Source organism: Prosopis cineraria, unplaced genomic scaffold (genome assembly GCF_029017545.1).
Source record: "Prosopis cineraria cultivar Desert tree isolate PC_DT_omini unplaced genomic scaffold, ASM2901754v1 PC10, whole genome shotgun sequence".
Taxonomy (NCBI): Eukaryota; Viridiplantae; Streptophyta; class Magnoliopsida; order Fabales; family Fabaceae; genus Prosopis; species Prosopis cineraria.
The window spans coordinates 1,287,630-1,354,388 of record NW_026555341.1 but is presented as its reverse complement, the minus strand read 5'-3'; the positions used below and the strand labels follow the sequence as shown (position 1 = coordinate 1,354,388).

Here is a 66,759-nt window from a genome sequence, read left to right as displayed (position 1 = left end):
TCCAAATACAACACTCGCTCTTCCATGCGCCATGTTTTTCCTCAAAATTTGCTCACTTGTGGTTGGTTGGTTGGTTCTTTCTAGGCCGGAACCCCAATGAAGTGCGTCCAGGCAGCCTTGAAGACCAGTTTCAGCAAAGACATGGCCCTCAAACTTAACCCCCTATCTTCTGTAGACGACTTCTCCGCCTTCAGTGTCCAGAATGCCGTCCCTTCCGACGACTTCTCCGTCGACGAACTCCTCGATTTTTCCCACCTGGACGACCCTTCCGAGGATGACCAACACCCTAAGGCTGACTCTGCTTCTGTTTCCCCTCCACCAGCGGACCAAAGTCATGAAATTTCTCACTCTGCCTTCGTCAAAGACGATGTTAACTCCTTGCCGTCCAGCGAACTCAGCGTTCCGGTACTCTCCCTTCGTCGCTTCTTCCCCTAAACTCGTTTTCGCTGTCCCTTGTTATGATAATTGACGAAAGTTGGGATTTTTGCAGGCCGATGATTTGGAAAACTTGGAGTGGTTGTCTCATTTTGTCGAAGATTCCTTCTCGGTATATTCCACCGCGTATCCCGCCGGAACTCTAATGGGAAGACCCAAGAGCCTTGCCGAACAAAGGCCCAAACCGGACGGCCATCTTTCGGCTCACCCTTGTTTTACAACTCCGGTCCCGGGCAGGGCCAGAAGCAAGAGAACGAGAGTCGGAGTTCGGGTCTTGCCTTTCAGGTGTCCATCCTTGACCGAATCATCCTCGACCTCCACCTCGTCTTCCTCCTCCTCGTCCCCCACGAGTCCATGGGTCATCTACCCCAACGCAGCGCCCGAGCAAGCCTGCTCCGAGGGCAGGCCCCTGGCAAAAAGACCCAAGAAAAAGCCGGCGCCAGAGGTCGGTGGGGGGACCGACGGAGCAGCGCAGACGCCGCGCCGGTGCACCCATTGCGGGGTCCACAAGACACCGCAGTGGCGAGCCGGGCCGCACGGAGCGAAGACGCTGTGCAACGCGTGCGGGGTCCGATACAAGTCGGGGCGGCTGCTACCGGAATACAGGCCGGCGTGCAGCCCGACGTTCTCGAGCGAACTGCACTCGAACCACCACCGTAAAGTGCTGGAGATGCGGCGGAAGAAGGAGGGAGCGGGCGGAGGCGAGTCCGATTCGGGTGGGGGCCCGAGCCCGGCAGTGCCGAGTTTTTGATAAATATTTGAATGGATAGAACTTTAATCCAATTTTAATTTAATGTTAGAAATAGAGGAGGACATCCCATAGAAAAGAGTGGCAGGAGTAGGTAAAAAATGATGGGGAATTGGTGTAAATGTTTTCCCCTCCGGGTGGCGTCAGGCAATTAGGCAGTTGTAACTTGTAACAGATTAGGCAGGCTGGAGGATCCGATGTCTTTTAATAAAACCAAACAAGTTTTAAATTTTAAAATTGGAAAAGGGAACGAGAAGTAGGGAAACGTTGAAAAGCGGGGGAAGTGATGGATGTGGTGCGTTTGTTGTGTCTGGTCCCCCCCCCCCCTTCCTTCTCTCTCTTTCTCTGTGATTGTCGTGTGATGCTGGCAAACGCACGCAAATACTTCCTGTAGTTGTACGTTTCAGTTGGAAGCGACCTTTGCTCAAGGAAATCGCACGCCACGCTCTCCACGGCGTAGGAATCTTTGGGTCGTCCGAGGGAATAGAGTCCCACGTCTTTATTGTTTCTCCTCACGTGCTCCTCTTGAATTTAATGGTGTAGTGGAAATAGACAGTAGTGTTCATCTTGCCAGATCACAGTGGCTCTGATTATTAATTAAGAATAAGGAAGGGAAGATTTCGAATTCTGTGATATCCGGCTGAATTAGGAACCAGTTTCCTTGTTGGGTAGCCAATCTGACATAAAGTTCACCTCGCTTATAAACATTGCATTCCAGATCATGATCATAATGATGATTATAGTTCATTTTACGCAGAAATCTAAATCGTATCTACTTTTAATTATGAAACTATACACATCACATTACATCATGTACGAAGTTCAAAATCTTATCATCCCAGCCTTTCGCTCTCTTCTTTAACCTTCCCTTTTCGTTTCGGTTATGATAAATCGACTCGACTTTCATGTAAATTTTTTAGCATGTGATGCCAACAAAAGCTAAAAAAACGAATCAAATATCATGCATGCTGTTGCCACTATCTAGCTTCTATTAAAATATGTAAATAAATATTAAGTAGTTTTAAAAATTGCTCTGGGCCAAATACGATATGTGCAAGAGTACCCGAAATGATGAGTCACACGACTTTAAACTTGCGTGTGACTTGGCTCCTGAAGGATTTGAATGAGAAGATTAAAGTGAAATCTAAGGAACACTATAGATGGATGCCGATTCTCTGGATACTTTTACGGATATGGTGCGCCCACTTCATTCCTATGTTCAGATTTCATCATCATGTTGGACCTGCCAGTGAGCCAACGTTTCCCTATGTTTAGGCCCCAAACCAAAGCAGCGGGAGATGCTTTGGAAGGACTATTTCATTATTTCAGATACCCGATTTGTGCTGAGCTAAAAAACATGGCAGGCTCGGCCCAAAAAGGAATGCAGAAACATTGAATTCAAACCCAAATTAGGACTGAAAAACAAATCCACGAACCCAGATACCCAATAGGTCTCATATGTTTTTTAGTAAAAGAGACAGAATATGTTCTTATTCCTTTGTCATGTACCGCGAGGTGATTATACATTTTGAATGGAGTAAATTGAATACTTTGAAGGCGGATATCATAGAAAATTAACGAGTAACACCTTGATCATACATTAGAATTTTATAATTTGTTTTAGAGACCTAGATAGTCCCGGTTCATATAAGCATGATGCTCAACAGTCTTATGTCCTAATTCAGGAGCATGTAGTTTTATTAGGATCACCCATGTTCATATGCGATCGAGAAAGCCAAGGGGAAAAATTCGAAAGACTGCTCCACTCACGTCAGTTTCCTCCCACGTTATAAAAATGATTTGCCGTGGAGGATTGGGAATTAATCTTGTTAATTATCTATAAATACATGCACGGGTTGAAATTAGCGAGAGAGACGATTTTGAAGACGATGCATGATAAAGACTGGCTGAAAGAAAGAGAGAGACAATGGCCATTGAAGGTTGGAAGGATCACTGTGTTTGAATATTTCAAGATAATTCGGCAAGAGGTGGCTGATTTCCTCTTGTAGGGGAGTGGACAGGGACGATAGTCTCGACTCTCGAGTACCGTACATACATGTCGCAACTAGTTCATGATCAGTCGCAGTGGGAGTTGTTGAGACCTACCAAACCGAACCGTGCACAACATATTCCGCTAGCTACAAACGCGTACAAGCTTTTAGGCAAATATCAAGCATGTGCATCTCAAAAAGTGCTCCAACCAACCTCCGAATCACAAGGCTGCTCTCCTGTTCTCGTTTTCGTCTCCCATTCGCTTCCATTAGGCTTTTACTCTGACTCTTGCTCCACTTGCTCCTATACATGTTCAACGACAAATTAAAATGACGATCTTCGTAGCGTTTCTTTCTGACACCTGTATGTTGTTTTTTAGTCTTGCTGGGAATCGAGTATATGCATCCATTCAATCAAATGATTCGTTTTAAACTTTTACTCTATATACTATACGGAGACCAGAATATTTTTTGAAACTGGAAATGTGCATTAGCTCGTGCAAATCAACGTCTTCATCATTGACAAGCGCCGAGGAAAATCCCATTAAGTCCACCTTTGAAAAATGAAGAAAAAAAGGTCCTCACGTTCACATTAATTACGATGACAGTTCATATAAGTAAAAATCCGTGTATCCGATTAATATTGCTTTCCTTATCAGTCTATTCACAGACTGTTCCCAAATATATTATCTCTGATTATGATTGAAGGACGGTGAGGTAAGGTTGAGCAATGCGTGAAGTAAGCCCAGTAGTTCGCTCACTGAGGAAATCAACTCCCACAATAATTTCGATTACTAAAATTTCACATGTAAACGTATCCGGGGAGTTTTAAACTGAACCCTTTTTGGGTTTAACTTACTTGTGATATGGTTAACTATTAGGAAAATATCGAAATCATTTTCCTCGATTATATATCTGATCAATCGAGATATTTCTGTGTGATCGACAATATTATATGTTAGGATCAATTTGATTAAGTCATGATTCTTGCAAATGGGTTACTGAACAAAATATAAAAATACTAAGGAAGGACTAACCAAGGTTTTGGAAGCCAATGAGAGAGTTCATTATTTCTGGGGATTTTGGTGATATATACACGCAATCGCTAACTTGCTGCATCTGATATTGCCAGCATTCTTGAAGGGTAGGCATTCATTTGTCGTTTTGATAGATCTATGTGACTATTTTTTTTTAAAATATAATTTTAAATCAATACACTTTATTCAAATTTTATTATAAATTTTTATATATTTTTTTAAATATTTTAATTTTTTATATTTTTAGTTTTTGAAATCTTAAATCCTAATGAAGGGACTTAGAACATAATATATATATATATGTATGTATGTATGTATGTATGTATGTATGTATGTATGTATGTATGTATGTATGTATGTATGTATATAAATTTAGAATACTAAAAAGAATGTAAAAATTTATAAAGAAACTTAAACAAAGTGCATGAATTTATAGTTATATTTTTTTTTTAATCTTTTCCACTAGTGTTGGACATTTCTAAGCTCTTTTATTTCATTTTTTGGCAGAAATCGTGTGCTTTGATGATCAATCTCAAATTCTTATTGTAGACTTTTTAAACTAAATCTTGTGAGAATTTTTTTTTAATCAATTGCCAATTCCACCATATCTTTTTAAAAAAAAAAATTACAGGATTTCACACCCATTCAAAATATGATCTCGACTAGCTATAAAATAATATTAATTATTCAAAATAATTAATTCTAAATATCTTAAATATGAATTTTAAATTTTAAATTTATTATAGAATTTATCTATGAATAAGTAACTACTTAATTTGTGCACGTGTAATAAATGAATAAAGAGTTACATAAAGATGATTATACATCTTAATTCAAAATCTATTAACTCAAGTTTATAATAAGTTTTTTTCTCTATTATATATTATTGACCAAATTTAATTTTATGAGACTTCTAAAATCAACAAAAATTTACTGGCATTTGAACATCTAAAAAGTGAAATAAAGTGTCTATTCGTCTAAACTTATCAACAATGGCTGAATGGCAAATGAGCAGAGCAAATGTGGAGATTTTAATTTCCTGCACCGTTGGTGGAGGAATGACCGAAACATCAATCACGTAAAAACAGCGCCAAGGAGTTCGTTAAATCCCATCAGGAATAGCGAACGAGAAGCAAGGTTTTGTTATTATTAATTAAGTAAAAAAATTAATCATTTAATCTTCATAATTTCAACTCAATTATAATTTAATTTTTAAATTTTAACTCACTGTAACTTAATCTTTAAAATTTTAATTAAATTATAATTTATTCTGTAAATTCTGACTCGGTACAATTCAGTTTTTATAATTTTAACCATGCAAGATATTAGTCCTTCTATTTTAAAACATAAAATTAAAAAGATTAGTTTTTTATAATTTTTATCAAATTAAAACTTTTAGTAATTTAAAATTGATCCCTAAATGTCAACATAATTTTAATTTTTAAAATTTTATTTTGAAAAAATTGGTGAACAGGACCTTACTGAAAGGGAAATTGGTCTCAAAGGCTAAATACAATTCAAAGACTAAGGCTAATATTTTATTCATTAAACAATATGAACAAATGATCGAAATACCCCTGTATTTAAATCAATGAAATTTAAAAAAAAAAAATAAAAGCTGCTTGTTCAATACATGTACTACAAACAAAAAGCTTTGCACCCAAGCTATAAGGTCTTGCACACCAAGCTACCTTCAGCCAAAAGCCTTGCATTCCCTAATCGGGGTGTAAAGCTTCTAGCTTAAGATGCATGTATTGAACATGTAGCCTTTATTTTTTTTTAATTCCGTTGGTTTAAATAAAGGAGTATTTCAATTATTTATTCATATTATTCAATGAATAAAATATTAGCCTTTATTCTTGAATTGCATTTGGTTTTTGGGACAATTTTCCTTTCAATAAGATCCTTTCCACCATTTTTTTTTATTTTTAAGATATAAGAATTAATATTTTAAAAAGTTAAAATTATAGAGATTGAATTGCAGCGATTCAAAATTCAAAAATTAAATTACAACTAAATTAAAATTATAAAAATTAAATTAAAAGTTATAATTGAAGGATTAAGTTACCATTGAGTGAAAATTATATAAATTAAATAATTAATTTTTTTATTAAGAAAGGATAAAAGGACAAGTCAACAACTATGCGGGCGAAAGATCACCTGCAAACTGTGCTGCAACTTCCAACTGTAAATATATGTTCCACAGTCACAGATTTGGCACGTTGCCCAAGGAAACAAGTGGATTTCGTGTCTCTTAGTTAAATTAAATACCATATATCATTGCGTGTTCTGTGTGCATATGTGGACTCTCTCTCAATTAAAAATGTGAAGTTGAGGGAATTAGCATGCAATGGACGAAGCTGCAGAACGATTATACGTACGCGTCAGCGCTTATGATCCTTTCCACACAACAACACAAGAATATATATTTTATAATATCATGCAAACATTTGATTCATTAGATTACCACTGAGGGTGTTGGGGACCAACTCAAAGCTTATTTGTGAGCTCACCGAACACGACAACGACATGTCCATCCGTCTTCTTTCCGCCATCTAAGCTATAGTTACTCGTTAGGCATGCCTTTTTGGCCAAAAATTAGTTTTTTTGACTTCAAATACATAATAATACATAAAATAGGCCTCCTCTTCCCTCTCGACCGAACCGACAATTATTGTTAATTGAAAACCTGATCGATCTCATCAGATATTGATGCGTTATAAATTAGTAGTTAAGTATATATATATTTTGAGTCACAGGCTAGCTGGCATAAGCAACGATCAACTTGTCAAAGCGGAGATGAATGCATTCGATAGATGATAGATAGATGGGTTTCGTGTGAGAGCCCACAGAGACGGGAAGAAAACAAAGGGTGCGTATATTTCAAATAGTTCTAAGAATATATAGCCTTACAAGAAACTGACTTTTAAACCGATTTCTTTAATTAAGTTAAAAAAGGGATTAGGATGGAGGCTGCGGATAAAGAAGAGGTCGTTGTCTCTCACCAAACCATATATACCTGAGATTGGCATAGACACATTCAACTTGACGAAACTCGTACACGAAGTGGTGGGCTCCCCTTCCTAGCATATATCTTCATATATATGTAAATCCATTGCAGACTAGCCGACCACCTTTTGAACAATGGTTTGATCGATCATTTCATGTCATGCCTTTTTTGCTTCATTTATCATAATAATCGACGTACATATGTATTATGTTACAATGCTGAAAGCATCACAGGATACGATGTCATATGACCTGTAGAGCCCGTATAGTTGATACTAAGATGATGTAGAAATCCTGAATGGTGAGTGAGTAGGGAGAATTACGACCCATTTGATCCCTTAATGTGCGCAACGAGTTAAACGAATGAGATATTTTGAGAGTACGCAGAAAAAACCTGAGTTATTGTTTGCTGTATAGTTTTTTATAATGTTTGATGTACCCCAATTGCCAGTAACCTCCTCAAACATAATTTAATAAACATATTAATAAATTTAATAATTAATAATTTAATCTCTCATAATCTTTAACTTAGTTAGCATTATGAATATGGGAAGAACTAGCTGACTAATAAAATAAAGTGTTGCAGGGTGGCTCGAACATGATTGACTGTAATAAAAAAAAAAAACACATCAGTGAACAAAAAAGGAGAAGAAGGTGTTCCTAGGTGGGTCTCTATTCAATTAACGTGTTGCTTCGTCCATCTCCAAATCTATACCAAAACAAAAAACTGATTTTCTCAATTGCAAGGAAAATTTAGCTTCGTTGGTTAAATGCTTTAAATGTGCCGTAATTTGTATTTTCGTCCGGAAGATGCCCCTACTAAAGTCATTAAGTGAAGTTTACACCTTATTTGATTCATAATTGTTCCAATAATTTCATATATATTTTGGGACAAAATAAGAGTCCAACAATATTCTCTTATGAACAATGGGGATGGAGGGAGTAAATTGGATTGATTTAGTTATATATCATTCAGTATAGTCAGAAGATGATGGAAATACAAATCCACACATTATAAAAGCATTCCAACATATATAAGGTGTTAGATCTGTATATCTCAATTTATATAAATAAGTAAAGTAATGTATGTATATCTAAAGAATCCATGAATGCTTGAAAAAGCTCAATTACCTCGAGTGTAAGTAAGTACACAACTCACAGGTCCTTAGAGCCTTCAGAGAGTTCAGAGATAATAGAGTAAAAAAAAGAAGTTATGTATATGCAGTTATCAACCGATCCACATATATAGATCAGATATGTAACCGCCTTATTAAATAATTAGATAATTATATTATCTATTATCTCTGACTCAGTCAGTTAAGAGATAAGAAATAACTGACGGCTACTGGATTGTGGGTTGGGCCTTTGCCCATTGGACTCACTTGTATAGTCCACTTATCACAGTCAAGATCATAAAGACCAAACTATTATACTTATTAATTAATTTTAATTCATAAATAATATTTCAACATAAGGTTGATAGAAAGCCGACAAAAAGGAATATTAATTAATATTGCAACAAGATGGTGGAACGTTTGTACAAATAATATGATAAAGCTTTGCTTGACAATGCTCATGGCTAGGTCAGTCACAGTGGAAGATATATATATATATATTTGCCACCACAATATACTATATATATATTCTCTGTCACTAAGAATAAGCAACTTGTCAACATAAAGAAATTAATGGTTGCCGCATCAACCCCAGATTAAATTTCATTCCTCCCTATACTTTTAATTTATTATTTCATGACAATCCTATTACCTTATTGGATTCGGATCTCGTGCAAACTAGTACTCTAGGCTAGTAGCCTCTTTCAGAATTCATAATTGTCTCTACTTCTTCCTCCCTCCTTATACATGAGAATGTTTTTAATTAAATTACGTAAATTAATAAAAGTTAGTTATTTAATTAAAAGCACAGCATTATTTTAACTTTATACTTAATTATTATAAATAAAAAATAATTTTTTTAAAGTAAATTAATAAGAGTGCTTATTTTTTTTTTTCAAATTAATAAAAATATAATTATCTATTCATTAAAAAATATGTTAATAATTAATCTTTTATATTTAAAAATAAAATATATAGAGATGGAGGGAGTATATAATAAATTAAATGCTCATCAGTTAATTAAAATCCTTGGCATCGCAGAGTAACAAAGTGCATGAAACCGTTACATTTGGAAACATGGGGCGGACTGACTAAGAAGTTGTCGGAGGGAAGTCAAAAGGGTCAAGGTTGAAGATGTTGGGTGTGAGAAACCAGATCCAACATTCTGTTACTCTTCCAGGGCTTTATGATTTTATTAAGTTGAGACGGATGACTCTAAACGCCCGTTACTAGAATTCAACGACGCTGATCACCTGCTGCTTTGTGAGGCAACGATCTTTATCTAAAAATTAAATGCCCGTCGTTGGTGGCAGTGACGGATAAAAGTGGGGGGACCAAAATTAGTTTTCTCTTTTTTTAAGTAAAAATAAAAAAAATTCATTCAAATTTTTTTGGCATGGGGTGCTTGCCCCCACCCTAGATCCGTTCCTGGTGGTGGAAATAATATTAATTCTCGCCAGAAATATCAATGTGTGTGTTCTTTTTACACCTTTGCTTTCACACGTTAATATTTCCATGGCTGGCTCTTGCGTAGGCGGCAAATTGCCCCTCCTATATTATCATTCCTCTCGTTCAGTATTTTAACTGACTTTTTCAGGAATGTTATGTTTAAAAATACAAGGCGTTTTGGGCTTTTTAAAAGTGAAATTAATAAGATTTTTTTAAAAAATTGTCCTTACTTGTAGAGTGTAATTGATTAAATTTTCTAATTGAAATACCTTATTAAATAAGAATAAGTATGAAAAAATGTGTAATTTTAGATGTTATATATCAACTAAATTATTGGAGGGTGTAAATTGATTAAAAGTATACAACAATAATAACAAGCTTTATTCCGTCAGGTGGAATTGACTATATAAATTGTATGATGTCATTGTATTATGTTATTTATCAAGTTTTTAAGAATGTTGTTAATTAAAAAATCTCAATCAATAACTTCTATAAGTATTTTTTTTAGCCTTCTTCTACCGCTCTTTAAGAAATTATCCATTCTATTGTTTTCATTAGTGCCTCCTGTGATTTTCACTGTACATGTCTAAACTATCTTAAGCAATTTTCTATCAATTTTTCCTCAATAGATGCTACTCCTATTTTTTCTTGTATATCCTCCTTTTGGATGTTATCTTTATTTGTTTGCCCATACATCTATGTCAACATTCTCGTTTTTGCTACTCCAACTTTATACCCCTGCTATTCCTTTAAAACTTAACATTTACTACTATATAATATAATTGATCTTATAGAAATTCAATAAAACTTTCTTTTAAGTTTATTAGGCATTTTTTGATCACAAATAACTCCTTTAATCTTTCTCCAATTAAACCACCTAGCTTGAATTTTATGTGCAACATCCCTATTAATTTTCCCATCATGTTGAATAATGGCTCTCAAATATCTAAACTTTTCTACTTAAGGTATAATTTTGATCTCTCAATTTCACTTTTAAATTACTACTTACTAATGATCTTATCAAAATTATAATGTAAATATTCCATTTTACTCTTATTCAGAGGAAAACCTATCAACTCCAATGTTCTTTTCCATAATTCAAGTTTGTAGTTTATTTCTTCTTTTGTCTCAACAATAATAACTATATCATCCATAAAAAGCATTCATTTAGGATTTTCCTCTTGAATACGCTCCGTCAAAATATCTAGGATCAAGTCAAATAAATAAGGACTCAAAATGATTCCTGATATAATTAAATCTTTATACAAAAGTCCTTTATTTCATTGCTAATTGTTCTTATGCTAATTGTTGTCCTCTCATACGTATATTGTACAGCTCTAATATAGGCAAACCGGACTTCTTTCTTTTCCAAGGCTTTTCAAAATATCTCTCTTGGTACATGATTGTAAGCTTTTTTCAAATCAATGAAAATCATGTACAGATCTTTACTTTTGCATTGATACTTTTTCATTAATTTTCTTAGTAGATAAAATGCTTTTGCAGTCACCCTACCTGGCATCAAGCTAAATTAATTCTTAAAAATACCAATCTACAATCTCAAAGTATGCATAATCACTCTTTCTCACAATTTCATTGTATGACTCATAAATTTAATCCTTTTGTAACTTGTAAAATTTTGAATATCCTGTTTATTTTTGTAAATAGGAACTAAGATACTTCTCGTTCATTCGTCAGGCATTTTTTTGGATCGTAAGATCTTATTAAATAACTTAGTTAGCCACTATATCCTCTGTTCACCTAAACATTTTCACACTTCAATAGGAATACAATTAGGCTCATTAGCTCTACCATTTACCACTTTCTTAACATCTTCCTTTACATCAATATTGTGTATCCTTTTATAAAATGATAAATTTTGTTCTCCTTTATGAGTTACTAAATCCTTTAAGTTATTATAAAAGTTTTTAAAAGTAGGTGTCTCATCTATCTTTGATATCATTATTGGTAACCAAAACTCTTCCTTCTTCATCCTCTATGCACCTTACATGTTCCAAATCTCTTGATTTTCCTTCCTTATCTTTAGCAATCTTATACATTTTTTGTTCTTTATCCTTTGTCCTAAGACGCTTGTAAAAGTCTTTAAATACTTTAGAATGAGCTTCATTCACAACTTTGTTAATTTCCTTCTTAGTAATACGATATCTCTTCTAATTTTCATCATTATTGCACAAATGGATGACTTTAAAATTCTCCTTCTTATGTTTGACTTTTCTTGGTACATTATCATTCCACCACCTAAACTCCTTATCTCTCGAACCAAAACCTTTGAACTTGACCAAAATTTCTTTAGCAACCTTTCTTACCTTCTTAGCTATATTCTCTCATAAGATGCTAGCACTTTCTTAGGACTTCTAAATTCCTTCAGCCAAAATCCTCTTGGATAATGAAGTTTGTCTTCAAATTCTAACCAAGGCTTTGAGCAAATGGAAAAAGAATTAGTTGAATTTTAGGATGAAAGTGAATGTATTAGATGTTTGGAACTTTCCATTAGAAGAATAAATAAGCCTCTAGGTGTCAAGAGAATAGAAAGAAAGAAGAAATGCTTGCCTTTCTACTCGTGTTTTTGAAAACTACTTTACTTTTTTTTTTTTCTAAAAACTTCATTCATACCTTCTTGAATTAAGCTTCTTTACTTTGGCATTAGCTTATAAACCTTTTTTTTAGGTTATCTAGACTTTTCTTCTCTGTAGCCTCTTATCTCAAGTTGTTATAAGTTAACAATGACATCTTTGCTCCAGGCTATATGATGAATAAAATTTGATATATGTATCAGTTCTCATATTTGTCATGGTATTTCTTGACATTTGAAACATTTTGTTGTTGGAATTGACATAGACTTTCAAAACTATAATGATGTGTCTAAGGTGCAATGAACATGTGAAAATTGCAAGGACATTTTTTTTTCACAATATCATAATTATGAGTTCAACTCTATTAAATGCTTGGTGAGCTATATAGATATGTTATAATGATTGCTTTTGTGAATTAATTAGAGTTTATCTAGTTTATTGAATTTCTTGAATCATAGGAATTTTATTTAGTCAATTGTAATTTTTGATAATAATAACATATTGGGTAAAAGGGCAAAAATACTCACAAAATAGTCAGCCACAGGCACCCAATATCCTAAAGTAATGAAAATGATAAAAATACCCATAACGTTACATGGATGGGTGTAAAAGTAACCAAACTATTAACTTTGACTTAACACCCTCAACTTTGACAGTTAAATGCTGACTGTGCATGTCACGTGTCAATCTTTAATAACGTGGACTAAAAAAGGGGCAAAAATACTAACAAAATTTTCAGTCAGGAGTAAAAATATTCATAACGTTATTAAAGTTAGTGCAAAAGTGATCAATACATTCAATTCCTTAAATGTTGACCGTTTAATTGACACCTAAATAGAAGTTGATTATTTTCTTGCCAATATAGATAAAAAATATTCCAAGATGAATTTTTATGGATATTGATCAATTATTGTATAAGTATCTATAATGTTACTTTAGTAGGTACAATAGTGACCAATCCATCAAAATCAATGCCATATGGTTTCTTTCCATCACCACGTATCTCGCCTCATTTTTCTTGTCTGCAAAACTTGAGATTTAATATAGTGAGATAGGTTGTTCAAAATCAAAGATTGAGACTGAGCACATCTAGCTTAAGAATATTGTCACAACCTTAAGCAATTACATTCACGATAAATTCAAAATTTTCAAATGATTTTCACCATTACTGCAAAGAAACAAGCATTTTAATTTGATATTCAGTCAAAATGATATTTTCTCACATGATATTCATACAATAATTGATTAACTTTTAGAGAATTTCATCTAGAACTTTTTTTATCTACATCAGTGAAAAAATAGTCAACTTCTGCTTAGATGTCAGCAAAACGGTCAACATTTAAAGATTGGATGGATTGGTCAATTTTTCACTAACTTTGATAATATTATGGGTATTTTTTTCCTTTTTTTAGTCCACGTCAGCAAAGACTGACACATGGCATGTACAATTAGCATTTAACGGTCAAAGTTAACGGTGTTAGGTTAAAGTTAATGGTCTAGTTATTTTTGCACCCATCCATATAATGTTATGGGTATTTTTACCTTTTTCATTACTTTAGGATATTAGGTGCCCATGGCTGACTATTTTATGAGTATTTTTGCCTCTTTACCTTAACATATTTAGCCTCATTGATTTATTTCAAATGGGGATATGTGCTCTTAAATATGCCAAAGTGAAGTCCTAGTATTACAATCTATGTAGCCTTAAAAATGCTTTTGCGTTTTATATTTTTTTATTTAAAGTTCCTTAAATTGTATGTGCAAGGCATAAGGTCCTTCCACTAGTTCCAACTAACAAATTTTATCTTGCTCACATAAACTTTTTTAGCCTCACTTGTTCAGAATAACGCGATAGTTCTAGCTCATTTAACATTACATCTAAGTGCCAATACAACAATTCTAACTCACTTGTCATTGCTCTCAAGCCATGCAGGACATTACTTACAAACAACAACTTAGCATTAGCACAAAACCGTCTATCATCCATATACATGTGAGATTCAATAAGATTTTATGTTTGATGTTGAGAGTCTAACACAATCTTCCTTCTTTACCTAGGTTAGGACTAGCTATAAATATAAGTAGAGTTAATTTGATTAAAAGTGTATTATATATAATTCTGAATGGAAGAAGCATCACTGTTCATAAAGCCAAGGGTTACGTACGTTTTGAAAATTATCCTTTGAATTTCGTATCGATGAAGTTTTTCTAAAATTGTATTTTTCAATAATAGATCAAAATCTTTTAAAATTCACTCTTTAAAATTTTCTGAGTTTGACAGCTTCTGGGAATTTTGATTCACATGTGGCAATATAAATATAGAGAAGTCGAAATGCATGGAAAACAGTCAAACATTTGGCGCCAAATATTATAATAATGAAACCACCTAAGCAAAGCACATGTTTTTATTTATGTGCTAAAATCACGAACATTCATTTAATTAGATGCTCTCAAATTCAGAAAATTTTAGAGTATGAACTTTAGAGAATTTTGATCCACGCTCAATAACAAGTTATTGATGAGCCTGGGTTCGAGATTGCTGTACAGTGCTCTATATCCACATGAATCGGGCAAAGGCTCCATCCTTTTTATTTGAATTTGGTGGACAATTATACTCAATAAACGTATCAATTATAACCACCAATTAGATTTCACCGATACTTAAAAATTATTAAGATATATTTTTTTAAAAAAAATAAAATAATCCACATGATCAAACCACTCATCACATATATTGTTTTTTTTTTTAAATTTGAGTTTTGATGCTTTCTAAATATTATATGCCAACATATCTTACAATTATTTGATTTACTCAAACAACATCTATCAGTGAGACACTCATTGAATGAGTAGATTTAAGTCACTTATTAATTTCAAATCTTAATGGTTTTTACCTTTAAGCACACTGAAAATTGAAAAAAATGTTGTCATTCTATAAGTTAATTAGATTTTAGACCGGTAATGCTTCTCTTATCTCAATAAAATTTATTTATATAGAAAAAATTGCCCATAAATCATTATATTAATCCTTTAAAAAAATTTTGCCAACAATTTATTTGTCCTTTAAAATTTCTAGTTCCTTTCATTTTATTAGCTCAAAAGATTTTCCATGAATTTGTTACTCTCAAATAAAAGTTAATTAATATGATGGATGATTAAATTTCTATCATAATCAATTAAGTAGCGAGTTAGGTAAAGCATTAATTAATTAATTAAATGACTCCATTTACTGTAATTATTCTATTTATTGTGCTGGACCCTCACATTTGCTGTAAAGTATTAATTAGATGACTCTGGGGTAGGTTTATGACAGAGCAAGATTAATTAATGGCTGCATTTGAATGCAACAGTTACGGAGTATTAATTTAATTTATTTTCATACGTTGATATCCGTCCGTGAATTTCTGTACACCTGTATATATATAAACATGCTGATTTAATGTCATCTTATCTTATATTTCGTTCAAAGAACCTTTTTTCAGGATTTAATAGAATTGCAGAGAAGTCTTTTCCAAGTATTCATTTACGTATATCGTTTATATATATGGCATAGATTTGACATACAAGTCCAGTTTCGAATTAATATGAAACAACATGTGCATATGCGTAGAGAAACTGTCGCTGCAGCAACCTTAACTAAACTTTTAAAACATCAATTCAATCTCTATTGATCTCAATTGAGCTAAATTGAAATTAAATTTTTGAAGGAGACAGCACAAATAACCTCAATCTTTTATATTAGTTATTTATTTTTCATACAACATTTGTCATTTTTTTTACACGAGTTATTTATACGTCTAATTTCACTTATTTATATTTATAATGGTATTATACTATTAATGAGAGTGACAAATTTTTTCTATATAAGTTGTTTATTTTTTACACATCAATTGTTTATTTTTTCTACACGAGTTGTTTATGTGTCTAACTTCACTTATTTATATTTATAATGGTGTTATACTATTAATAAGAGTTACAAATTTCTCCTATATTCTTTATTCATTTTTTATATATTAGTTGTTCATTTTTATTTAAGGGAATTGGGATTATTTGTGTTATTTATTTCAAAAATTTAATTTTAATTTAATTCAAGTGAGACCTACAAGGACTGAATTGATATTTCAAAATTTTAAGAGAGTTGACTGTTAATAAATTTAGTGAAGGGAATGCAATGAAATTTCCCGTGTTCTTAAGTAAACATATAAGTGGGTAAAAATTTTAATATACTTCTTTTTTAGTAATTAATAAAATCATCGCTTCTCTCTCTCTCTCTCTCTCTCTCTCTCTCTCTGTGTGAATAAGAAGGATTAAAACGATATTCTATCACATGAATACGCCTTTAGTCATTGGTATTGCCATAGAATTGGTCTTAATAATTTTTTAAAGAAAAAACATACATCATTTTAGTGTCAATTATTTCCTAATTTAGTCGTGATTGTAAATAAAAGTGAAAAATTTTGATTTTGGTTAAAGTTGGAAAAAATGTGGACGGCTGAGGAACGGTTAACATGAGAGCGATCCCTCGTAGAAATTGATCAACTTTATCCACAATTGGTTCTGGAAGCTAAGCCACCAGAAATTAATCAACTTCCTTTTGCTTTTTCATATTTCTGGTCACCACAATTGGTTCGCTCTTCCTAGTTCAATAGAATTAGTATCTCAATACATACACTCAAATAAAATAAGTTAACATGCATGTTTAAAGAATCCATTATTACTTGTGAGTTGTAACCCCTCGGTTAGCTTGAATGTAAATAGATTCGTCACCTACTAGGCCTTATAGTTTTGGAGGGTACAGAGATAATGGAAAGAATTAAAAAAGAAATTTGTGTTGGTTAATTGACTTATTGTATCCTATTGTGTTGTATTATTATTAAATTTAAAATTGAAAATAATGAAATCTTAAAATAGATGCAAAATCATATCAGTAACTATTTAATTGATTAATTATGTCTCTCTAAACTCTATCAATTAAGAAATAGGGAATAACTCATTGTTATAAGATTGTAAGTTAGATCTTTATTTGTTGGATTTGTTTATATGGTCCATCTATTACATAAGAGCATAAAGACCAAAATATTTGGGACTCATTTGTTAATTAATGTAAATTTATAAATATTAATAAATATTCTAACATAAAGAACTAAATGTAAATCATTCAAATCATTGAACTCATTAAACATTACATGACTTCCTAATTAGAAAACCGGCTGCACTCAAGTTGGTTTTCACTTTTCACTTATCGTCCGTCAAATCATTAATCAATTATCTGAAGCTCCGAATTTAACTCATCATCCGCCAACGAAGTGCTTAATATTTTTTATTATATAATTATTATTGTACACCGCTTCCCGCAAAAAGCGTTGTTAGGTTTTATGTTATAAATTAATACAATTTATTAAATTATTTGAAAATTGTGTAAATAACTAGATACAAAATTTATGTTGGGTTAACGTACAAATTAAACCTACCTTTGGAGTTTTTACACTCGCACAACTAATATCCTTAAGTTTTTTTTTTTATACAATTTTACCTCTAACGTTTTTCAATTTGATGCAATATCGCATCAACATTGAAGTTTGATCGTGTCGGCCATTAATCAATTGTATTTGACCGTTATGCATCCGGTTGGTAGCCTCGTGATAATTTTAAAAAATAAAAATAAAAAAAGCGGTCCACGTTATGTCATATTTTAAAAATTAAAAAAATCTTTCACCTTTTCTCCTGCTACAAATTGTGTAGTTCATGAATGCATTTGACATAGCTATGAACTTGCTGGATGACAACTTTTCATTCCTCTCATGAACAAAACAAATTGCAAGCCATTTGAGAAAAAGGTCTTATTTTTCCACATGAAAAAAACCGATCTAGAAACAAATCAATTACATTCCCAAAAAAAAAAAAACAAGATCGAAGTCTATTTGAGGTGAACAAAAAATATCAGGCATGTTAGAGACGCTGAGTTTCAATTGATAATCAAAGGATTCCAGGCTCCCTTACCATAGTTTACTTGAATGTAAAAAGATACAAGACTTGATAGAACAAGTGTTTGATTTTTACTAAAATGTGAAAAGATTACATACCTAAAACTAAAAACTAAAAGGGCTAACAAATGTAAAATTGTGAGTCTTTATTTGAGTATTGACTAGTTTCTTCTGTGTCTTCTTCTTCTATTTATAGTGTTAGAGTAGCGGTAGCCTCTTCCTTGAAACCTAACACGTTTTTGCTGAAGAATCAAGGGTCTCACAAAATTCATGGCATGGTCTTTATTCCATGCTCTCCATTTTGGTAACCAGCCCATTCCACTGAGATACTTGGGTGTGAGGTCCGTAGATTTCGGCATTACTTAGGATCATGTCATTTGTACCAACGATATAATATTTTCACCTAATAAAATTTTGACATGTTTACTTATTGTGACCTTTTATTAAGCCTTGAGGTTGGCCCTTTTCATTTATATTGGACCTGATACTTTAATTACTCAGCCCAACTAGCCCTGTGATCTATTTGAGTGACGTTTCAAATTTAGCCCAAACAAAGTCAAACTAGAAATGGGCATTAAACTTGTTCAATCCTTTTTCAAACAAAAATGGCCATCGAACTAGAAATGAGGAAAATTGAACCAAAAAACAAATCAATTACAATTTAATAAGCACAAAAATGAAGCTAGAAATACAAATCAAACTTAAAAATCAAAGCTGCAAGACTCATAAAGCGAGGAGCAAGAACTATGAAACAAGAAAGACAAATTTCAAATACCACAAATCAAGAAGGTTAAGCATTCAAATCAATCTTGATCAAGCACAAAATCAACTTAGATAAATTTCGAACCAAAAGGGAGAACCTTAAACGTAGATCAACGAATGCAAGGGACCGTAGAGGGAGAAGCGCAAGCTAGGTTTTGTTCTCACTATCAAATTAGGAGAAGACTTGGTGGGTGTGGCGGTCGTGATTCTACCATTCTCCTTTCCAGATGTTTCAAAAACCAAATTTAGGGTTTGTGAATCATGGTTGAGCATCATGAGTACAAGGATTTGAAGACTGAACCATCACTAGTAAAGACTTCTAAGAAGATTCATGACCACCATGTTGGAATATTTATTTATGAATTTACATTAATTAACAAGCTCAAACAGATTGGTTTTTATAATTTTGTGTAGACTATGATAGGTGGACCACACAAGTGATCCAATGGGTAAAGGCCCAGCTTACAACCTAATAGTTATCAATTATTCCCTATCTCTTAACTGATTAGGTCAAGAATAATGTAAGATAATTAATTAATTAATTTATTAAAAGCGATTACTAATCTAATCCATATAAGCCAATCAGTTGATAACCACAAACACACGATAGTTTTACTTTCTCCATTATCTTTGAATTCTCTGCAAACTACCACTAAAAAAAAGACTTTTAGTGGTGACAAAAAGTCACTGCCAAAAGTCTAAAAGCCACCCTTAAAAGTTTTTAGTGGTGACTTTTTACTGCTAAAAAGTCGTCACTATAAAAATCGTTGCTAATAATTTTTAGCGATAACAAATGTTTTTTTTCCACTAAAAAGACTTTTGTCGCCACCAAAAAGACCTTTAGTGGCGACATTAATTTTTTTAAGAAATAATAATCTATTTTATGTCATATCACTCTGCCATGTGTGCATCAAGTAACGCCACGTCACCTGTCATGTATGTGATAGATGATGCCACGTTACTTGCCATCTTGTGCCACATTATAAGCCACATGTTTGACAGATACTACCATATCACCTAGCCATCTCATGCCATGTCACATGTCATGTATGCACTTCCTCAAACCACCTCATGTGCCAACCTATCATCTCGTACTATGTCACTTGCCACGTGTATGCCTTCTCAAACCATCTCATGCGTCACATCACATTTGTTGCAAAATATGATAAAGTCAAGATTTGAACTCTTGACATCTCTCACCTCCAAGTCTTAAACTTTCCTTCTTTACTTGTTGAATTGAAATACATCTACAATTATTATATACAAAATTAAATATATATTATGTAACTACATATACATATATCAAATAATATATCATTAAAAAGATATACATATATTATATTTTATTTTCAATTATTAATATGACAAAATGATTTATATGAATATTTAAATTATAATTTCAATAAAATTCTATTTTTCATGAGTAAATATTATTTTTATTAGGAAAATGAACTTAAAATAAAAAATTTTTAAATATTAAATAATATTCTTATATACAATATAATCAATTTTTAAATTATATTTTTATTTTTAAAATGAAAATTATTAACTATATAATTTATTTATAAATATGTATTATATTATTTTATGTTAAATATCTTTTACTTTTTTCTTCTCCATATTTTTCTCAAAAATTGATAAACTAAATGATTAAATTTTTATATTCTCTCAAAATAACTAAATGTTTCCCCCTTTTTTATTAAAAATATATTTATCGATAATTTTTTAATATCTTAAAAAATTATTTTAATAACAAATTAATTTTAACCACATAAATTTTGATAATAGTCATTTTGAATAATTTTAAAAATGAATACTAATAACTTTTATAATATACGATAATTACAAAAATCTCATATGTGATCAATCTAGTTAACATCTAATTATCCTCAACCTCATAGCAAGGTGAATTTGAATAGTTATTCATATTATTCTCAGTAATAATTAGTTATAAAAATGTCATTAGTAACTTTTTTTTTTATAGCAATTGAAACCTAAATATACTAGGTGAAATTACATGGAATCCTTGTTCAAAAATTATTAGAGCTCAGTAGAAGAATTAGACACCATATGTATATCAAGCTTAGCATCAAGTGTGCAATATGCTAAATAGTCTATTATATTATTTGCATCTCATGATATTTGTACAACTTTAACATCCCAATGTCATTTATATATTTGATTGTAAGTAGTAATTTCTGTATAACTTAACCTAATTATAATTGAAAGTAATAATCCACCAAGATTTTAATTTATCATATTAAAATACTAGCTTAATAACATAATTCTTAAAAAATATGAGCTATATATGTCCAAAAAATAATTTTGAATAATATAAAATTAGAAATAATTTAATAATTAAACTTAGCACATCTTGACTATTTTTTTTGTTTCACTATCCTATATATAATTTATTTCTAATTATATACATAAAATAAAAATTTAACTTCATAAATATATTTTGAATAATTTTATTTAATTTCAAATTTTTAAAAAATTCATAAATTTTTTTAAAAATTTAAATTATAATTTTATAAATGTTGCTATCAAAGTGGATTATATAAATTATTTTTTATAAAAATACTTTTGGTGGAGACAAATGTTGCCTCCAAAAGTGGATTATATTAATTATTTTTAAATTTTAAATTATTTTTTATAAAAATACTTTTGTTGGTGATAAATGTTCGCAACCAAAAGTGAATTATATAAATTATTTTAAAAATTTAAATTATTTTTTATAAAAATATTTTGGCAAAAATAAACTTTTAGCGGTGACAAATCAAAATTGCTACCAAAAGTCTATTTTTGGCGGCGACATTTAATTGTGGCCATCAAAAATATAGTTTTGGTGGCGATTTTAATTTGTCGCCATCAAAAGTCATAATTTTTGTAGTGTACGATAGTTCAACGGATTGTACATCAGTTTATATTTGAAATAATTAAGGTCTCGTATTTAGTCATGAATTTTTCGAGTATGCACATCACTTTGCTATTATTAAGTTTATATGAATTGAGGTATTAAAGTAAATACACTATTCCTTGTCATCTTCGTCTGATTTAGATGACAAACAGGATACAAACCTACTCCTTCGACATAGGCAACAACTCCTCTTGGCTAGGAATCAAGCTTGGGCAATGAAGAAGAAGTGAAGCCGTGAGAGACAAGAGAAGAAGAATGAATTTGGGTTTTAGGGGATGGATTTTGCAAAAAGAAGAAAGGAGAAGTGTGGCTGCGTGGAAGGGGCGGCCATTGATGACGTGGCCATGAGGGAGAAGGTGAAGATATGATTTTTATTTTTTTTAACCGAGTAAATACAGTCATTCATTCCTGTAGTTTTGTCATATTTTACTTTTAATTTGATCATTGTGTATTCAGCTGGCAACCAGGTGGCTTAGGAAACTTAACGAAAAAAATAATATCGAAATAAAAAGGTCATCGCGATGAAACCTTAACATCAAGTGACATTGTACTAAATTAAAAAATATTGGAGAAATTGAGTCTAAAAAATCTAAAAGATGTTTTGTGTGAACTTTCAGAATAGATTTGTATCTTAACCTTTCAATATGTAATATGGTGAGCAATTTTCTTTATTTTTTAATAACTGCGCCCCACTCAATTATTGTTGTACGACCTAAAGAGAATTTTTTGGGTATTGGATGCTTTTCGCACATTAAAAAACGCAAAACACATTAATTACTTTGAATCATTTCAATTCTTCGAAGACAAGGACAGTTAAATAGAGATTTAAAAAAAAACATTTTTCATGACAAAAAAATACAAAAGTCAATGGACACAACAGAATAACAATCTCATGGGTTCAACTTAGTAAGTTGTAATAATGCATGAATAATCTTACAGCTTCTATAAGTTATATCTTAATATATCGATGGATTGACTGACATTGATGTTAAGGAAAAATATAAGTTATTATAGGCCAATTGTACCTTGTTACTCTATGCTTGAGATTAATGATGTTAATTGCAGGAACATGAAAATATACCAACCCTTAAAAATAATCAATACTCCCTCTGTTAAAAAATGTAAGTTATTTTTTAAGTAGTTGGATGTTAAAAAATGTAAGACATTTTTAATATTTTGAGGCATAATTATTACCTTTTTTTAAAAAAAGTGACCCATTGATATGACTTTATATTTATTGTATGGTATTTAATATGAATAAATATAAAAAAATAGGGTTAGTTAGAAAATAAATAATTACTTTATTAGGAGATGAGATTCAATTAAAAATATCTTATATTTTTAAACAAAAGAAATATTATTTTTTAACCGATGAAGCATCAATATTAATATACCAATATGAATGTCGGCTCGGGATTGTATGAGTATGTGTATACGTGTGTGTGATATTTCGTTTTTCTTATATAATTTATTACACAATAAGAAATGGTAAAAAATATGAAATATGAGTAAATAAATAAAATAGGATATATGTATATTCATGTTTTTGAGCCCGAAGCTTATATTTAGTTCAATTTATTTTTTCAGAACCCATACATGCATAAATCTAAATGACATAAAAGATATAATATATATATTACAATATACTCCATCCATTCTTAAATATAAGATAATATAACAACTTCACATCATTTGAGAAAGTTGATTATATATAATAATTATATCTGAAATTAAAAATTTAAACTATATTATTTCTGTAATTAATGAAACAAAATTGTTTAGTGAAAATAAACACATATATATAAATGCTTCTTAAAATCTATAATTTTGATTATAAAAAAATAAAAAAACATGCAGTAGTTATTTTATATTCTTCAGGAAAACAAATTTTTTAATATGATCTTGAGGAAAACAAATTTTTTGATCTTAGTGCAAGATAGCAAGACGACGAATGATATGAGAATGTGATATGATAAATGGAGAAGTATAATTTACTCATTAGTGTGCGATAAGATGAGTGACGTTAGAATGATGGCAAGGCACGCAACGGGTCTGGTGTTGGACGCCATATGTCGGCCATTCTTTGATTTGAAGGGTAAGATCTGATTGTCCAATGCCTGAAATTGTGTATAATCCTGATCCTCGATTAATAACTTTCTTGCAATAGGAAATTTTCACAAGATGTGATTTATAATATTTATTGATAATAATTTTATAGTCCAGCGACATGTAAGTTTTTTTATAAATAAAAAATTATAAATTTAATTTCACTTATAACTTGAAGTTGTGCCTACCCCTTTAATTAAAAAAATAATTATTGATTATTGATAATAATTAATTAGGGTATATCATGTATTACATAAACTTTTTAAATATATAATTTGAATCACTGGTTAAATATTATATTAGGATACATTTTATATATTCCTTTCATTCCTATTTATAAATTACTTACAATATGTTTTATTAAAATTAGTAAAATTTATTAATTTTGTTTAAAAATTTCATAATTTTTTATTAAATATATATAATTAAATAACATGTATTCTCTTGTTGATATGTAATGAAAGTAAAATAAAAATTTAATAGTAAGATTTAAAAATAGCATAACTTTTTTTCTTTTTATCTTACAGATAAAAGTCAGGTTTGATGGAATGCTCTGTTATATCTTATATTATTTTAAGGACTGTGCTTTTAAAAACAGAGGAGTGATGATCTGTGGTGTCGTAAGCATGAGATGAGACCCGCTGATTTCCATGATCAGGTGCCCGTCAATTCCTTCCGCTGATCTCTCGGTAATCGTCGCCCTCGTTTAGTTAATATATTTATCATTTTTATATATAATTAAAAACACGCCTTGGCGCCATTCGTGTTAAGATTGAACAAATATTAACTAACAAATAAAATAAAATAATCTCGTGACGTTGTCTTTAATTAAAGACAACGATGTAGCACACTGAATTACACCTCACTTTTTGGCTTTTATAATTAGCCTTCTTTTATCTCCGTGTAATTCCCAAAAAAACATGGCAAAGCGCATGATATGTCTCATGCATACATCCATATAAAAGAAAAATAAACCCGCATAGTAAAAAATCGTAAGATTTTATCTTTTCTGATATTGTAATTATAAAATTATAATATTCCATTATTAACCTATATTATTTAATAAATATTTAATTTTTATTTTTAAGAATATCAAATAGATATTTTATAATGTAAAACTAGTTTAATAGTTATTTTTTTCCAAAAGTAAAAATTTAAAATATTTAAATAAAAAGGTCAAATATATTTTAATTTTTTTCAATTTTAAAAATAAAATCGTATAATAAATCTCTTAATGTAAATTCATTTTAAGATATTGGTTTATGTGGATATTCTTATTAATTTAAAAATATTTTTAACTATTAAAGTACATACACTTTTATTTTTAAAAATATATTCTTATTAATAAGTAATAACAACATAAACTGTTATCTTAATTTCAAAAAATATTTTTAGTTTTAAAAATTGGATAGAATAATTTATATTTTATAAAGTAATAAAGAATATGGATTAGCCAATGGGAATTAGGTTGAGCAAAATAAGCTTAGTCCATCACAATGTGGCAAACCAAGATTAGCTTGAAAAAAATGTCTTTGGACATTGTCCAACTGTGCCTTAAATAGGAGGATATTTATAAGAAATAGAAAACAAGAATATGGATTAGCATCTTTTGACATCCACATGTACACACATTATATTTATATAGGTTTAAATGGCAATTGAGCCCTTGAATTATAGTTCCGAGAGCATATGAGACCATAAGTTCATTTTTTTAGTGTAATTTTTTCCTTAACTTTTGAAAATGATGTAGTGTCGGCCTTACCATTAACTAAAATTAACTTTTACTATTAGTTGCCAAAAAAAGTGACATCCAAAATTACAAAAGAAAGGACTTAAGAAAAATTTCTTGACCTTTTTAATATTTTGGGTTCTTTTGTAATTTTTTATCTCTTTCTATCACTTTCTGATTAACTAATTATCAAAATTAACTTTTTTGTTATTATTAAGGATAATACTGGATCATTTAAAAAAATTAAAGAAAAATGTTGTACTAAAAATGAGTTTAGGATCTCAAATACTCTTAAACTTATAGTGTTAGGACTAAATTCAATAGTAGTCTTGCATTAGTGATTGATGTGAGAAATTAATTAGAGTATTTTTAATTGCGAGACTTGTTTTGTATACAACTAGTTTTTGATTTTAACCTTAGTTTTTTATTTTAGTTTTTCATAGTTTATTTCCTATACTTTCTATTTTATTATTATCAATACCATGTTTGCTCTCACTATGCAAGTCTCCCATATTTCTCCACTTCTATTATTTTATTCCTTTAACTTGTAAGCACTTGCATTCATGAAAAATATGACCTCAAAAATTAGAAAGAAGATAAGATTTTTACTGTCGGCCTTAACTTAACTAAAGTTAACTTTTATTGTTAGTTGACAAAAAAAGTAATTTCAAAAATTACAAAAAAAATACATATGAAAAATTTCTTGACCTTTTTAATATTTTGAGTTCTTTCTATAATTTTTTATCTCTTTCTATCACTTTTTGATTAACTAATTATCAAAATTAACTTTTTGTTATTATTAAGGATAATATTGTATCATTTTAAAAAAATTGAAGGAAAATATTGTATCAAAAATGAGTTTAGGATCTCAAATACTCCTAAACTTATAGTGTAAGGGCTAAATTCAATAACAGTTTTGCATTAATGATTGACATGAGAAATTAATTTGAGTATTTTTAATTGCAAGACTTGTTCTGCACATGACTATTTTCTTATTTTAACCCTTTTTTTTATTTGAGTTTTCCATATTTTATTTCTCGTACTTTGTATTTTATTATTATCAATACCATGTCTGCTCTTACTATGCAAGTCTTCCATATTTCTCCACTTCTATTATTTCATTCCTTTAACTTGTAAGCACTTGCATTCATGAAAAATATGACCTTAAAAATTACAAAAAAAGAAGACTTTTACTGTCAGCCTTACCATTAACTAAAGTTAACTTTTTACTATTAGTTGACAAAAAAATAACCTCAAAAATTATAAAAAATGACTTAAGAAAAATTTCTTGACCTTTTTAATATTTTGGGTGCTTTTTGTAATTTTTTATCTTTTTCTATCACTTTATGATTAACTAATTGTTAAAATTAACTTTTTGTTATTGTTAAGGATAATGTTGCATCGTTCTAAAAAAAATGAAGGGAAATATTGTACAAAAATGAGTTTATGATCTCAAATATTTCTAAACTTATAGTGTAAGGGCTAAATTCAATAATAGTCCTGCATTAGTGATTGATGTGAGAAATTAATTAGAGTATTTTTAATTGCATGACATGTTCTATATACAACTAGTTTTTTATTTTAAACCTTAGTTTTTTTTATTTTAGTTTTCTATATTTTATTTCCTATACTTTCTATTTTATTATTATCAATACCATGTCTGCTCTCACTATGCAAATCTCCTATATTTCTCCACTTCTATTATTTTAGTCCTTTAACTTTTAAGCACTTGTATTCAAGAAAAATACGATAAAGGACCCTGAAAACTCACCATTTGATTTTAGAAGTTTGAAACACAATACCTTTTGAGGACACGCTCCTTTAGTATGCATGTACCAAAAAAATGGCCAAAATAATTTTAGCATGTCTGATGGGACCTATGCATGGGTACTAATGGCACTACCACGAGTCAGTTATTTTGAATATAAGGATGATTACTCTAAACTTGATGACTTAGAGGATTATACTAAGTACTAGACTCCCCATAACCCAGCAAATTTAAGAACCAGAATACTTAAAGATTGGCACTCCATTAGATTCATAGATTGGCATATCCTCAAAATTAGAGAATTGAGCTCTCCAAGAGCAAATGATCTAGGAACTAGAATACCCAAAGATCAGTACTCCATCAAAGTCATAGATTGGCATACACTAGGAATCAAAGTATTAAGCTCCCCAAGAACAAGTGATCTGGGAACTAGAATACTTAGAGATTCACTCATGGATCACCACTGATAGAGATCCAGTAACCTATGCTCTAGTAAAGTTATGGATTGATGCACCTATGGAATCAAAGTAGCGTAATTCCCAAAAGTGAGCAATTTAAGAACTAAAGTACCCATAGATCTACTCACAAATTGCCACTCACAAAAAGCTAGAGATCCACACTCTAGAAAAGACATGGATCCAACTAGAACAGAACCACATCCTTATGGGTTCAATATGGAATCCTACTAAATCTCATAATCTAGAATGTGATATTGCAGGCGCAATACACTAGTCAACTTCATTACGATCTAGGAACAAGTATGGTGAGCAGAGCTTTGAGGTGTAGGCTAACTTTCCAATCTTGTGTTCTGTAATATCCTAATTTTTAATTCCCTGATTTACTAATATTAATAAGGATAATTGAGTAAGTTGATGTAATGTATGGTCAGAAGAGAATAATAAGTGTTTTTAATTAAAATTTCAGGTATAATATAGGTCTAAAGTGAAATTAGGTCACTTGGGGACCAAAAAGTAGAGAAAAACAAGCTAAAAAGCTTCTATGCCACATGTCATGGCACGTGAGCATTGTGTTATGGTGTATAGGGCCATCCGGCGAGAGTTGTCTTCTTTGTACCACATGTTGTGGCGGGTGGGCACAGTCCAAATTCTGTAGTTATTAGTTGTGAAAATGAGACAGAAAAAGAGAGAAGAGAAAAGAGGGAATAGAGAGACGCACTAATCTCTGCTAGGGTTTACTTGTGAATGACATTGAAAGTATTTTAGAGGCTATAAACACCCAAGATAAGTACCACACTCATTAATCTTCCCATTTCTTCCACATTTATGAGTTTATTGTTAGGGTTTAATAGTAGAAGTAGATTTTTGATCCATATAGGTTATGGGCCTAAATTTATTAACTCAAATAAAGTCAATGGGAGTATATTAGAGTATCTAAACCTAGTATAATCAATTTTTGGTGCCTTGAATTGTTGAGCACCGTTAATATATGAAAATTTCATTTATTATGGGTGGTAAGAAGACTTTGATGCCATTAATGAGAATTTAATAGTTTATTAATATTAAAGGTAATTAATAAATCTAAGGGATAGGTTGAAATTCTTATGGAGTGAGTATTGGGCAATTTAAAAGTGAAGATTGAGGGTTTAATGTTTGAGTTGGTAATGTTGATGAAATTCAACTTAGTTGATTATAGTTTTTGCTCTTGATTACTTATTAGATTAGAAATTCATGCTTGAAAGCTAGTAGATTGAGGGGTAAACTTTTGACCTCTTAAAAGTTTGAGATAACCAGAAAACCCTACTTTGGGTAGTTATATGTTAATCGTAATGTGAATTGTGTGTTTATCATGAAAATTATGATTTGTAAAATTGGGTTACATGCATTGAATTTTGGTGTTCTTATAATTGTGTGATGTGTATTAAGCATGTGAAAGTAATTTCTAAATGAGTTTTAAAGTAGTAAATGTGGTGTTCGAAAACCATTTCCCTTTCCAATGTATTGTGAATGAGTAATTAATGATAAATATGTTAAAGAGGATGTGTTATAATGGAAAATGAGAATTTTTGCTGACTTGGATAGCGCACAATCATGAGCCCAATATGTTGATTGATTTTGAATAAATGAAAAATGTGGAAATGAGTGAGTATTGTTTATAGCATGATCAGTAGGTGAGATTTCAGCTATGGCTTAGGAGTAGAGAAAAATCTATATGGTATTTAAGCTGCCCTCCGGTACACGGGAGTATAGCCTTATTCCACAGTTTGTTGAGAGATTGTCCCATAGTTTGTCGAAAAACTAAAGCCTAGCTTTCTTTACCAATCCAATGAGGAGAATAGTTTAAGGTATGAGACACCCCAGACATTCAACAATGGAGAAAGCCATAGTTTGAAAGTGAGTTATGTGATCTTTGGCTGGGTCACACCTCACGATTGGTGAGCTTGGATAGTCTAGGCATATAGATAGAGCCCTGTTCAGTGTTATAGCCCACAGTTTTAGTCTGAGAAAATAAGGAAGGTATAAGGTTGGTTGATCATTGCCTAAATAAATATATGACATGTCACACGTGTTGAGTTATGGCAAGTCGTATGAATAAGGGGTCATGGTCATATATATGAGAATATGGTGACAATGTGCCTAGCATATGTGAGATAAAGAAGTTATTAAATGAGAAATGATGAGTTATGATGTGTGTAAATGTGTTTTATTTATTTGGTTTTATATGTATGTGCTCGGTTTATAATTGATATATAACTGCATAGAGTAGGTTTTATCTTGGTTATTGAGTGGCTAGACTCACCCTTTCATTTAACCCTTTTCAGGCTCTAACTCTGGTACAAAGAAGGAGAAGGCTCAAGAGGCTAGAAATTAGCACATTTCTATTGTATGCCTCTACCTTAGATTTATTTTGTGTAATAGTATATAAATGTCAATTCTAGGTTGCATGCCATCACACTTGCACTATTTTAGTTATTGCAAATGTTTAATTAGTATTTTGGGCCCTGAATATTTGTATATGTTGAGATTTATATGTTATAGGGTTAAAACATTAATGCAAGTGTAGGAATGAAGATTTGAACATGTTTTGATTGGTTTGGGCACAATGCAATGAAAATTTTGCCTCCCCTTTATTTTTGGTAAAAAGGGGTTAAGGAGTGAAATCATGTTATACTATTGTTTAAGTGAGTGTAACGTGTTGTACTGATAATCTTAGGTTTAATAGACATGGTTCAGGTGTTAGGAAAAGCTTTGGGCACTTGTTAAGGGTTTTGAACATTCTTTTTGTGTAAAAGTTGAGAAAAGTGATTAAAATATGTTTAAGTGTTCAACTTCCTGGTGTGACTTGTTTTAACTAAAACTCATGCCATTAGTTAGTTTATTTAAAAAAATTTCTATAAACACTTAGATCACATCATTCAGACATCAGACGGAGAATCGGGACATATCGAAAGTTTTCTAATTCTATTGTCAAATGACATAATAAATTATTGGTTTTTATGTGCAACATGTTGTGGCACATGGCACCTAAGCCGTGGCACAGAGAGCAACATGCCATAACGCAGAGTGCAGGAGCCGTGGTGCATTGTTCTGTTACACATTAAAAGAATTGTTTTCAATTATTTTTGATTTCTTTCACTTCGCTGAGGTACCCCATGCTTCTGATTGTAATATAAGAGATCTTGATTGCTTTAAACTCATTGTGATTATAAAAACTTATAATCCCTTAATTTTGAACTAAAACTTGATAATTACTCTTTGAGTTAATCCTTTAATTACCAAAAATTTTATTAGTTATTTATGTTTAGTGGAGTAAGATTTTAAATGTTCGAACCTTGAACAGATATTAAGAACTTTACAAAGCAACCTAGAGCATTAAGCAATGATCCAATATACTCTAATGTGATTCATCACAACTATAGATGAGCACTGTAAAAATTTTGAGCAAGTGATGAAATATAGAGCCTAGATCAATACCTAACTCTGTCATGAAAATTTCAAGGAAATATGCTTGCAATAAAATGAAAAGCTCAACAAAGAAAAATATTTCTTAGGTGTTACCGCGGATCCCTTAAGAGTTTGTTCAAAGATCTTAGGGGGGCTTCTCTTATAGCTCCGAGAATGAGCTTTACGAGAATGATGAGCTAAAGACTAACTCATGGCCTTTGGAACTAACTATAGATGAATAGCCTTGAGGCAACTCTCTGAGAGCACCAAATTATCTTGGGCTGATAAACTAGAGATGAACTCCACCCTTTTAGGATTAAATGAAAAGAAAGATCCACACCCAAAACCCTTCATTAAAAATGAGCCAATTCCTCGACCAGAGACACCACTTGAAATGTTGATTAAAAAGGGTTAGCTCCCTAGGTTCCACATCTCATACATTAGGAATGCATGGAAAATAAAATAAAAAAGTTTAAATATTTATACAAACTTAGCCTATAATAAACTCAGCCAAATTTATATGCACAGGAGGAATTGTTTGAGTTAAATTATGTTTTTTTAATTAAAGTATGAAATTAATTAAATGATATTTAATTAAAATATTGAATTAGCTAATAAAATTAAATTATGAACTAATTAGGGGAATTTAATGTATTTAAATTATTAATTAATAATTAAAATAATTAATTATTAATTACGATACTTATTAATTAATAATTAATGTAATAATTTTTTTTAAAAAAAACAAAGACATATGGTGACAGGTCTCATTAAACTTGTCACCATATGTCTCTAATTTCATTTTCATCTTTTTGAAAGTGACTTTTGACGATAGGTCTGAATTAAATTTGTTGCCATAAATAGGTTTTCTTTTAGCTAATAAAACCTTCATCTACTGTTCGTCAATTTCACAATTGCCTTTGTCTCTCACGCGTCGTTATGTAACTCTCCCACGACTCCTTCCCTTTGGTTTTTAGCTCCACAACTCCGACCATTTCCTTAGCTTTGCCCTACGGTTTTCTTAGTCCTTCCCTTAGCTCGTGCCACCCCCAGCTCTCTTAGCTCCGCCCTTTAGTTCTTGCAGCTCTACCCTTCAGCTCGTGTCGCCTCCAGTTGTCTTAGCTTCGCCCCTTAACTCGTGTTGCCTCCCAGCTTGCACACCTCCACCTCTTTGCCACCCCCAGCTTGCCTCCGTCCTTTCCCTCTAGCTCTTTGCTGCCCCTCACTATTACTTTTTTAATTTTTTCATATTTTTTCCAGCATTTTAAAAAAAATTTCCTATATTTTCCAGCCTTTCTTTTTTTTCCTTTTTAACTTTCCCCCCATCATTTTTCCAGCATTCTATTACATTTTTTCCAGCAATTTGTGTGTGCCATAATTATGTGTATCAAACTTGATGCTATGAATTTGAATAACGTGCAAACAAATGGCCAATGTACTTAACCATCAACAGCATAACTTAATCTGAACATCATTTGCATTAATCAAAAACCCACACTAGAATGAGTTTTAGGGGATCCACACTTCACATAACATGCAAAATCCTTGGAATTATAATTTTACACCAATCCTTTGTTTTTTATTTGTAATTATAATTTTGTTGAACTTAATTATAATTAAGTTGTCATGCATTGGATTTAATATATTAAAATTAATTATTATATTTTTTTTAATTGTTTGGTTGGTTATATTTGATAAATAGATAATATCATGTATATTGGATTTAATTTGCTGAAATTAGTAATTTATTAAAAACCAATAGCCTTAATTGGAAGGTTTAATAGTCGGAAAACGTTAATTTATAAGTCATTATGTTTTATTTAAATATAATATTTAAATAGGTAAATTTAAATATAGTATTTAAATTTACTTTTTTTTAACATTATATTTGTTTATTGATATGAAAAAATTAATTTATATATAATAATTATTTCTATTATATTTTATTTAAAAAATTATTTTTGATATTAAATTTAATATTAAATTAAAAAATATTTTATTATTATTATATTATATTATAATTTACATCTATATAATATATAATATTTTTAATTTTTAATTTTTAATTATCTTATTTTATTTTTATTTTTAAATAAGAATAATTAAGTATGCAATTAAAATTATTAATAATAATATACAAATAATTTAAATTATAAATTATTTTAAATTATAATTTTTAAATTATTTATTTATACCATAATAATAAATTATTAAATAAATTATATATAAATGTACATTATAAATAGTAAAATTAAATTAAAAATAATTTATGATGAAATTAGCAATAAAATTATGATAGAAAGCTTTATAATGGAATTTTCCATCGCAAATTCTGTCACTAAATCAAAATAAGATATTCTGACCATTAGCGATGGAATTTTTTATTGGTAAATTCCGTCATTAAATTATTTTTGATGAATTAGCAATGAAATAATGATAAATTTTAGCAACAGAACATTCTATCACTAAATTTCATCACTAAATTAACGATGAATTAGCAACAAAAATTTATTCCGTCACTAATCCACTATCTTTTGTAGTGGTATTCAAGTCAGTATTTCAAATTTTTTCCAATTAAAATAAATATTATGCTATTGGTTTTATGTATTGAATTAATTTTATTTTTTCAATAGTGTGCTTGACTATCAAAAAGTGTAGAGTGTGGTTATTATGTGATGCTTTTCATATATAAAATCATCATTAAGGCATGATTCGCTCATGTGATAAGGTAATAATATGTTTTTAATGCTTTATATTTTGAAGCTTGCCTTATACTTGAATTGTCATCCTTATAGATATTGTTATTAAATTTGTAGCATTTCACAAGTTCAGAGTCATATTCTAAGTGAGAGATGAGACATATATGCAACATTTGGTCTAGTTTCTTCCTATAATCAACAAGATTAGAGTAAATACTTCTATAAATATTTATGTTGGAAATGCATTTATTTAGTTAATATGTTTGTATTGAATATATTTGCATTGATCTTTGGAGTTGTTATTATGTTTTGATGCAAGTTTTGTAAGTAAAAATATATATAATTACAAGTGATTTTTTTTTTAAAAAAACAAAGCATTTATAACCATAGTTATTTGTTATAATTGTGAGCATAAATGGTTATGCCTATCATTTATGGTCACAAGTCTAGTTCAGACTTATGATCGTAAATGCTAGTTTTTAATATAGTTTTGTGAATTGTGATAAAACGTATCATTTACTATCACACTTGTTTTTACTACATATCATTTCTTGTCATAAAAAATGCTTTTAATTGTAACAAAAAATGGCTTTTGCACTGGTGCTAATAAAGAAATACTCTATAATCTAGAAAATTTAATTATTTTATGTATATATGATTACCATTTCTTTTACTTTCTAGACATATATATTTATATATATGTATATGTATATATGATTACCCTTTCTTCTGCTACTTTCTAGAAACACAAAATCGATCTAGCCAGAACTCTTTCTTTTATCTAGACTCATCCATCACTGTTTTCGTTCACATGCATCAGTTTTATCATGGAATTCATGCACGCGGGTGAATGTGTATATTAAAAATGGCTATTTATATAGTGTGTGTATATGCATAAACCTACTGTCCGATATTTTTTATAAGTCACTTTTAATTAATTTACCAAAATTAAGATGAGTTAAAATTGTTTTAAAAATAATCCACTTTTCAACTTTGCCCCTAAATTAAAAAAAAAAAGTGATTTGATATTTGAAAAGAGCTTTCTTCAAAATTAAAATATTGTATTTCTTTTGAAAAGTATTTTAGGAATTGTACATTTAAAGTTACGAAAAATAAGAGAAAATGACTTGCATAAAGGAAAAAAAAACTTTCTAAAGCATGACAAATAAAAATAAATAAATTGGAAGGAGTAATTAGAACAAGATCGCCAAGATGCACCTGGCTCTCTGTGCTGCGGTAAATGCCGATGAAGCAACAAGGACGAAAATATGTCTCATTCTTTATCTGTCACAGCAAAATTGAATTTTGCCACGTAAAATGCTTTCAACGTATAGAGCATGATAAACTCAAAGGGCGACATACGTGCGGGCGTATGCATGGAGACCGAGAGAGGGAGAGTTTGAGGATTTGCGACAGGACTGATCATCCACGTATTTTATTATTACTATTATTATTTTGTTTCTTTCTTCAAGAACCGCCGCAAAACGATGAAAGAATGACATAGGTTCAAGAGAAATGAAATACACAGGCACGAAAAGGACCCTCTGGCCAAGCTCGCTTTGGCTTCTCTGGATGAGTCGGAGCTGGCCAAGCATGTGGTTGATTTTGTTACATCTGATGGACAATGGGACTGAGCCAGATTACGCAAGGAAACCATTGAGAAGATACCGCTGAATTCGAACTCTGAAGAAGCAAATTGTATTTGGACTCTTCGTCGGCTTGTCAACTACTTCAGGGGGAAGAGTTGGATGATGCTGGCCAGCATTGGGATTTTGCATGGAAATGACTTAGAAGCTTTCTTTGGTTAGTACTCCAAGATAGACGAGAGAAAAATGGCGAGGCTTTTTGTGATTAATCCTTTAATACTTTTAGTATTGTCGATGGAGTCGTTGCCTTAGCCAACCATACATACAGTGACAGCAATGAACTTGCCAATAACTTTTTTTGAGAGAATGACAAGTAAGATCGCACAAAATCATTAATGTTAAGTTAAGATTTTTTTTCCAACACTAATATTTTCAAATTTAGTACTACCCCTCCCCTATTTAAACATTAAAATTATTGATATTTTTATAAGGTCTTTACTTATCGTTCTCACATAACCTTTTGGGAGAATGACAAGTAAAGATTTTATAAGAACATTAATGTTAAAATAAGGTTTATTTTTAACATTGAGGCTCTCAAATTTAACACTCATTCTCTCATATTTTAATATTAAAATCCCTAATTTGGCACTAATGCTGATAAAGGGAAAACCACCACTAACTTTTTTGCAAGCTAATAGAGGGTAGAGCGCCATCGGCTTCACTCTTTTTTGTCATACTCACCTTGGCATGTCTTTTCCAGGCATTTTGATGTACAGTTCAATGAAACTCATTTTCATTTATATATATACTCCTTTTGGTCCTATTTAATATTTATAGGGTAAAGTGAGAAGAATTTTTTTTGTCTTATTTATAAGTTACATCATTAAATTTTCATTACAAATTTTCTCTTTTACCCTTCATTGAATGTTGGAGACAGAAAATATGTTATTAAAGTATGTATAATTAATAGAAAAAAAATTAAAAACTTATTAAATTTTAAAATAGAGTTAATGAATTTTAATATTTTTCCTGATAATAGTGAAATATGTTGGAAGTGAATTATAAATAAAACTAGTGGAATGTGTGTGAAAAAAATAGGAAAACCATCATTTTTTATCTTTGCACTTTGCTTGAATTTTGTCATGGATCCTTGTACTTTATTTTCAGTGTTTCAGGTCCCTACATTATTCTTCATATGCAACATTGATTCCTACATTTTCATAGAAATGTTGACGTGACATAAACAATATTAATAATACTAAGATATCAATTAACACTGTTAATTTTGTGCTTAAGTGTCCAATTGATTTTGACATGAGAATTTTTTTAATAAGCAAAAATTTTACAAAAAAGGCTTGCATTAGATGAAATAAAAAAGGTTGATTTGAACTTTTTTAGGTGATGAGCAAAACACATAAATTCCATGTAGATTGACTCGAACTTTTTCTTCTCTCTACAGCATAGGCCATTTATATGATTTATAGTGAAAATAATTTAAATTCGATACGAAAAAATGTCAAAGCAAGAAAGTATCTCAACGAAGAGGGAAAATTAAAGTGCATTACAATATCAAAATTTATTCAGAAATTGAGCAATGCATAGATGATGGTGACTAAAGAGAGAAGCATGCTTTAGTTCAATTCATACAATTCAGGTTATGATACCTAAAATGTATATCTACGTAGACACACAAGGATGGATGCAAGAATTAGTACAACTTTCTTTTTCTCTATTTTTATCCAAAAAAGAGAGAGATAAACATGGCATACATTTCTTCAATCTAAGCCTTGCACACGCAATGCAATGCAGCTCCTTAATTTCTTGCTGGTGCTCAAATATCAGTTTTGTGAAGTTTTCTTGAATTTCACCCAGCCTCACGAGTTATTTCTGCCTCCGAGTATTCCATGCAAGTACTCTATAACATTGTTTTTTTCCCCCTTTTTTTGACATGCACGTTTAGTTCACAGTAATATTTAATTGGAAAAAAAATATTTATAGTACACCCATCAGCTGCCACCTAATCTCCGTTAGCCAGCTCAACAAATATTAACACCGTTACTTGAAAACTATAACCGGCGGCTAGATTGGGAAACAATACCATATATAGTGTTTATATATATATATATATATGGTATCTATAAGAGTTCATATTTTATGGAAACTAATTTTCACGGAGCGTGTATATAAGGCCACGTATTAGCTGCACTCAAAGAAGCAACACACTCCAAAGTTGCAGTCTGATCATTTACACGCTGGCCATGGATGTTCATCTTCAACCTCTCGGCATGGTCGTGTTGTGCGGAATCCCACTGTTACTCTTGCTGGGACTGCTCTCTCGAATCCGTAAAAGACCACCCTACCCTCCGGGGCCAAAAGGCCTTCCCATCCTGGGCAACATGATGATGATGGACCAGCTAACGCACAGAGGGTTAGCCAAGCTAGCCAACCACTATGGCGGCATACTCCACCTCCGTATGGGCTTCCTCCACATGGTAGCCATCTCCGACGCCGACGCCGCACGCCAGGTGCTTCAGGTGCATGATCACATCTTCTCCAACCGCCCCGCCACCATAGCCATCAGCTACCTCACCTACGACCGGGCCGACATGGCTTTTGCTCACTACGGTCCCTTCTGGAGGCAGATGCGCAAGATCTGCGTCGTGAAGCTCTTCGGCCGGAAGCGCGCAGAGTCGTGGCAATCGGTTCGAGAGGAAGTGGAGACGGTGATCCGTACGGTGGGGGCGAACACGGGGAAGGAAGTGAATATCGGGGAGCTGGTGTTTTCGCTGACAAAAAATATAACATACCGGGCGGCTTTCGGGTCGAGCTCGCAGGAGGGACAGGACGAGTTCATCGGGATTCTTCAGGAGTTCTCCAAGTTGTTTGGAGCTTTCAATATAGCGGACTTTATACCCGGTCTCGGGTGGGTTGACCCGCAAGGGCTCAACGCCAGACTGGCCAAGGCTCGTGGCTCGCTGGACAGCTTCATAGACAAGATCATCGAGGAACACATAGAAAAGAGGAAGCAGCCGGATGAAGAAGGTGACATGGTGGATGAGTTGCTCGCCTTTTACAGTGAGGGCGAGTCTAGAGTCCGCGAATCCGACGATCTACAGAACTCCATCAAACTCACCAAGGATAACATCAAAGCCATCATAATGGTATGACATCAAAAATGGTGCTCCCTACCTCCATCAATTTTACATCTAAGCACAAATATCCCCAAAGAAAACACAATCGTATTTATTTTGCATAATTTAGTATACACTTTATTGTTTTATGATAATTCAGTACATGTGCATGTCAACTTTTTTAGGCCCAAAATTTATGATAACTCAGTACACACATATCGTTAACATCTCCCCCCCCCCCCCCGCCCCAACAGAAAATGAATATTTTGCGCACTAACAAGAAATAGGATAGGAGTAACAATTTTGTGGTGGAATTAAAGTAGTGGAGGAGGAAAGAAGATAAGTATAAGCAGATTTCAAAATGGTAAGTGGGGACATTAACTCATTTTGACTGGGGTTGGCTAGCTAAAGTCATTTATATACGAACGAGAATTTTCAATACAGAAAGTTACATTTAAGATTTAAATTAATATTTAAAATTTATTTTTAAGGAAAAAATTATTCACCCCTACCCTTGATTGATTCAACATTTTGGGATCTGATTATTATTTTCATTGATTTTTTCAAATTCCGTTACGCTGGCATAGCGCGTGACTGGCTTTGGGTTTATGAATTGAACCAGGACGTGATGTTCGGAGGGACGGAGACGGTGGCGTCGGCGATCGAGTGGGCCATGGCGGAGATAATGAGAAGCCCGGAAGATCTGAAGAGGGTCCAACAAGAACTGGCGGAGGTGGTGGGTCTCGATCGGAGAGTAGAAGAGTCGGACCTGGAGAAGCTGACGTACCTGAAATGCGCTCTCAAAGAGACGCTTCGCCTCCACCCGCCGATCCCCTTGCTCCTCCACGAGACGGCGGAAGACGCAGTGGTTTCGGGTTATTTCATTCCGAAGAAGTCACGCGTGATGATCAATGCCTGGGCCATCGGGAGGGACCGCAACGCCTGGCACGATCCCGACACATTCAAGCCGGCCCGCTTCCTCGGGGAAGGGGTCCCCGATTTCAAAGGGAGCAACTTCGAGTTCATTCCTTTCGGGTCCGGTCGCAGGTCATGCCCGGGGATGCAACTCGGGCTCTATGCCCTGGAACTGTCCGTAGCTCACCTTCTTCACTGTTTCTCGTTGGAATTGCCGGACGGCATGAAGCCGAGCGAGATGGACATGAGTGACATCTTCGGACTCACCGCTCCCAGGGCGAGTCGACTCGTTGCGGTGCCCAGAAACCGCTTGGTGTGCCCTCTTTTCTAAGGGGAGGTTGTATTGTACGTGAGCCCATGAAACAGGCCTTGATTTCTGTGTTTTTTTTTTATCGTTTTCAAGAAAAAAGAAATTATATTTCAAGATACATAAATATAAAGGCAACTGTTAGAAAAGAATATAGAAGGAGGAGCGAAACTGCAATGATATCGACTAGGTGGCAAAATAGGGAGAATTTGATTATCCTTTCATGTGGATAATCTTTGTATGAATTCCTACTGTAATAATCTCCCCTGCTTTTGGGTTCATTTGTAAGTTGCAAATAAAGTTGGTCGTCAGTCACTTTATAAACCATTTAAAATTTAAAAATATATATGAAAAAAGATGGATGCTGCCGCTGAGAACAGGCAGATATGGAGAGTGTGTCATTTCTTGATATTAAGGAACAAGATTTTTTTAATTTCTGATAAAGACGAGATTTAAAGTCTATTATAAGCATGGCTTTGAATCTGTAAATTTGTTTGAACGAACCAATTAATATAATTATTTAGCATTTGAATAAAGATATCATATGTTTGGCAGAAAGAAAAGAAGGCTTGGAAGAATGCATGAATATGATAAAAACAATTCACAAAACAGTAGAGATACATATTCTTCTATAAAATCAAACGCATCATGAATCAGTCCGTTCAATGGGATTGACGCATGAAGGGCCTGTCCTATGTAGATCACCCACCCTACCAATGACAGAGTGCCTAATAAAATATGGCGGAGATATATTTTCTTCCAATAGGATTGAAAAGAATATATACAGAGCACTTAAAAGGGAATGCGATTGCCATCCCGATTGATTGATTTAAAATATGAAAGATATAAGTTCGTGAGAATATAATTCAAAATAAGCAAATATCCCAAATAAATGAACAAAAGAATATGGAAAGCAAAGAATGGGGCTCCAAAAAAGGCCCATTTCCTCTAACACAACATTAATACATCACCTTCAAATTAACACTTCACTCTTTCAAGTCCCTCAACCTGAATTTTATCTTCTTCTTTTGTTGCCTTAGCCGAAGATTTTATCAAATTTTAATTCGATCACAATCTTGTTCACATCAAGATGCGGACAACAGCAAGGCCAACCGCAGAAATTGAAACAACAGTTCCTATGCAGTATTTTATCACAGCATATTTGGCCGCTTCCAGCTGTGCTCTTAAAGCATGAATCTCCTGAACATCATTATCATGAACATCACACGTCACGCAAATAACTCAGGAATGTATTTCCCAAAGCCACTCGCTTGCTTACTCTATCAAGTTTGTTAGTCAGATTTGAAGTTTCGGCACCCTGATTGGACAGTTCCTCCCTAATTCTCCTGCATTTAGGTATAACCATCAGGCATAATAATAGTCAAAAAGCGTTATTTCAGTCTAACAAGTTCTATAATGCTTCACCAAATGACTATCAACATATTTTGTTCCTTGATTCTCAGTTCTCACCCCCTCTCAAGGTTCAAATCCAGCCTCTGCCCAGCTGTGACTTTATCTATCTCATATCTGCATCACAGCCCATGAAATTGCAGCATCAAGGTGCTATACCATGCGCAGAGATATAGTACTTGGTCACTGCCAAAGGCCAAAACCATGATCATACAAACCTTAATTCGCTGCGCATCTTCTCTATATCATTCCGAACCTTGTCAGTCTCATGTTGCAACAGCGAAAAATGGTTCCCCTATATTATGATTATTCCTAAAGAAATAGTTAGAATAATAAGCAGCAATTTTATGTCCCAGCAACCAATCGTTTAGGTGCTAAGAAATGTCATGAAGGAATAGGACATATCACTCCAATGACTAGATGAGACAACCCCTCAGGAATATTACAATAAATGTTCTCAGACAACTACAAACTCAACAAACCAGATTTTTTTTTTCCCTTAAGAAGGAAAAAAAGATTAGCTTCGTCTGCAAGCACCAAAAGCTGAGCATGGTTAATGAATACCTGAGAGCTCTGCACTTCTGTTTTAAATTTGGATAGCTTGGCTTCTTGAATCAGTTCATTCTTGAAAACATACCAGGAGTAAAAAACAGATATCAATACATCAATTGCATATCTCATTGTATATTGAAGAAGATGGACTAGGGGTAATATTGGTGAAGTAAACATCCATTGACTATGGAATCACAGAAGGGGAAGGCTGTAAATCATGTCAAAGTATCTTACTTTCTGCATTTCTTCTTTAGATACGAATGAATGGGATGCATTTTCAACACTGTCATTCAAAACTTCAATTATGGCAGCAGTTATTGCCTCAGCTTGTTTTGAGGGTAAACCTTGGCCCTCTAATTTCCTAACCTAGACAACAAACAGCATGTTTGTAACTAAGAACAACAAGAACAAGACTTTGAACCGAGTAAGCTGTAATGTAACCAATTTCATGCTTAAGGCTTTGATATAAGTAAAACCAATGAAAGTGAAGGGTATAAGGCGGGAGTCTATTACAGTTTACAACTTACAATGGCTAATGTGTCAATAAGAAATAAACGCTTTCCGTTAGATTTCACCAGCTGAGAATTTCGTCTGAAAAACGCAACAGAAGCCGATGAAGCTACTCCTTCAAATGAAGATGGCGTTTTCCATGGCACAAATCCTCGTAATCCATTTAAGGCAATTGAATGGGCTCCCAATTGCCCTCCCCGCCTACAGGCCGCAATCGCGGCCATCAGATTCCGTGAACAAACACCAAATACCTTCAATCCTTATGAATCCCAAAAAATCTTAGTTGGCCGATGCTATCTCCACAGGCAACTATTCAAACAAAGCACAAGACCACCAATTCGAGAAGAACTATTACACGATTCTTTAGTCAAAGATAAAACAAAAGGACAACATATTCTGGTTTCGTCCGTCAAGAAACTTTCGAAGGCAAAAACCATTCAAGCTCGACAGTCGAAACATTGTTCAAAATTTCATATCGCTTATTCCCTCGTTCATTTTCTTGGTGCAGAAAGTAGCAACGGAATGAAAACTATCACAAAAATTGTTTCTTGCGTGTGAGGAGCTGTGAAATGGACAGTGTACCATTACAACAACGAGAAATAAAATGATGAGATTGAGCCGGATGGGTATGTCGGCGTCTCAAGTCAAAAGGAATGCGAATAGTTTGAGGAAATGCTGCGATCAGATGAGTTTGTAATTTTGGGGGAGGGGGAAGGAATTTCCCATCCGAGACCGTTTCTGAACAACATTAGAAATATGATGACTATCATCCGTGAAAGATTAAAAATATTGTGTTTGAAATTGGCTTTATTCAGCGTGCCCGTTCCTTTCACCTGGAAATGTACGGTTTCCTGGGGTAGATAATTCTGGATTACCCAACTTGTGTTCCTTTGCAAGGGCTCTTCCCTTTTTTTCTCAATCGTTCAAATGCAACTCATCCATAATTGATTAGTATTTCGTAGTTTTTTTTTTTAAAAAAAATAAACGTCCAAAAATTTTCGTTGAGAAATTATCCACGAATCTCATGCAACTTTTTTTTAGGGGGGGGGTTCCAAAATATCTGAACACGTGTAGACTAGAGTATGGAAAATAAACAATTATAGGAATATATTTTTCGATCATTGAGGTAAGCGGCAACAATTAACCTAATGAACAATTAAATAATCAATTTAAAGAAAACATCAAAAGATATATATACAGTACACTCTTCCCCAACTATAGTATATGATGATAAATTGATAATCCATGAATTGAAGCCCCCAAAAAGTTCTCTCTTCCTCACAGCCATCCGTTCAGTGAAGTGTTGAATGCATTGCGTTCGTGTACACGAGTCGAATTTTTTTAAAAAAAAAAAAAACCCTGGAAGCTTCTCAATTTTCCATTATTGGCTCTCACCTTTATCAGATAATTGATCAATAACTTTTGGATAAGAATGAACAATAAAAACACACGACGAAAAGGAAAGAAAGAAATGAGTTTTGCCTGAGAATTTCAGGATACGGATCATGTGCAGTGGAAGGTCGTGCGCGGGGATGAAAAAGTTGAAAATTTTGACCATAAATTTTTACCTAATGACTAATAAAAAATAAATGTATAAAAAATTCTTCAATTATAAACACACAATTAGGTTTTATTTAAAATAAAAATTTATAAATATATAATATTTTTAATAAGTCTGTTAATTATTAATTTAAACAATATATATTTTATCTGATTGATTCAATTTAATATTAATTTTTTTATTTTTTATAAATTGATTATTTAAATGAACTCTGAATAATTTAAATTTAATTTTAATTCATATTTAAAATTTTTAATTTGTAATTTTTTAAAAAGTGTTAGAAATATTATACTTATTTTTAATATTATATTTATCAAAATAAAAAATTATAAGGATTATAAAATTTTTTAATATTAACTATAAACTGTATAAAATACATTTAAATAATCAATTTACAAAAAATTAATATTAAATTAAACTATTTAAATAAAATCTGTATTGCTCAAATTAATAATTAACAAACTCATTAAAAATATTATATTTATTATAAATTTTGTATTTTGGATAGTACACTTACAAATGAGAAACTTTTTTATACATCTATTTATTACTAACCATTTGATAAAAATTCATTGTCAGCATTTTTAACTTCCCATCCACTGCACGGACACATGATCCGTATCCGAGAATTTCTTGCCTTCTATTGCTTGTCCATGGACTTGACCATCAAATAAGTGTAAAATACCTTCTATTCATAATTACCAGGACAATCAAATGAGTGTAAAATGCCAGAGCCATCTTCTAGAAAAAATTATGCCACTTGACTGCTACTGTCGAAGGTTAAATTACAACAATTGGAAGAGAAACTTCCCCATTATGTTAATGCTTCAAAAATTTAAACGAGACTAATGGCTGTGCATTCAAAAATCATGGGTGCAAGTAACCACATGATGCTCCCTTCTTACAGTACCCACTTTCATAAAATTTACAAACTCGCTGCCCCCTGGGCGGAGGCCTTTGGGAGCCTCCATTTCCGCCACCAAATGGTTGCCTGTTCCAAACATGTCTACCCCTACCAGAATTCACATCCCTACCACGAGGAGAAAATCGATCGCTGCCATGCCTAGTTTGGTTCCCCAAAAAGCCTGGACTTCCCAAGGTAGTGTACGTATTTATGTTCCTGTTTTCGTGCACTGTCCCCTGTCCTGCTCCCCAACTCGTGTTTGCGTTTCCTTTATTATCCATTCCACCCCAGCCCAAGTTTGTATTCACCTGAGATGCATACCAACCACTTCTACTACTGTCTTGTCCGAGTCTCCAAGTAGTATCTGTAGGCATTGCCCAGGTTGCTGTGGATGGAATCCCTGAACCTGACTTCCATTGATTACCTGAAACACTATTCTTCGCGCCAACTACTTCAGAACTTCTGCCAGAATGCCCTTCCGAGATTCTTTGATGGTAATGCACATCCGGTTGGCATAGTAGTACCTCTGGTGCTGTGGATTGAGAGGGAAATTGTAAATCTCCTGTGGAGCTCAGTGCATCGCCTTTACCCGCATCAGGCATTGGGCTAAGCCCCTCTGCAGGACTGAGACAATTAGAACCCTCAGTCCGTTCCTCTCCACATTTCATCATCGATGTGGGAGATTCCAAGTCAGCAAGAGCCTCCATTTCTGCCAACAGATCTGAAACTGTTTCACCAAAGACAAAATCATTGGGTTCATCCATGATTGCCTGCCACGGGGATGTACTACAGGCTGCATTGGAAGGGGAAGAATGTGTTAGTTGATCACATATAGAAGATGGAGTAGCAGCACAATCGCCAACAGTTTCAGCTGGCTTCAATGAAGGTGCAGATACAAGATTGGGGTCCCAATCCTCAACAGAAGGATTTGGTGGAGCTGGCGAACATCTTCTCCACTCAACAGTCACTTCAGGAAGTGGTGTCCCGCCACCAACTAAGCTGGAAGCAGTACTCCAGGAATGTTTATTTTCAGCAGACTGAGCCGTATGTTCTGAATGAGTTGGCTTAGAGTTATCAGCAGGCAGCTCCAGAAAACCAATTTGTGAGCTTTTTGGTGATGTTTTCGTTGCATGAACAATAGTAGATGTTGAATCCATGCAAGTTGAGGAACTGGTTACTGGAGTCCAACTTGGCAAATCAATATCATCTTCATCACCCTGTCCAGCCCTGATCCCTAAAGATAGCTGGCTATTGCATGGCAATGATGCATCTTTAAAGCACTTCCCACTCAATACATCAGCTAACAATATAGAGTCATCTTGTTTTTCAGTGTTCCTCCATATTCTGAGGTCAGGAGGGAAATGCCCCTTTGCATTCCATTTATACAACAGCAGCATAGAAAATGGTCCCTGTATCTTCCCAGCTGGATCCCGATAGTGCCATATTTTATCAGTTGCAAGATCATTAAATGGCTGCTCCTTTCCTGTAGAGAAAGGCAATGATGGGTCGTCTGAATCAACACCAGATGTCCCTGACATTGCCACTACTAAATTATTGCTATCACCATTTGCTGCATCACTTGGGCTGGTCTCGTTCTTTACTGTACATGTATTCCCAATCTGCTCATGGGCAGCGACCGAAAATTCTAGTGCTCCGCATCCAACATCATTCAATACACCACTCTGACTTCTTGGAGAACTAGGCTCCATCTCTCTTCTATTAAATCCATAATTTTTAGGCTGTACGTTGCCATCTACATCAACATAACCACATTTACCATGACTTGAATATTGCCTGGATAACTGCTAAAAGAAAAATGAAAACAGGGTCCACACAGAAAATGATTTTTTTACCTTGCTTCCTTTTATCTGACTTTTCAGCATCTTCATCAGAGTCAAACATTGAATCCATATTTGGATCAGAGTATACTTTTGGAATTTCTGGCAGCCTTTGCTGTCGTTCCTCAGGTGAGTTCAGTAACTGCAACTTCTCCACGCACTCTCTCAGCGTGCAGTTTGGTCAAGGGATACTAGATTAACTTATAGGTATATTTGGCACATAAACAAGGCAGGAAAAGGCAGAGACGAGAATGAGTAACTTACGTATAAAAAGTGAGCAAGTTGCCTTAGTTCCAATTGATAGGTCAGTTAAATAAATCTTTTAACTAAAAGGAAATTTCTTCTACCAATTAACCCCATTACCAGAGATATCATATTATTAGTCAGTTCCAATTAATCTTATTGAACATTTTCCCCTCAAGGATCAATTTAAATTGGGCAGAGTGCCAATATGGCAACACCTTAATACCAGGCCAAGCCAAGGAACAACTACAATCCTGAACATGTTAATTCTAAATTAAAGTTACACTTACACCTAACTTTGGATGATAGAAAAAAAAAAAATTCAACAGCACAATGTTAGAAGGGTCAAGTGCATATATGCAAACGTAAGATGAGCCCAAATTATGAAAAATAATAACTAGATCAATCTACCATACTTCTGAACAGCTATCTTTACATGCCTGCTCAGAAGGTCTACAATAGTAACCTCCAATCCAAGAATCGCCAATCCCACCTAAATTATTAAGCATTCATAAAAAGATATTCACCCATGCATGATGAATATAACGACAATCAAAACAAGCGTTCCTATTACCCAGAGTCTAATTGAAAAAGGGGAGTAAGCAAAGTTATATAAAGTAAAGGATATTCTTTTCTATCTCCCTTCTCACTTGCTCTATCATGAAGATGGTTAAGCTGCAGTATCTCGCCTTCCAGCAACTAGAACAGAGAGAACAGAATTGTTGAAAATGATACCATATTCTAACAGCATGCTTCATGCTCCAATCAAATTGTCACACCAAAATTACATGACCATGCTTTAATGCATATACTAATCAGACAAAAAGAAAAAGATGCAAATTCTACTTTTACAATATGAAGATTTCTAATTAACTGAATGCTTTCACTAGATCCGCATGCAAAAGCCAATTATCAATTTTTCATGGCATGGGTAAATATATGAGGTGCTCAAACTACTCAGATCTGGACATAAAAAAAATGTACAGATAGATTTTCAGTGGAATTCAAGTTTCCTTTTAAAGTAAAAAATAAGTGATGATGAAGAACCATGTTTATAAAACAGATATAATGATAAGGGGGGAAGCTTACATCATTAACTCTCGTTGCTTGAAGTGTCAGTGCCTTGTCCAGAATCTCTCCCTGCAAACGATCAAAACTGTCTTGAACACAAAAACAAAAGATAGTCCATAGTATGGAAAGTTGACATAATATGCACACTAACCACAGTCAATCTTTTTGAAAACCCAAATTTTATGCTCTGCCGCAACCGTTTGCATTCATCCTGGACACATAATAAAATTAACCATTAAAAAGACCCAATTAGAAAAACCACAAAATCTAGAGATTCCACCAAAAAAACAAAAGAAAATGTCCCGTTCACCTCAGAGAAGTCCTGATCTGAAATCTCACTTATTTTCATGACCTCTTTCTTGTTTAAATTAGAAATTTCAAGCATAATGCCTGTTGTTCTTGAGCCAATATTGTAAGATTCAGCAACATTGCTGGTACCTGCACAGAGGGTATGTCACTAGTGACAATTTCAAATCATTTACTCATTACATATTCACATGTGAAAATCGCTGTTAGAATTAGTGTCTTTATAAGTTAGCTTACCTATAACATGTACAAGCCTATACATCTCTTGCTTTTGATCACTGCTAGAGACTCTTATCCGCACAATTGAACCAACAACCTTCTCTTTAAACTTATCAGCATCTTCAATTAGATTCTCCACCTGATTACGCCGCAAGTAAATCAAGTTAATGTTGTGAGCATTTATCGCAGCATATGCGTCCGGATTAGCAAGCAGCACATCAGCCCTTCTACGTGTTTTATGTCTCCTATCATTAGCCACAATTGACTGATTATTTTCATTGTCATTAACCTCCATCTGACGAGCAACATCACCAATTGGTCCTGACTTTATAATATTAGCAGAGGCATCACCTTCTAAAAGAAAATGAGATTCAAGAAGCTTTAACATTTCGAAGTGACCTACACGCTCTTTTCTGAACAAATTTACTAGCCTTTCATCACAAAGGACTTGGCTTTTATGTTGAGGATCACAAAGATTGTTTTTCTTGATATACTCTAACAAAAGAACCTCAACATCATGTTGAGATAGGAGAGATGCATCCCCATTTTTCATATGTGAAACAAACTCTAAAAGCTCCTTTGATGCCCATTTTGCGCGTTCAGCCATCAATGCATCTTTGTTACCAGCTGCAGTGTTCATATTTGGGCAGTCCTCCTTATTAAGAAGCCTTGGCTGTCTATTAGAATGGTTAATTTCTAAATTATTTGATTCTATGTCTATACAGGAGTTCTCTGAACCAGAACCCTTGTCGTCTTTATGGAGATGAATTTCATGAGGCATTTCTAACTTAGAACCAGTAGCAGCAGCTCCTTTCCATGGATTTTTAGCACGGAGGATCTCATCTAATGTCAAAGATAGCTTCTCTTTCAAGTACAACCAATACACCTTGAAAAGATACTCCCAGCTACTTTTGTCATCGAAATCCACTTCACACTGCACAAGCGGCACAAAGAAAGGAAAAGAATGACAACATGACCATCATCAGTATGACAACAACAACCCAAAATCGATAGTACATGAGATCAGTCGAGATTGAAAGTTTAGCATTACCATTTCCTTGTTTCCCTGTGCACAGTTCTCAATGAGCATTATAGTCCTCATGCACATCCCGCACAAACCTTTATTTCCTCTGACACACAGATAATCAGCGCCTTTTGTACAACCCTTGCACAAAGAATATGTACACGTATAGCACATATAATGGGATCCCCTTTGACAACTGCTGCATATATGCCAACCTGAATGGCACAAAAAATTAAAAAGTTGCATAAAGAATGATGCACAGGACCTCAACCCATATTGAATTAAAACTCCCGCCTTCTCTTAAATGCATGCGTGAGTATCCAGTCATTAGATTGTATCAGATGAGATTAAAGAATAAAAAGGGAACAGCATTGAAGACTATTAATTCAATTCCCTATAATATATGACTCGGAATATTGGAACCAGAGACAATAATAAGCGACCCATGCATCGGAACTTAAAATACAATTTCAATTCAAATAGCGAGTGGAATGGGTTTGGGAAATTAGATTTATTGGATTGGTATTAGGCTTTAATGGTGAGTTTTCAGAATGCCAGCAACACACAAGAAGGGTGTGGTTTAAAGAGAAACATACCGCAATTCCATTTTGCCTTGGAGCGGAAGAACGCCTCGTCTCGCTTAATGCATGCCGGATGGTATGCTTTAGGACAACCCCTAAAAAAAGGGAAAGGCAAAAAGGGAGAGAGGATAAATATAAATGAAAAGATAAAACGACACGAATGATTAGAATTGAATAAAGCGTAAGACTCCTTAATTACGACCTAAGAGCCATGCGTTGTAAATTGAGGCACGAAATTAGTTTTGCCAAGCGCCACATCTGAGGTTATTAAGCAATTTGGTGAATTTATAGTTTAACTCCGTTATTTCCCGTAATTCTCTAGGACGGACCAATCCGTAAACTATCGGGATCGCGATCACTCACCGGCGATCACAGAGAACAAGGCTCCCACCATCGAAACAAATGAAACAGACATCCTCCTCGTCCCTATTCTTCTTCAATGGCGGTTCCCTCGCAGTACCCCTGGCCGGCCGGCCTCGCTTTCTTTTCCCCGAGCTGCCGTCCGCAGCCTTCACATCAACCTTGAGTTCCATATTGGGCAGGCTACCATGCTGCGTCACGGCCACATCCACAACACGGGCAAGCGCAAGCGGGACCGGGGGGAGCTGGGAATCCCGGGCATCCCCCGAAGTCCGGCGGGGATCGACGGTCATCAAGTCGAGAGTCATGTGGGAACGGTCAAAGTCCGGTCTCTGAGCATCGGGAAGAGAGGGCTTGTCCATGGGAGAAGCCGGCAGGAGGTGGTGAGGCTTATCCATAGAAGATCGAAGAGGAGAAGGAGAATCGATCAGGAAATTAGGGACATGAGGGAGGGGAGAGAAAACCCTAGTGGTTCTGGGCAGCAACGGGGGCACATGGAAATGGACTGTGATCAGATGTGACAAGGCACTGTTTGTTTTGTTGGTAATTTCGTGTCAGAACCCATGAGTGGGGACTTTTGGATTGGTTCAACTTCAATGCCGGGAGGCTCTCCCCCAGCTCCAATATTGCGTGGTTTCTTTTATTTTATTTTATTTTATTTTTACTTTTGGGGAGAGAGAGGGAGGGGGAGAGAGAGGGGGGAGAAAGAGAGGCTTAAAAAAAAGACTTGCTTAAGAGTTGGGGAGTGATAATAATAGAGAGAAAATTCACCTAATGGGAAGAGAGGAGGCGTTTGGACTTTGGAAGACGGAAGCAGGAAGGAAGAAGCATTGTGAAACGTCAAACGCGGCTCTTGGGAAGTTCGATTCTGTGCTGGGCGAGCACCACGTGGCTAGTGGGCACCGAGAAAAGGCTACTCCACGTGGGATCCACCCCTCCGAAATTTGTTCAATGCCTAAAACATGCTTCCCGGCAACTTGCTCTTCCACACACAAATTCAAATCTGTGACCTTATAATTATAATTATAAATTAAAATAATTTGAAGAAATGGCCACTATTTTTGTGCGTCGACCGTCAAGAGGCGAGACCAGACTCATGATCCAGGCTACCGCTACAAAGGGGATGTATCGCGTTGTGAGGGCCCACCCCACTCCCTCCACGTTTTCCTCCCCCACTTTCTTTCCTTCTTTCTTAACTTTGGATGACTGCTTTTCATTAAGTTAACCTTTTCTAGATTCACCTTTTACCCCTCTAATCTCGTTTACAGGGTAAATGAAAAAAAATTTCATTCCATTTATAAAGTATTTATTAATTTTTAATATTCATCTTTATATTTTTATCTTTATTAAATATTTTGAATAAAAATACTAATAACAAAATTTAAAAATATTTATTAAAAGTAAAAGTAAAAATTTATTAAATTTTAAAATAAAGTTAATAATATTTAAAATATTTTTTAATTTTGATAAAATATAATGAAAGTTACTCATAAATAAAATCAGAAAGACTAATTAACAAGCGAGCGTATTTTTTTCAATAATGCCAGCATGAACATTTAATGCTTGCCAAGGTCATAGTTAAGATTTTAAAAAAGACTCCTACATAAACTGAACCGCACCTGAGAGGGATGCTTGAATGAAGGAACAAAAGCTGGCATCTATATGAGATAGAGAGATGGCTGACGTATTCCGTTTGTTTAGTTGAACGGAGTGAGGCGATGTTATCATCAATAATGTCCAGTCGAAACTACCTGCTTTGACGCGCGCGAGAGAGAGAGAGAGAGAGAGAGTGATTCCAGGGGCGCCAGAATGTGATTCTCGTTGCCATAAAGTGTACATATCAGCCTTATTCCTTGCTGGTCCTCGGGCCATTTAATTTTTGCAACTGACCTTTTGCATGTTCCAAACACAGTTTTGATACCACGTACATGCTTTTGTTTCTCTCCAAATTCGGTTTTCAAATGGCGGTGCTCTTCTTTTTTAAATTCTCAACTTTTAAATCCATTGACTTCTCAGTGGAGAGTACCAAAAATCCAATCAACTCATTAATTCACTGAAATGTCAAGTCATTTATATTTTTAAATTTTGAATTATATGCGAATAACATTTTTTACCAGCTTTGTAAATAACATATTTGATGTATCATGTCCCCATCCATGAAATCAATAGTAAAGATCAGATATCAAACACTCGTGCAATATTTAAAAGGTAAAGGTGATTGTAAAATGTTGAATATCAAGATTTTTGTTTTTATGACACAATGTTTCTATTACACTTGTGATTACTCTATTTTTGGTTTTTTATCATGGATTGTAAACTCTCATATTGTAGTTTAATCTTTTTTATGTAAAACATAGTCCTTGTTTCTCCTTTAAAAAAACCAACTAAAAGATTTAAAAAACAAACAATTAAACAAAGATCTTTTTTTTTTTTACCTTGACAGTATCAAGACCTTGAATACCAGATAACGTCATTCACGAAAAACATAATGTCCTATAGTTTGAAAATGTTACGCGGACTATGGAGGATGCACTGTCAGGTTGTCAGCACTTGATTAGTCAAATGGCATGGCACCTCAAAACCAATGTGCTTTTTGTTTTAACAAGGATGTGTCAAAAGGAGAAAGCAAAATTTCAATTTGCCATGTTCTGCTGCCAGGAATCGGGCGTTGCACAAATTTTGATACAAGACTTCTTTCCTTATCGGAAAATCAGACTGGATCGAGTGTAGCCCTGCCTCGCGAAAGTTGCAGGTTCTTCTTCTCGAACCACGACAAAATCGCCGATGAAGGGAGCTATAATAGTCTGGCACGGTTCTTCCATTTCCATTTTCTCTAGCCCAAGCTTCCCTCACTATTGTCGTATTCCCGATTCAATTGAATATGCTGTCAATTTCATTTTTCATTCTTACACGCAAATCCGATTGCTTGTTGTTTACTTCTCATGTAGAAGGGGCTACCATAGAGTAGATTATGCGTTGTCTCTCTTATATAATGTTTAAATGGATTGGTTAGCGATCTATCCATAACTCGAGAGTGGACTGGCCACAGGCCTCCCATGTCCTTTCCCCTGATATTTTCACAGGTGGAGCAAAGTTTCTTTCTCCAATGAAGTCAAAGAAAACGGTTATTCGTTGCCAAGGAAACTGGAAAATTAACAGACAACACAGAGTGGCTCACGGATTTTAGATTCACTTCATTCGTTATATTCTTGAATCGATCATTTCAAGAATCTGCAATGCGTAATTATTCATATTTATTTCTAGTATTTTGCATTTGTCTTTTTGTCCATTATTGTTGATTACTTCTGTCTCTCTTTCAGGCAGGTTGCGATTCAATATTGCTGGATAATGATCTGTGATAATGACACTATCTGGATCCGAGATGTCTCCAGCTATCTTCTTCTCGCTTGGGGTCGCCACATTTCCAAGCTGCAGCTGGGAAGCCTAATCGAGAGCTGCTCTTTAGTGTTGGATGACTTGAACCTAATATTAGGGTCGTGCAAGGTTGAAAAATAAATGATCCATTTCTCTTTACCTTGTCACAGAATCAATTTGATGGCATCTAGACTCGTATACACTACGCGGAAAATTCAATTGGTCAAAGAGTGCCACTGCTATGGATGCTTCTTATGGTGATATGGCAAATGAATATTTCATTGCAAAGGCTTGGCAACGTTGCCAATTGTCTGGCTCTCATCTAGCTGCGAGTCTAATGGCTTTCCAGTGCTCTTGTTCATTGTTCAGTTTAGTTGGAGCCAACTCGTCCATTTCAAGATCTTTTAACATCATCGCTGAGCTTTTGGAGGGCATCGAACTGCATCAGGCACTGGTATCAAAGTATAGATATTGAAGATGTTCGGTGAGGTGGCTATCACGGTAAAAGAGGAGCCATTTCAAGCTGTGAGCATTTCTACAGAGTTGGTGATGGATGGTGCTAACTATTGTCTATGGATAAACAATGCATATTGAACTCTTCGATAGTAAGTTGTATAATATTTGCCTCCCTCGAAATCACAATAAATGCGACGGTCAGCATAAACAAAATAGAAAACTATTATAAATAAGAAACAAATAAACTATAATCCAGTCACATTATTACGTTAAGCATACCAAACATCAATTTGTTTTTTGTACCGAGTGGGCAGATATTTGCCGATACCAGATAAGTGATCAGACAGCAAAGCGAGGTGCCATAAGGCCGTCGTGAATGATAGAGATGGCAATAGGATTGACAAGACGATTAGCGCCCATTTTTGTCCCACTTACATTCATTGTCGCTCAGTTACAACGACGCGAATTACCTACCCATTCCACGTCAAAAACTCTAAGCTCTCTTGTAATGAGCTGTTTTTTTCCGAAGGAATAACTTTTCATGGCAGTTGGTTTTAAATTTGTTTTGACAGCTTCACAATTGATCACGTCTAAATAATAGGTGGAGAATCATAAAATTAGTTTTTTAAAAATAAATAAATAAATAAACACGCGTAACATTAAAACTAAGGTAAAACCAAATACAAACTCGAGAAGAACAAAGATCTCCTTTCCCCATTAACCTCCCTCCTACAAAAAACGAGCAATACATACATTACAACACAACACGCCCAAGAGGAAAAAGTGCAGATATTATATATATTCATTCGATTAGTTCATTCAAATGCGAGTCAAATAACGTTTAACGAGTTATGGTTAAAAGTATTTCACGATATTTATATACAAATAGTTAGATGAAACTTCTATCAGTGTCTCGGCACTCGGACAGCCACAGGTCCATATGCTCTGTGATCTTTTGCCTCACTTTGCGGACCGCATCCGGATCAGTGCAGTTGTTCTCGTTACCTATCAAGAAACGTGACAACAGAATAGAATGTAAACACCATAACCACATTTATATGTAACATATCAACGAGCTAGAGTCTGCAAAACTAAACGGGAGATTTGGTCCTCCATGTGAGTGGGGGAAGTAATCGTTGTTATGGAAACGCTGGTAAGAAACGAAGTTAACTCCTTCAAAAAGCAAGTTCTCTGAATGACAACAACGATAGGAGAGCAAATACAAAGCATATACCTTCAAGGTTCAAAGGAGATTGAGGACATCCTCGCATATCAGTACCGTGGCCACAATTATAACATGATACAGTGTAGGAAGGCACTGGAAAATGCAGTAAGCAGTTGTCAGTGAATGATATAAGAACACAGCAAAAGTGCATCACATGGTAAAGGAACAAATATTAATTTAAATTTAACCTTCTTCCCACCAAGCATTGCCTAAGATCATATGGCTCATAGTCAACAACAAACAACGAAAAGAAACTACACATTATTGCTTGGTGCAACTCTGATTAACAGACGACCAGGAATTTGAGTAATTGGTCATCAAATAGAGATCCAAGTTGGCTTTGAGGAATGTCAATGTCTAAATTTTGATAAACAAACAGCTACTCACTATCGGTGGTTGAAACTTGTTTGGATGCATGTCGCCAAGGATCCTGTGAGCCGTTTGTAAATATTATTTTTGAACCTGTACATGCACATTACTATAAGGTACATAACTGAGATCCAGCAAAGTTAAAACCATAGAATGTTCAAGCAGGAAATGGTCTAAATTGGCCTGAGCAAGAAGGCACACTAAGTGAAAGTTGAAAAATCATAAACATGTTATGCATATATTTTTGCACGCACAACCATATTGTGAAAAAGAAAGTAACATGAAAAGTTAGGCAGACGTAGTTTCTTTACCAGCAATTTTTGTGCCTCCATAATATATATTAGTTGAAGTTACATCAGGAAAGATGCCCTCTCCAAAGACATTTTTGCAGAGGTCCAAATGATATCTGCATTTATTTGAAAACTACAACAATTAAACAAGACTGCAGTGAAAAAAAAAAAAATTATAAGACAATAAATACTAAAAACTAAAATGATATCAAAAGAAAGAAATGAATCATGTCAACAGAGGAATATATGAAATTAATAGAGAGAACTAGGGATGAGAAACTTGCCTTGTGTCAACCTTAGAGGACCGTATACTATCATTTGCTGGAGCCACCTGAAAGTATGCAACTTCAGTGCAAACTTGAAACCACCACAATCGATCAGCACTGTCTTCTCTAACAGCAGTAATTTTCAAGTGCTTCTGATTATAAGTCTGAACATCGACACCAAAAGTTTCAATGTAAAACTCCTTTACATATTTGGCATATGCGTCCTGCGTGGTAAAATATATTTTTCCCATAAGAAGAATTAGACAACTATAGAGGCATAGAGAAAGCAAAAGAAGAATCTTCACAGAACAAACATTAACCGCGTAACTCCAAACCAGCATTGTTAGAACGTTGTCTCACATGCTAGTAACTACAATAATAGTAACTCCATTAGATCCTTATGATAAGGTACCTTCTAGAGGAGATTGATGGTCTTCAATACGTGACACTTGGTTTGGTGGGGTATTAATCACATTTTTTCAAAATTATCACTATTTAAACTCATTAACTATGACAGAAAATGTAATACAGATTTGATTTTTTTCCCCTTCAAAGATGGGCAAAATTGGAAGTTTATTATTTTTTCAAACAAAATTAATGACTTAGCCATTTCTCTTTGGTTCTAGTGAGGTGGTTAGAGATACCTTATAATAAGGACCAAAGGGAGTATCAAGGCCATTTGAACATTGGTAAAGTTCAGCCTCAGATCCATCATCCATCATGTTGAAACTTAACCTTAGTTAAGAAAATCCAACTCCTGAGTCAAGAGTCCTAATCACTTGGTCATAGAGGCTCCAAGTCCATGATGGGAATCAATTCAATTCAAGAGCTTAAGTTGTCAAGTGAATGTCTATGAAAAGTTTTCCTACAATCTCTAAAATCGAACAAAACAGAGAAAATAATATTATATCATTATTTCTAATATCTAATAACTTCAAAAGCTAGGGCTTATAAGCATATATGACACTCAAAAGTCCAAAGCTTTAACATGTGATAAAATATCAAGGACCATGTTTACTAACAGTTACTGGTTACTACAGGAAATACAAAAGCATGCACGGCTAAAAGAGAATAGTTGAAAACAACTGAACTATTGGTGGCGAAGTAGTGATTTTGCAAAGATTTCATTCAACCATAAGGAGCATGCATTGGTAATAAACTGAATCAAATGATAACTATTATGTAAATCGTATTCATAACTGATACTGAATGCCTCATTGTTTATATCTAACTCCAAACTTTTTTTTTTTTTGGGGGTAAAATATTCCCAGAATTTTTTACTCTTTGATAGATGGAACAAATCCAGACTTCTGCTGTGAAATATGATTAACAGTTTACATGACTATAATGAAAGTAACAAGTTCGCCAAGAGAAGAACTTGCACTTACAATGTCAACAAGGAGGTTTATGCAGTACAAAAGGTAACAAAATCCAAAACTTGCACATTGATTGGTTTCATTCATGACAAACAAGAATGGAGCTAGATTTAGAATCATACCACTAAATCCTCCCCAGCCTTATTTGCTGCAACAAGAGGTTTGCATATTTTATCTGGATTTCCATATTGAAACTGCAATATTTAAGAAAATGTTTAGTCAATGTGATTAAGAAATTGCCATTAAGACAGCAGTTATATTGATTACCGCTGTAGCAGCAGCATCTGCCAGAAAATACATGAAGTCTCCATCAATTTCTAGCTGCAAAAAGGGAAAAAATTAACATCCGACTAGAGAATTCAATAGAAATTCTTGGATGGGGGCATCTGAGTCGTGTTTTAGGATTAACTATAACATGTATCTGCAATCAAAAAGCAAGAAAAGACACAAGCATACATCTGCTGCATCAAACAAAGATTTCAGCTTCCTTGCATCCTTTGCAAGTCTTTGTTCAATAAGTTTATTAGTTTCCTGTAACGCTGCTTTACATTCAACACCTGCTGATTCACCAACCTGCACTTAAAATATGTAAGTTAAAACGAGGGAATTTTGTACAATATGCAACATCTAGATAATAATACCAGTATTAAAAAGCACCTGCACATGAAGATATAAAACCTATTATCACCTTGATGTGTAGTGATAGAAAGAAGAGAGAAAGAGAGAAGAAACCGAGAAATATAAACTGAATATGAATTCAATAAACTCAAGTCTGAAAAATAAGTACAATATTGCCTCTTATTTATAGGCATAAGATCTATCCTAATCCGATTCAAACTCTAATAATATAATAATATAATCAAATATCAAAATTTATCTAATCCTATCATATATTATAAATCTCATCTAAATCCCAAATATTCTAAAATAAATAGATATCCTAATCTTATCAAATAATAAATCAAATCTAAATCTATTTAAATAATGTAAAATAATCTAAATCTATTTAAATCCTAACTAATTATTAATTACATAACACACCTGCTGATCAAATTCTGTAAAGTTATAAACAGAAAGAACAACTGCAGAACTTGCAAGGCTTCCACATGTTAAATGGGGAAACTTGAGACGGAACCATGCACTGAGCGCTCCAGGATAAGAGATGCCAAAAACAAACCAAGAATTTTCGCCTTCTGTTCTATTAAGCTTCAAATTTAATGAATCCTGCAAAATAATTTCAATTAATTAATCAAAAAATGAGCAGCAAGATTTAATAAACACCATATACATGACCTTCTCAAAGAACTATGGAGTCTTTTAATAAATGGTTAATGTTATCACTTATCATGCAAACCTTAAGGAAAGCAACTAAAATAAAAGAAGACACTATGATGAACTGAGACCTATGGAGATATGAAGACCTATTGACATGGAGATATTGCTTCATTGCATTTTTCAAATGGATGTGCATTAAACTAGAGAAATTACCTCATATGCACACATGTAACCATCATAATGCAACTATAAGCACAAGCACGATAAATTCAATGTCCTAGGTCAAGTGTACATAAACAGCTCAAAAACAATCCGATCTTCCATACCAGTGACTCCAGATTATTTCTCTTCCCTCTTTAAAATACCAGTGCTGATATTACCTTGATAATTTTCATTTACCACATGCAAATGAAATGCAGTGCAATGTACCCACTGAAATATCATGCGGACAAAAGATAGGCAAAATGAGCAATTAAAAAAAAAAACCAATGACATACTAATTTTTACAATTATGACATAATTAAATGAATGTTTCTCATTTGGGGAAAAAAGTCATTGCAAATACTGACCTATGACAAGGACCTAGATAGGCATGGTCACACCGTTTCCTTTCAGCAGAAATTTACAAGCTTATGCATTCAATAATTATTATGCAACATACCACTGAAGCTAAATAATTAAACCAATCTTTTACATGATCTGTGCTTCCTAAATAATAAAATAAATAAATAAATAATTGAGTACCACAAGACTATTTGTTATATAAGTTTTCTTTTTTAAATCAGATTTGTTATACTAATTCACAGGGTTCATTTGCACCAACTTGTCTTCAATCATCATGGTAAAAATATGGCTTACTTACCTGATAATACTGGCGAAAAATAGCCAAATCAAAGAGTGCCTGTTTGGATGAAAGATATCTCAAATTTTCGGTTGATAGGGATTTGAATGGAGAACTCTTTCCATAATAGCGATGCTCAAGAGAAACTACAGCTGCTCCAAACTTCTTTGCTAGAACCTACAGAGAGGTTACAGGACATGAAAATTTGAATAGGTTATTGCCGCTTTGCCAAAGACACAACATCCTTTTCTTTCAGGTGAAAGTATGTCTTATTGACAGCTATAGCATATGACATTCATACCAAAATACAATTATGATCTTACGTCAAATATATATGATTTAGAATTAGAATTAGAATGCCAACATATTGACCAACAAAAGCGACTAGAGGGTGCCAACACAAGTTTGGACACAGAAATGCAACTTACACTAATATAATCATTTGATATCCCGTTGCAAGTATATTCACCGCAGATGACCATAAAAATGGGTCCATCAGGAATTCGGAAATAGTCAAGGAACTCATAGTACCGTTGCTGAAAATGACGGTGGTCCTGCAGGCAAGATGCAAATAAGCAATTAAGCATAACCAACTGTATCCATATCCGATGAGTAAACGCGATAAATAAATGTCAAGATGGGATCTTTTCTTTGCTTTTTCCCCCTTTTAATAAAGGCGCAAGACAAAAGCACCGAAAGTCTAAAAACTTTCCCTTTTTCTTGTCAAATTACTGCACAATGTTAGTGCTAGTAAATCTTATAGTAGCTGCAAACATTAAATTAACTAACTGTAACCTAACCCTTTGTCTTTAATTCAGAGACCTTGACTTTCTAAAATTAATCCTCATCACAATAAGTAGCACCAACGCCCTCAGGGACTTGAATATTGATTTAATGAAGCATTTGACATCAATCTGACTATCGAATCTGGGCGGGCATTCATTAACTTAATTGAACCCGCACAGGAAAAGTTAGCAACTTTCGGCAGATAATTACGCAGAAAATAATCAAAATTATCCACATGGAGAGATATGGAGGGGGAAAAGTACATAGGGGGAGAAGTGGTCGAGAGTCTGATTGAACCAAAGCTCCTCGGTGGTAAGATACCTGCCGGAGGCAGAGAAGCGATCAAGCAGCGAACGAGGCGGCGTAATTCCATAAGAAACCGTCGGGAATGACATGAAGAGTAATAGAGATGACGCGACGATGAGCGCCCATTCGTGTCTCATCGTCGTACCCATTCAGACCCCCTTGTCCAGTATGCGCTCTGTTCCTTCCTGTCTTCCGCGCTAGAACTTGAACCAGAAGTCCAGAACGCCCGATTGCGCCGGTAACACCTGTTTGATGTGTTCGCAGTTAGATCCACCTCTAACGACCGAGAACATATACAAATCCAACTGATGTTTTAAGATTTTATTTCGTGGCCACGTGGCCCCGTGATCATAAAATAATAAATTTATCAATACCATCAAATATAATCGAACATCTAAAAATTCTTTCCATTCTGTTTTAGTTACGAAAACATCCTGGTTAGTATTTATTTAAGAAGATATTTGGTGCTTAAAAATTATGGTTTTCAGTTAAAGTCATATTTACCGGATTATTCTTATAATATTGAATTCATTTATTTGGTAAAATACATGCATAGACATTGACAAAGCACGCAACAACGAGGATGAGAACACGAGATTCAGAGGGCATGGCCGAGAATATAGCTTTTGTTGTGCTACCATTTCTTTTCCTTCACTTTTTCCATCCCAATCATTCATTAATTTCATAATGTTAAAAAACTTATTTAATAAAATAATATAAAAGGTTTAAATGAGAGAAGTGAAAAAAAAATAGAGAAAAAGAAATTAAAAGACACTTTATCCATTATGTTGAACTTCGACATCCTATTTTCTATCTACACAAGTCACCGTAAGCAACTGTGAGTATGACTAGGATGAATCAACTGTGAGTATGACTAGGATGAATCCAATCATTTTAATTAAAAAATTGAGAAAAATAGTTTGAAACTCAAAATATTACAGCCAAGATGAAAAGAAGGAAACATTTCATGACAGGATCAAATATGCCACTTTCCTTCATATCAGTATAAAATAATTTTAAAATTATCCTGCAAGACTAAATAATTAAATTGAAATTATGTTTTATATGAAAATGATTAAAATGGCCTCTAATTAATTTTTATAATAATTAAAGTCTCAAACAAGAAACATTTTTAAAAAAGCAAGTCAAGTTATAGTCTTAATAAACTTGCTTCATGTTATTACAAAATGATATTAAATATGTAAAATGTGTAATATAACAAGCTTCTTTATTGAATTTACAAGTGACTATGTTAAGGTAACAAGCCAATACGAGATTTCAACAAATTTGTTTCATAATATTTATAAAATAATATTGAATGTGAAAATTGTATAATTTAATTAGTTCTTTTATTAAGTTAACCAATAACATTATTAAAATAATAAGTCAACTTATAAAAACAATAATTAGAGGCATTTTAGTCATTACATTGTAAAACATAATTTCAAACTAATTTTGAATAAATTGACCCAATGGTCATGAAAAATATAGTTCTTACAAATTATGGATGAAGTTTTTGGATATTTTAAAATATGGCTCATTCACAAAAATTATTAGAGGTGCTTTTTCCTTTTTATCCACATAACAAATATATTATTAAAATGCTTTTGCATAAACTGGTCCATGGATATATCTTCTATAATTAACTAAATGATTTTAACCTTTAACTAACTAAATCAAATCCTTATACACACGTCCATCGTATCTCTCCCCATTTCACAATAATTTCTTCCCTTTCTTGGTGGGTGGAGGAATCAAGGTGATCTTCTATAAGAGACATCCTAACATGAGTAATTCAATTTTGTACCTTTGCAAATGAGTCACATTGCAAGGCTTCCTTGCACGAAGATCAATGTAAGCTCAAAACTTTCATTGCAGAGGGTATTTGATTCTCTATAATAAGTTGAGATGTCTAGGATTTTTTACGAACTGTGTTTGATTTGTTTTGGGTAAATGATTGTATTTTTGTCATGCTTCTAATCCATGACAGTATGTTAGTGATATACAATTGTATATCACTAATAAACCATATCATTGAAAATTTATCAACACTATTTAATCTTGTAGATATGAGGATGCTTAATATCGTCATTTCTTATGACGGAAAATGGGGTTTGCTAGTTTGGGTATTTGATTTTTATGGCTTTTTCGTATTATGAATAAACTATATCAGTAAAACTTATCAACACTATTTAATCTTCTAGATATAAGGATACTTAATCTCGTCATTTCTTTTTTTGAAAGAGGATCTATAAGGTCACATTTACTTAAAGGGTTTAAACCCAATAAAGACTACTAAATTTTCATAATTAAAATGATCTCATACACTTTCAATAATCTCGAATCAAAGTTTAAAACATTTATGGAAGCCTGGGAATCAAAGAAAGAATCAAAATATTTGCATAAAAACTCAAAATAGTGAACTGTGCAGAAAACTTCATGTTCCCTGTGGCGTGCATGTCTATGTTTTATGCACTGCAGCGCATTGCACGAGCTTGACAGCACAGGGAATGAACTTCTAATGTGTCCCAAATCTCCATTCGACGTTCGATTATGGTAATCTTGATATTTATAGAAAACTTTCTCATAACTTTAACTAATAGCACAAGTTTCACAACCAAATTCATTTTTTATCAAAAGTTGGACACCTATCACCAATCTCCCTTCATTTTCACAAAAACTCAAAATCATGGCATCCAAAGTCTCATACATGTGCCAAAAGCCTACAATTTCTTTTCACCTTTTTTAACAAATGCAGGACTTGCACAAGATACGGTGTTCATAATATTTAAAATTAATAACCTGTTTGGATACCACAAAATAAGCAATTTTACCTATCAAAACTATGGTTTTGGTTATTTTTTTAAAAAAACAAACATATCAAGTGTGTTTGAATTTCAATTGAATAAAATTAATTAATATATTTAATTTTGATGATTATTAATTATGTTATAATGTGATCATGTTTGGATGTTGTTCTTTAAAATTGATTTTAATAAAATTAAAGATATTTGAATGATTTAATCAAAATCAAATTTAAATATAAATTACTATAAAGAACATTACTTTTTAAAATGTAAATATTGATAAAAATTATATATAATATTGTTAAATTCGTGGAACTCTATTTAACAAATAATATAAATTTCATCATATGACATAAAATAAAAATAAAAGGTAGTCAAGATCACTTGTGATTTGAATGATAAAAAAAAATCAGAATCTTAAAAACATAAGATACAAATTAAGCTAATGCATAAATTAACATATCCATTTAAAACAAAACAAAATTATGCAATTCCTTGAAAAAGAAAAAATGTTATTGGAGGTATTTTCTCCCACTCCTAAAAATTTAGCAAAATCGCTTAATTTTCTAATAAAACCAACGAAAAACTACAACTGAAAGCTAATGAAAGTAGTGAAACTCATTGGATTGGAGGGTATGTCTGGGAGGTGAAATTTCTGACAAGCAATAAATGAAGTAATGGTAAAATTGAATTTGATAAGCCACTCCCCTTAACTTATGAAAAAACATGATTTTGGTACAAATGATCAACCATGGTTTTGGTTCTTATAATTGAATGTGACCTATATCCAAACAAGCACCTCATTTTTCTCATAATCGATGTTCCTTCCAAAACTTCATTTTACTTTTAAGCAATCTATAGCTATTTCTCATAGTCAATTATGCATTTGATTCCATTATTATTTGTCAGAATTTTTAATCCACTAAAAATACCTTTTAGTCAACAGCAATACCGCAATTCATATGGTGGTGTTCAAATAGGTCTTCCTAAGACTTTGACCGATAAGATAAGTATCTGCATTAAAAAGTAAAAAACATAGGACCTTAAAATTGAAACATAACAAATTATGATGAAGAAGATAATGAGATTGATATGCAAGAGAAGGAATGTGTTTGACCTCAAGATTGGTATCTAGAAAATCTTTATTAATATCATCATGTATAATTTAATTAATTTTTTTATATATAAGCTGTAAAGTCTTCCTTACTAATCTAAAGTTAATTCCAAAACCAAGGTAATCATGAAATAACTTAATTAGATTACTAAATTTGTAAAATTTTATCAGTGGGATCATAAGTTTTCAAACTTATAAAACTCTTAAATATCATTTAATAAAATAAAATCAGAGTACAATATGATTACACAAGTATAAGATACTAAAAGAGTTCAAAGCATTTGCATTTAATGTTTAAAAAATCATTAGTGCAAAAAAAGAAGGTGTGCTGCGACATGTAACCAACGTGCCATGGCACATTCCTCTCTGTGTCGTGCATTACACAGAATGATAGCTTTTATTACTATCATTTGATTGTAACAGTGGCAAACTTCTAATGTGTAAGATTTCCCTTATCGAATTATGAATTAGCTAACAAAATCTAAGGTAATTAAGGGGTTAACCCATAAAGAGATTACCAAGTATATAATTTAAAATATTGAGATCCCAAGTTTTTATAGGTTATAATGAGTTAAAATCATTCATTAAACCTTTGATCAAAGTAAAATAATGTTTTGTAAGCATGAGATATCTCAGAGGAGTAAAATGAGTTAAAATAATTTGAAAAAATATCAAGGGCTGAAAAACATAATAGTGAACTACGGCTTGTGCACGATGTGCCACGATTCCTAACTTTCTATGCCACATGTTGCAAAATGTTGTATGTTCATGACAACAAATCTAAACAACTTTTGATGTGTCTCATTTCTCCATCCAACGTCCAAATGAGATAATCTAAATACCTACGGAAGCTCTTTATATAAACTAGCTAATGACTCGAGTTTAACTATTAAATCAAGTCACACTAGGAAGTTGGACACTCAAATATATTTTCATAACTTTTCACAACTTTTACAACAAAAGAGTGTCCAAAACCCCATGTAAGTACCAAAAGTCATTCTTAACACTCAGATTATATTCATTAGACTTAGGACTAACCATACAATGTACCATATGCACATATACACTATTATATCACATTTTTACCCCTTAAGCCCTTTAATACCAACAACAAAAGGGGGAAATTTTGGGTCTGTTTGGCAATCTGATTTGGAAGCAGTTTTCTGTTTTCCAAAAAGTATTTTAGAGAACAAAAAAAATACAATATTGTTATAGAGAACAAAAAAAATGAAAACAACTTTCAAGTGTTTTAAGATTATTGTTCTAGAGAACAAAAAAAAATAAAAAAAATACATACGTTCAGTATTTTTTTTTAGAACATGTTTTATAAAATATCAGTTCTCAAAATAATAAAATAAAAACAGTTTCAAATAGCTCATTTAGCATTGCATTTCACTAAAAATCATCATATTATGTTTAAAATGACCTTACTATATTTGCACTAGTATTTTGGTTCTATCAACATTTATAATTTATTATAAACAACATTTCAAGTCTCAAAATATATTCC

The 66,759-nt window shown here is 33.1% G+C and overlaps 5 protein-coding genes across 6 annotated transcripts in view; 2 read left to right on the top strand and 3 right to left on the bottom strand.

Moving 5' to 3' along the window:
* Positions 1–1,905, top strand: part of LOC129321457 (GATA transcription factor 5-like) — a 2,118-nt gene extending 213 nt beyond the window's left edge. The window contains exons 2-3 of the mRNA XM_054967224.1: positions 85–405; positions 491–1,905. Of these exons, the coding sequence (XP_054823199.1) occupies positions 85–405; positions 491–1,186 (1,017 nt within the window). The 3' untranslated portion in view covers positions 1,187–1,905. The remainder of the gene's footprint in view (positions 1–84; positions 406–490) is intronic.
* A 36,098-nt stretch (positions 1,906–38,003) lies between these two features.
* On the top strand, positions 38,004–40,499 carry LOC129284462 (cytochrome P450 84A1-like). The gene is made up of 2 exons (XM_054919954.1): positions 38,004–38,992; positions 39,585–40,499. The coding sequence occupies exons 1-2, from the start codon at positions 38,090–38,092 to the stop codon at positions 40,206–40,208; spliced, it is 1,527 nt and encodes a 508-aa protein (XP_054775929.1). The 5' UTR covers positions 38,004–38,089; the 3' UTR covers positions 40,209–40,499.
* A 467-nt stretch (positions 40,500–40,966) lies between these two features.
* On the bottom strand, positions 40,967–43,573 carry LOC129321480 (protein FMP32, mitochondrial-like). Of its 2 annotated transcripts, XM_054967248.1 has the most exons (7): positions 42,674–43,573; positions 42,381–42,512; positions 42,159–42,218; positions 41,813–41,889; positions 41,655–41,711; positions 41,464–41,530; positions 40,967–41,384 (listed from the first exon to the last, which is right to left on the bottom strand). In XM_054967248.1, exons 1-7 carry the CDS (start codon positions 42,878–42,880, stop codon positions 41,265–41,267), a joined length of 720 nt encoding a protein of 239 aa, XP_054823223.1. In that variant the 5' UTR covers positions 42,881–43,573; the 3' UTR covers positions 40,967–41,264. The 2 variants fall into 2 exon arrangements, with proteins under 2 accessions (XP_054823223.1, XP_054823224.1); XM_054967249.1 differs by lacking the exon at positions 42,381–42,512.
* Positions 43,574–44,888: 1,315 nt separating this feature from the next.
* LOC129322136 (zinc finger CCCH domain-containing protein 44-like) lies at positions 44,889–51,383 on the bottom strand. The gene is made up of 10 exons (XM_054968214.1): positions 50,767–51,383; positions 50,419–50,498; positions 49,850–50,037; positions 48,817–49,732; positions 48,584–48,711; positions 48,425–48,484; positions 48,292–48,342; positions 47,831–47,901; positions 46,975–47,129; positions 44,889–46,874 (listed from the first exon to the last, which is right to left on the bottom strand). The coding sequence occupies exons 1-10, from the start codon at positions 51,159–51,161 to the stop codon at positions 45,085–45,087; spliced, it is 3,834 nt and encodes a 1,277-aa protein (XP_054824189.1). The 5' UTR covers positions 51,162–51,383; the 3' UTR covers positions 44,889–45,084.
* A 3,984-nt stretch (positions 51,384–55,367) lies between these two features.
* On the bottom strand, positions 55,368–61,614 carry LOC129322831 (probable serine protease EDA2). The gene is made up of 12 exons (XM_054969246.1): positions 61,286–61,614; positions 60,665–60,790; positions 60,258–60,413; positions 59,162–59,344; positions 58,577–58,693; positions 58,388–58,441; positions 58,243–58,314; positions 56,763–56,968; positions 56,500–56,594; positions 56,207–56,281; positions 55,829–55,912; positions 55,368–55,599 (listed from the first exon to the last, which is right to left on the bottom strand). The coding sequence occupies exons 1-12, from the start codon at positions 61,475–61,477 to the stop codon at positions 55,484–55,486; spliced, it is 1,476 nt and encodes a 491-aa protein (XP_054825221.1). The 5' UTR covers positions 61,478–61,614; the 3' UTR covers positions 55,368–55,483.
* Between the last annotated feature and the right edge of the window lie 5,145 nt (positions 61,615–66,759).

Coding starts and splice junctions, on each gene's coding strand:
- LOC129321480 (XM_054967248.1), bottom strand. CDS start 42,880: ATGGCCGCGATTGCGGCCTGTAGGCGGGGAGGGCAATTGGGAGCCCAT. Junction 42,219..42,380: donor CTAAAGAAGAAATGCAGAAA/GTAAGATACTTT, acceptor TATGTTTTCAAG/AATGAACTGATTCAAGAAGC. Junction 41,531..41,654: donor GATTTGAACCTTGAGAGGGG/GTGAGAACTGAG, acceptor ACCTAAATGCAG/GAGAATTAGGGAGGAACTGT.
- LOC129322136 (XM_054968214.1), bottom strand. CDS start 51,161: ATGGATAAGCCTCACCACCTCCTGCCGGCTTCTCCCATGGACAAGCCC. Junction 50,038..50,418: donor CAAGGCAAAATGGAATTGCG/GTATGTTTCTCT, acceptor TGTGCCATTCAG/GTTGGCATATATGCAGCAGT. Junction 48,343..48,424: donor TTTCAAAAAGATTGACTGTG/GTTAGTGTGCAT, acceptor GATCGTTTGCAG/GGAGAGATTCTGGACAAGGC.
- LOC129284462 (XM_054919954.1), top strand. CDS start 38,090: ATGGATGTTCATCTTCAACCTCTCGGCATGGTCGTGTTGTGCGGAATC. Junction 38,993..39,584: donor ACATCAAAGCCATCATAATG/GTATGACATCAA, acceptor GAATTGAACCAG/GACGTGATGTTCGGAGGGAC.
- LOC129322831 (XM_054969246.1), bottom strand. CDS start 61,477: ATGGGTACGACGATGAGACACGAATGGGCGCTCATCGTCGCGTCATCT. Junction 58,315..58,387: donor CAGATGCTGCTGCTACAGCG/GTAATCAATATA, acceptor TAAATATTGCAG/TTTCAATATGGAAATCCAGA. Junction 55,600..55,828: donor ATCTCCTTTGAACCTTGAAG/GTATATGCTTTG, acceptor GTTTCTTGATAG/GTAACGAGAACAACTGCACT.